The sequence below is a fragment of the Protopterus annectens genome, chromosome 4.part0 (genome assembly GCF_019279795.1).
Source record: "Protopterus annectens isolate FY-2018-M chromosome 4.part0, PAN1.0, whole genome shotgun sequence".
NCBI lineage: Eukaryota > Metazoa > Chordata > Ceratodontiformes > Protopteridae > Protopterus > Protopterus annectens.
The window spans coordinates 1,176,510,049-1,176,582,137 of NC_056733.1; positions in this window are offsets into that span (position 1 = coordinate 1,176,510,049).

Here is a 72,089-nt window from a genome sequence, read left to right on the forward strand (position 1 = left end):
TAAAACTCTTAAACATTAGTAACTTGTCTATGTATGCATAATATTGCTTTTAAATACTGTTTTTGCTGGAGTCTGTGCTATTTTTATGCTATTATACAATTACAAAATATTGTAAGAAACAAATGAGATATTGACTTAACTAACACATGCTTAAAACATATATATTGACATGATTTACATTTTCTGTTGTCTGCCTTTTGCTGCACTTTAGGTGAAAAAAATATATGCAGTCAGTCTTGCGACATCATATCTTTACTGCGTTTAACTACTCTCATTTGATTTCTATACCCTAGAACTGTTTTGTTATTTGAAATGGTTTTAAAATCACTATTTAAGTTGTTGTTGTCTTTCGGCTTTTCCCAGTTAGGGGTCGCCACAGTGGAACTCCGGTCCGCTAATGATTGGCAGTAGATTTTCACGAACGCTGAGGTGCCAGCTAGGCATTCAACCTTCAACGAAGGCACGCCCATTTATGCATGTCTTTCGAATGCCCACCCAACCGCGGGGAGGACTTGCAGACTCCACACAGAAGACACTCCCCGCACTCCAGTCAAGAATCGAACAGGAGAATCTCTTGCTGTGAGGCAACAACGTTACCGCTGCACCACCGCGGCATATAAAAAATTGCTTTAACTGAATGAAAATTTGTGCTGCGTATGCTTAACCATTTTCTAAATGTAGAATAGTACGTCGTAAATTATTTATTATCAGTGTAGTTAACTGCTGTTGCTTTAACTCTTTACTAAACAGATTCTTCTGTTTTGCTGACTTTAAAGCTCTTATGCACTTTTGAAAAAGCATTTGCATATGTTGTCTGAACTTTTTGAACTCACTCTGCATCTTAGAAGTTTATTAAATCTTTTTGTCAGTTCACTATGAACCTCGTCTCTGTTTTTATCTGTTTTATAATGTGCAGTGGTTTTATGCCACTTTTATCTAGCAAGATGTACAGAAGATTTTCTAAATAACTGCCTTGACTGATATTGTAACTCTGAAATTAACATTTTACATGTGGTGATAGGGCATTTATGACATTGGACACAGAAAACAGTTTCATATAACTTCACAATAAATGTTTACTGTCACAATAATGATGTTGCTGTTTAAGATACCACTCAAATGTAGATAAAGCATTGACATGAACTTTATCTAGTAAGGTACTACATGTGCTACAGTCATGTTTATACCAATCTTTAAATCCTGACTATACATGTGTTGGACTGTCATTACTGTCTAGCTGGAAGGTAGTTTTACATTTAATACATTTCTGTCTAATGGCATGTGTGACCTGCTATCATACATACAGGGAAATACAGGGAAATACGAAACACAGGTAAATGAAAGCAATATTTGGTGGGAGAGTACCTTTTTCATATTATGTGAAAAACCAGTTGCTAACTTTATCAATGGTAAAAAGTAATAGGCTGGGCAGACATGATGAAAAGTATTTTAGGGATGCACATAAAAGCAGTGATGAAACATATATGTGACTGGGGCACAACTCAAGAAATCTAGCACTGAAATTGTGGAATACTTACTGTTCATTCTGTCTTTTATATTTTATGTGGATAGGTTTGCTTACATGGCTAGCTAGCATTATCTAAAAACTGCTTTACCTGCCATTGTACTACTGTTTTCTCAGCACACGACACTTCAAAAGTCACTTACTGTCTCTTGTTAGAGTGTGACTAATCTTCTTTCGGCTGCTCCCGTTAGGGGTTGCCACAGTGGATCATCTGTTTCCATTTCTTCCTGTACTCTGCATCTTGCTCTGGCACAACAACCACCTGCATGTCCTCTCTCACTACATCCATAAACCTTATCTTAGACCTTCTTCTTTTCCTGTTACCTGGCAGCTTCATCCTTAGTACCTTTTTCCCAATATACTCTGCATCCCTCCTCAGCACATGTCCAATCCAATGTAATCTTGCCTCTCTGGCTTTGTCTCCAAACCTTCCAACCTAGGCTGACCCTTTAATATACTTATTCCTAATCCTGTCCACCCTCATCACACCCAGTGCAAATCTTAACATCTTTAACTCTGCCATGTCCAGCTCTGACTCCTGCCTTTTTGTCAATGCCACTGTCTCCAACCCATATAACATAGCTGGTCTCACTACTCTCTTATAGACTTTCCCTTTCACTCTTACTGGTACTTGTCTGTCACAAATCACTCCTGACACTCTTCTCCACCCACTTCATCCTGCCTGTACTCTCTTCTTCACCTCTCTTCCACACTCACCATTACTCTGAACTGTTGATCCCAAGTATTTAAACTCATCCACCTTCGCTACCTCTACTCCCTGCATCCTCACCATTCCTCTATCTTCCCTCTCATTCAAACACATATATTCTGTCTTAGTCCTGATGACCTTCATTCCTCTTCTCTCTAGAGCATATCTCCACCTCTCCAGGGTCTCATCCACCTGTTCCCTACTCTCACTACAGATCACAATGTCATCTGCAAACATCATAGTCCACAGGGACTTCTGTCTGATCTCGTCTGTCAACCTGTCCATCACCATTGCAAATAATAAAGGGCTCAGAGCTGATCCTTGATGTAACCCCACCTCCATCTTAAATGCATCCATCACTCCTACTGCAGACCTCACCACTGTCACACTACCCTTGTACATATCCTGTACCACTCTTACATACTTCTCTGACACTCCCAACTTCCTCTCACAATACCACAACTCCTCTCTAGGCACCCTGTCATATGCTTTCTTTAAGTCCACAAAGACACAATGCAACTCCTTCTGACCTTCTCTGCACTTCTCCATCAACACTCTCAGAGCAAACATCCCATCTGTAGTGCTATTTCCTGGCATGAAACCATACTGCTGATCACTAATCATTACCTCCCTTCTTAGCCTAGCTTCCACTACTCTTTCCCATAGCTTCATGCTGTGACTGATCAATTTAATCCCTCTGTAGTTACTACAGCTCTGCACATCACCCTTATTCTTAAAAATCGGTACCAAAACACTTTTTCTCCATTCCTCAGGCATCCACTCACTTTCCAAGATTTCATTAAACAATCTAGTTAAAAACTCCACTGCCATTTCACCTAAATACCTCCATGCTTCCACAGGTATGTCATATGGACCAACAGCCTTTCCAGTCTTCATCCTCTTCATAGCTATCCTTACTTCCTCCTTGCTAATCCACTGCACTTCATGATTCACTATCTGCACATCATCCATCCTTCCCTCCCTCTCATTCTCTTCATTCACCTGCCCCCCAAAGTACTCTTTCCATCTGCTCAACACACTATCCTCGCTTGTGAGTATGTTTCCCTCATTATCCTTTATCACCCTTACCTGCTGCACATCTTTACTAGCTTGGTCCCTCTGTCTAGCCAATCAGTACAGGTCTTTTTCTCCCTCCTTAGTGTCCAACATTTCAAACAACTCTTCATATGCCTTATCCTTAGCCTTCGCCACCTATCTCTTTGCCATGCACCTCATCTCCTTATACTCCTGTCTACTTTCTTTATCTCTCTGACAATCCCACTTCTTCATCGCCAACCTCTTTCTCTGTATAGTCTCCTGTACTTCCTCATTCCACCACCAGGTCTCCTTGTCCTTCTTCCTCTTTCCAGATGCCACACCAAGCACCTTTCTAGACATCTCCCTTACTAGCTCTGCTGTAGTTACTCAGCTATTCGGTAACTCTTTACTGCCACCCGGTGCCTGTCTTAACTCTTCCCTGAATTCCACCTCACAATTACCCTTTTTCATTTTCCACCATTTGAACCTTGGTGCTGCCCTCACACTCCTCTTCCTCTTCTTGATCACCAATGTCATCCTACAAACCACCATCATATGCTGCCTAACTATACTTTCTCCTGTCACCACTTTACAGTCTCCAATCTCCTTCAGACTGGCCCTTCTACATAAGATATAATCCACCTGTGTGCATCTCTCTCCACTCTTGCATGTCACCATATGCTCCTCCCACTTGTTAAAATACGTATTCACCACAGCCATGTCCATCCTTTTCGCAAAATCCACTACCATCTGACCTTCTGCATTCCTTTACTTAACACCATACCTAACCATCACTTCCTCATCCCCTTTGTTCCCTTCACCAACATGCCCATTGAAATCTGCTCCAGTCACCACTCTCTCACCCTTGGGTACAGTCATCACCACTTCATCCAACTCACTCCAAAATTTTTCTTTCTCATCCATCGTACACCCAACTTGTGGAGCATATGCACTAATAACATTCATCATTAAACCATCAATTTCCAGCTTCATAAACATCACTCTATCTGACACTCTTTTCACCTCCAAATGACTCTTAGCATACTGTTCCTTCAGGATAACCCATACGCCATTTCTCCTCCCATCCACACCATGATAAAACAATTTGAACCCACCTCCGATACACCTAGCCTTGTTCCCCTTCCATCTGGTCTCTTGCTCACACAATATGCCAACCTTCCTTCTGTCCATCATATCAACTAGCTCTCTCCCTATACCAGTCATACTGCCAGCATTCAAAGTTCCTCACTACTACAGTCCTAGCCTTTACCTTCCTTTGGGCATGCCTTCTCCCTCTTCTCCTCCTTCGGCCAACAGTAGCTCAATTTCTGCCAGCACCCTACTGGCCAACAGTACTGGCGGTGGTCATTGTTAACCTGGGCCTCGACCGATCCAGTATGTATATCTGTACTATTGTTCGCATGTATGATTGCCTTAAAATGTGGTGTGCTGCTTTGTTAAATTTTCACTCTTTCCTAAATGTTGCTAGAGAACAACATTGGTGTATAGAAGTTCAGGGATGTGAGAATCTTGTCCCTCACGTGGGGGATGCAGAATAGCTTACCCCATCAAAAAAGACATTTTGAGCTGCTCCATTCCTATGTAACAGGCAGCTTTCACCTAATTAAATTTACCTTATTGCAATGCTAAAAACATGAGTGTTGACTTCTCATTGTATAAACAACTGTGGCATGCACTGAACCCTGCTAATCATCACATTATGGATCTGCTGGTTGGTCTGTAGTAGCCAGCCAAGTCAGGATGCTGCTTGTTGGAACATGCAAGATAATTTCAGCATTACATCATGGACAATTGCACTGTGCCTGTTTTACTATTCTAGAGCATCAGCTTTTGTAGCAAGTCATTCCACAGCCTATAGGCATATGCCCATGCTACTGCCATCTGGCTAAGGATCTCAGTCTCCATCCCCCATACAGTAACCACATTCCCCTGTTATGACACTAAGAATATGGTTATATCACCCCAAGCATCATTTGGTACATGCGGAGTTGAAGGGAACTACGTATCTGCACCCAGTTATCATACATAACTGATAGTACAGGCAGTTGTAAAAAAGAGAGGAATGAAGCAGAGAATATGCATTTGAGTATCAGGAGAGCATATGTAAGACAATGCAGCAGACTACTCTGGGCTAAAATACTTGCTATGTTTGCTGTGCAGTCTGTTGTACAGGTTCCACAACATTTACCTGTTCTCCTCTAACTATGCAGGCTCTGTAAAACAGGGTATGAAATATGGACAGTGATGTTGCAATCAAATCTACATAATATCGGACACAGATCTCCAAAGTGGTCATTCTGTGCTGCCATCGTATCATGTACAAATATGTAAACCTTGTCCCAGTGTGTGAACATCAACAGCAAACCTACCACTGATTATAAGACAGTAAACAAATGTCACCTTTCTTGGTAAGGAGCCCAGGACAGACAGGTTATACACAACAGAAATAGCCATATGCCTCCATCCAGAGCACTGATACTCCAACATACTTCCACAGAATGTGTGAGTACAGTGATATTACTAGTGACCATGCCAGATGCATTATAATGTCTGGTACTAGTGCAGACCATATGGAGTAACTGCCAAATATAGCAGCTTGACAGCAGAAGTAATACAAGACTGACATATATGTTATAGTATATGACTTCATATAATAATACAGTGCAGCATATTTAATGCAGGACTTCAATGCAAATCTGTAAATCAGAGTGCAAGCAGATAGACCTTACCACAGAAAAAATTAGATTCACTGAAAGCTGGAACATGTCACAAATGGCAATATCATTTTGGCTTCCAGTAAGGCCTCTATCTAATCATGCTGAGGCATGCAGCACACATAGCATGCTGATTATAATCTGAAAATGGAAAAATAGCAATGCAACTTCTAGAGCTGTTATGCTCAGTTCTCTTACTAGAAAACATGGCAGCACCTACCACAGAACAGTGGTAAGGAATTGTAACAGCTTTACAAGCTTTAAAACATTTTGTGCTGCTACATAAAAAGCAGGCTGAAGTGTTTAAGCTGTTAAGACTATCAAAAGTACACATCTTCCAGCCGCAGTCTTCATGGCAACACTATTTTATGACTTTCAAAGGTAAAATACTTTGCACACCTATACTTATTTCTTTGTAAATAATATTACATCACAGCAACTGAAGTTCAGTAATGTATACACATAGTTGTTGACAATACTGAGAAATATGTTCACCCTTCATTTATACATGAACAGCATAGTAAAGTTGCATCTCAGCTATCTATAATGTATGTACTTGATTACCACCAAATGACAAACACCAAAAGAACTACATCTTCCAACGGTGTTGCAACAGGATTAGCATAATGGCTAATGTGTCTACCTCATTGACACAAGGTATAGGGTTTGATCCCTACTTTTAGGGTGTGGAATTTGGCTAGACTTACATTTATTTCACATTTGTTTACCAGGAAAGTCCAACTACGACAGAGCCCATTTTCAGCGGAAGGTTGGAGAGAAACACTCCAGATGCATGTCTTTGGAATGTGGGAGAAAACCAGAGCACCTAGAGGAAACCCACAGGAATGTGGAAGGACATGTAGACTCCACACAGAAGGCATCCCAGCAGAGAATCAAACCGGATAACCTCTGACTGTGAGGCGACAATGTTAACTGCTGCCAATAGACTAGTATAAACCTATGAATCTAATGCACCATCATGTGTGACTATAAACACATGGCCAAGTGTATGAATTTTGTAATGCAAGCATATAATTTCATAATAAATGTAACTATATGGTCAATAGTACACTTCAGAGCATTTTCATATTAATATAACACACTGCATCTGTAATGAATCATGCTGTTTCCTATTTACTGGAGGTGTGCAGCAGATTTTGTATATATACATCTGGGGACAGCAGGCAACATCATCTGCAGCAGGAGCATCAAAGTTTACCTGCCAATTTATTGTTGTTTTACATACCTAGCTTGCTTTAAATTTGTCATTTTTATGATCATGAGACTGCTCATGTTATCAGCTATTTCATTTTTTTCCATTAGTTACCTGGCAGCCATTAAACTTCCCTTCAGTTATACACAGTTCACTCATTTCCCATACCCAGGAGTTTCATCTAGATCCTAGGATCAGGATGAGTATTGTCTGTATGAAGTCATCATTAAGGTAGCCACAAAGGTACTTTATGCCCCTGTCAGCATCCTGGCAATGAGGGCATTTGTAATGGATTAACCCCACCCTTAGATGGATAGGCATGACATCTATATCACTGCTGAGGCCCACAATGCCTTCCCCATGTGAGTGTATACTTCCTTACACATGCATTGAAAACTACCACTAAGCAGTAGCTTGTGTGCCTAAACCATCCCTGCATTGCACATTTATATTGCCATTTCTCTTCTGAAGGAATGTGGCAATGTGCAGCTGGCTCTTCCTACTGTCCCTACCTCATAGGTTCATAGGTTCATAGGTTCATGGGAACTATACCCATTATTTTGCTGTGCCTCTGTCGGCATATTCATCAAATCTGAGTTTGACATGGCCTTGTATGTTTAGGCAAAGGTCAGAATAGAGCTGGAGTTCTTTCAGTCGGGCAGCATAGGACAGATGTTTGAGAGAGACTATGACCTCCCTTGATCTAGATGAGAATAATGACAGACTACTATCAACCTGGGTCCCCAGGTCCCTGATAACTTCTTCGGTAACCTTGTTTTTCCCAAAGGGTATGACTATGCATTTTTGGCATTTAACTTTAGGCCATGGCTCTGGCACCAGTTATCCATTTCAACTTTGTCAGCCAAGCCATAACCCTCCTGTGTTTGCTTGTACACTTGTGACAGGCTTTGAGTCTGACATGACCCATCTTGTGATGTATGGGTTAACATTTGATCATCATCCCCTGCTAGCTCTTTCAGGAACTTGAGCCACTACTGAAATCTGTGTTGCATGGGTCATATTCAGGGAAATTAACACATTTTATTTGACTTGAGGTGAGTTGAGGTTCCATCAGCTGCCATGAATCCCACCCAGTTCAGATGGTGATGTATAGCTGGAGAAATCTTATCCACTGTTTCAGTGTGCCAGAATGCTGTCTTCTTACCATAAAGTGATGCAGTGCAACAGACATCTGAGCAAGACATCATAAGCATTAAGAAAAGCACAGCCATGGGATATCCAATACGGCTGATATGAGATACCAGTACTGTTCAGCACATGGTGCAGTATAAAGATATGACTGAAAAAAAACTTTTCACAGTACATGTAATAGTGGGCAGTCTCTGAATACAGGCATGACAACCACATATACACACACACACACACACACACACACACACACACACACACACACACACACACACACACACACACACACACACACACACACACACAAACACACACACACACACACACACACACACACACACACACACACACACACACACACACTAACAACATAAAGTTCCACTTGACACTTCCATGTCAGATGTAAATGCTAATGAGGAGTTCACCAATCAGATTACATTTCTAGGTCTGATAAAAATGCATGTAGGAGAGGGGTTCTTCAAAATGAGGCAGCAGTTATAGTATGGCTAAGCACTGCTAGCTATTTCATTTCAAGCATCTGTACAGCTACTGTATCATCCACAAGGTCATGTATATATGCATGGTGCTTTGCATGGTGCCCACAGTGGGTTAAAGGCTTCACTTGTGCAGAAGTCCATCTGTCAACACTACCATACTACATGGCCACAGCAATTATTAAGTGCATGGATGCCCAGCACTGATCTACTGATGCCATTACACTAATAATATGAAGATGACCCAGTCACAATAGCTGTCTGAGAGACATACCAGACAAATACATGATGCAGATGACAAGAGCTCAAGGACAGTGCACGCATCACCTTTTAGTTGTCTTACAGCATCAGGCTGAACATGGTACCCCTTACATCTTCTAAATATGGTCTGGTGTTGAGGACCACAGGGATGCTACTGTTGCTACTTATGATATCTTATCTGTTATGCTCAATGCAATACATGCTGCTTGTGTGTGTGTGTGTGTGTCTGTGTGTGCGTGTGTGTGTGTGTGTGTGTGTGTGTGTGTGTGTGTGTGTGTGTGTGTGTGTGTGTGTGTGTGTGTGTGTGTGTGTGTGTGTGTGTATGCATTCTGCTATCAGGGTTGCACTCTCCACAGAGACAAGCAGATCATTCTCACATACAGGGTCAGCATGATAGTATCAGCATTATAGAATCCAAGCCAATATGGTGTGTACATTTGATAACATTAGTCTCACACATATTGCACATACATCTCCATAGCTTATGTTACATGAATGTGTGCCACTGTCACAGTGTGGGAATGCACAATAGAAGCCATACAAGGTACATCCTTATCTATGCCATCTACAGCATCAGGACTGGGACCATGATCTCAGCTGGAGTGGCAATAGGTGGAGATGTGCCATTAGGTCTACCAGTCATATTGTTATCCACATTACACGGCATGCCTCAAGCAAGTAACATGCTCTCCTAGCCTTGTACAGGCTGTGCCCTAGATCTTCACCAGTAATATCAATGAAAGCTAGATAAATCCCTTCTGGAAGTCAGACACTTCCCATTACTTCTGTGTTGCGCTATGTCCCCTGTACACATGTTCTTTTCAAATGTTTTAGGAATGTAATGTTTTATTATCTGTAATGCAAGGTTAATTCATGAATGGTGAATTTTGATTATGAGGAAAATACATATGACTGAATTTGAAAGGCATTTGAACACAGATCAAATGAAAATCAGGAAAGAGAGAAATGTAAACTTTTTTGTTAAAAATATATACACCATGTTCTAATGGTTTAATAATGGTAATAGAACATTAGTAGCAAAGAAAGTACCCTAGATTGGATACTTATCAATGGCCATCCCCAGATGTACAAGTCAGGGACTTTGCCTGACAACCTAAGTGATCACTGTCTCACCTATATAATTAAGCTCAATTCTGAAAACCCCCCAACTGCCCACCTACAAAACAATAAGAACTTCAACCTTTCCGATTTCTAAAATAAACCCAGAGTATGCAACTGGTCAGTCCTAAAACTACTTCCATTGGATGAAGCAGTGGAATACTTCAATACCAAATTCCTTGCCATCCTTAATTCTCATACGCCTACCCTCTCTATCAGAACCAAAACAAAAACTGCACCATGGCTCTCAAAAGACACCAAATCTAAAATCATACTAAGAAAAAAGCATGGGCCACATGGCAAGCTACAAAAGACCCACAAGACCAACTTAGATATCGAAAGCTAAGGAACAACACTAAAAAAATCTATTATTCTAGACAAAAAAACTACTATTGCCATCTGCAACAGAAACACCATAACAAACCCCAAAAGTTCTGGGCTGGTATAAACAAAGTTCTTCACCCAGGCCATGCCTCTACTCCTGACCCATTAGCTTCTACCCACAAATCACCAGAGGATATTGCAAATACGTTCAATAGTTTCTTCACAGAAACTACCCAGTCCCTGGCTAGCCAACTCACTCCCACCTGCTTTAACTCAGATAATGATATACCCAGTACCCCACTCTCCTTTAGCTTTCAACCTGTTCCTACCCCATTAATCCAAGGCCTAATTAGGAAATTAAAGCCTACCACTATAGCTGCTGACCTCCTCATTTTTGCAAAAAGCCACAGACATCATAGCCTACCCTGTCTCAATCTTGATCAATAGAACCCTATCTGAGCCTTCCATCTCGTCAGTCTGGAAAATATCCCATGTTATACCTGTACCTAAAGGAGGTAGCTCCATCGAACTGTCAAATTTCAGACCCATAGCTATTCTATCACCTATAGCTAAAATTATGGAGAAATGTGTCCATAAACAACTTATGCATTACCTTATCCAGAATAAGCTGTTGGCTGACTCTCAACACAGCTTTACCACAGTACCACCTCAGCTCTTCTCTTTTTCTCTAATGTCATCAACCACAGCTGTAATAACAACCTACTTTCCTCAGCACTCTTTCTCGATCTCTCCAAGGCTTTTGATATGGTTAACCACCAGCTACTCATCCATATCCTGAAAGCCATCTCCCTAGACTACCATTCTCTCCAATGGTTTCAATCTTACCTGTCTGGAAGACAACAGGCTGTCCTATGGCAGGATAAGCTTTCATCCTGTCTACCCATCACTTTAGGAGTCCCACAGGGCTATATACCAGGATCCCTTCTTTTCTCCATCTTTATTAATGACCTCCACACCGTTATCACAAAAGCAACATGCATTCAATATGCAGATGACTCCACATTAATCTGCTCAGCCACCTCTCCGAAAAATCTACTGACAATAACACAGAGTACTTTCAACATAGTTGAAAATTGTCTCATCAATCACTGTCTGATCTTAAACCCTAAAAAAACTAAGCTGCTTCTTTTCTCCCCCACCCGTAGGTCCAGCCCTCCAACCTTTACCATCAAATATAATAACAGCACCATTATCTTCCCTGAAGCCCAAACCAAACTCCTGGGAGTTGTAGTAGACAATAACCTCAAATTCAATGCTTATATCAATCAAATTATCAAAACCATAAACAAAAAACTTGGGTCTCTTTACAAGCTCAAATATTTCCTTATTCACACACACAATTGCCAGGACCAAGATTCAAAACCCTACCTAGCTACTTATTTGCTTTAGTAAGTTATGCATTTATCCCATGCGCTATTGAGCTTACTCCTCTTGCTAGAACTGCCATTGCCCATTCTCATCTACTTTCCACTCTTCTCTATGCCTCCCCACTACTCACAAACTTGCATAAAGTAGATCTTAACAAACTATCTTGCTGCTACAACCACATTGCTATATTTGCCACTGGCTCAGCATATAGGATGCACCACTGTCACAACCTAAATCATCTGGGGTAGCTTGAACTACCTTCCCTACTACAGTTTAACCAGCTCATAGTACCACATAAAGTACTCAACCAACCTGATAATACACCTACACTCAAAAATATCATCAGCCAATATAGTAAACTTAGGCCACTTCGTTCATCCAATACACTAATGGTCCAAACATTCAAATCCAGCAACTCAGCTGGGGATGCCTTGTTTGCCAACTCGATTGACAAAACCTGGAACTTACTCCCTGCTGACCTTACTCTAATATCCTCACTTACACTATTCAAAGAAAGTCTCAAAAAATACTTTAAATCACACTAGTTATGTCCTTGCACTAATCCTGACTAGGATTATCTCTACAACTCAGGAACTTTACCACAATTGTATTATGTATTCTAAGTTGTGCTAATTTCTGATTTTATAATTTAACCTACTATCTTATTGTCCCATGCTATTATAGTGCTCATTTCTGATTTAATGATTGTATAAACAGTGTGTTTAATGTCTTATCTATATCACTTTTATGTGTTTGTTGTTTGTGGAGCTTTTCTCCCCGGGCCTCTGCTGAAAATGGACATGTAACCAGTCGGACTATCCCGGTCAATAAATGTAAAATAAAATAAAATAAATAAATAAAATAGTACATTCTGGAAACTGACGAAGCATGGATGGTTAAGTTACTTTCTCATATATAAAGTCTGAAGCATTCAGCATATGATATATAGTAGTACACTACTGTAAAGAAACTATAAAGTGTAAAATGGATGTCTATTTCTGAGAATAGTTCAGTGTTCAAGTATATAAGGATGATAGTTTCTGTAGTGATTGGAGAAAGGTTCAATGCAGAGGTAAATTTTTCTATAAAACAAAGATGGCTATCTATGGGCAGCATTTCTGATAACTGTATACTATGTACATGGTACACGAGTCAGACCAAGACAATTGAAAACTTAGAAAATTTGATATCTAAGACACAACAATTTTTTAAAACTAGAACAACTGCAAAAACAGGGAAAAAACATTTTAGAGGTATGAGCTCAGATGATAATTAATTCTCTTGCAAGACATAAATATTGAACACGTGGGAGGCTTGCATTTATTGTAGCATTGTTTGCTTGTTTATAATGTACGAAATTAAAAAAAAAGTTGGTAATTCTCAAACTGAAAAGAATGATTATTTTAAAGTGTTCAAGACTCTGAGAAGCATGCAAAGTCATTTGTTTGTTTGTGTCTTTTGGCTTTTCCTGGTTAGGGGTTGCCACAGTGGAACTCCGGTCCGCTAATGATTAGCAGTGGATTTTTACGTACCGGGTTACCAGCCCTGACACACAACCTTCAACGAAGGCATGCTCCATTCACATATGCCTCCACACAGAAGACGCTCTAGCTGAGAATCGAATGGGACAACATCTTGCTATGAGGCGGCAACGCTACCGCAGCACCACAAAGTCATTAGCTGTGAAAAATGAGTTTTTCATCAAAAAGGGAAGAAAAAAAGCTTTTTATTTCAATTCTGCTTGAATATTGTATTTACACTTATAGTTACCTATGTGATGATAAATTTATCTGTTTGCATTTTAACTTGTTCTGGGACCTTAGTGTTACACGCTTATTTGCAATTGTGGAAGAAATATGAATTACCGCAATATTTGAGCATTGTTTATGCATTATACTGCACTTCTACCTCCATAAGTACAATTATGCGCAAAAGTTAACTGTTTCTATTTGAACTCACTCTGATAATTTAGTCTTCTAGTTTCATACACAATTGTGGAAGAATTGTGAAGTACTGCACAATCTGAGCCTCATTTTTGTACAATCTGGGCCTCATTTTTGTCATTTATTACTACATTTTTCCGTAAGTAGCGTTGCTGGTAAATCTCTGCCTGGCCTGGAGACCTAGACTGTAATTTGGACTACAGTATGACAGCACTGTAATTTTTGCTGCAGGATTTGTGCTTCTATGCTTCTACAGCTATTGACATTGCAGTGTTACTGATATTCTTATATTCTGATTATCATTTGCCAGATTAAAGTTTATATTCCAGTGCCACTCTGTTTTACTGGCTACTGTTGTTACATTTGCTGTTTTCCCCTGTTCTTGTTTCTTTCACATTGTTACAGCCCTCCAAACCCCAAATGATACATTAAATACTGCTCTCCCTGCTATTCCTGTCTCTTTGTACAATAATTACATTTTCCTGCCCTTAATGTAAAAGCTAAAGTTTCTGAAATTCTTACCCACATGGGATCATTGACCTGCAGCTCAGAGTCACAGGACTAAGAGAGTCATGGTTTGCTACAGGTTTTGAAGTCACAGGGCTCCACTACTGGCTTCATTATTGGATCCCCTCTCTCACTTATCTGCTATAATCTGCACAGAGCTGTACCCACCCAGGGTCTTTTATTTAAGATTCTGAGAAACATGGAAAGCCTTGAACTGTGAGAAATGAGCCTTTCATCAAAAACGGAAGAAAAAAGCTTTCACTTCAATTCTACTTGAATACTGTAGTTGCACTTATAGTTACCAGTGTGGTGATACAGTTTGTTTGGCACTTTTCTGCATTTTTTCATGATTTAGTAAAACGGTTATATGTTTGCATTTTTAACTTGTTCTGTGACCTTAGTCATGTAGTTTTCATTTGCAGCTGTGGTAGAATTCTGAATTACTGCAAGATCTGGACATTGTTTATACATTACACTGCACTTCTATCTCCATAAATAGAATTACTTGTAAAAGGCAACTGTTTGTATTGGAACTCAGTCTGGGACCTTAGTCTTGAAGCCCCATTCAAATTTGTGGAGGAGTGGGAGTCTCATGTAATCATTTATTATGGAATTTTTCCATAAACAGTATTACTGGTAAATCTCTGCCTTGCCTAGTGCCTTAGACTGCAGTTTGGATTGCAGCAGTGGCAATATTATAGTTTTTGTTGCAGGATTTGTGCTTCTTGTACTTCTAAGGCTGTTTACATTCCAGCTTTGCTGCTAGAGTCTTATATTCTGCTTATCATTTGCTTTCTTTAAGTTGCACCCTAGTGCCTTTCTGTTTGTTACATTGGCTACTGCTGATACATTTGCTACTGTTCTTCCCCTGTTCTTGTGTCTGCCAAATTGTTACAGCCTTTCCAGGCTCCAATAATACAATAATTACTGCTTTTCCTGCTGCTTTCTACTGTTTGCACACTAATTACAACTATTTCCTGCTCTCACTGCAAATGTTAACATTTCTTAAATTCTAATCTACCTGGGGTCATTAACCTGTAGTTCTTATTACTAAGAGAACTGCAATTTGCTACAGGTTCTGAATTCATAGCGTCCCACTATTAGCTTTACTTGAGTGGATTCCTCTGTAGTTTCATCTGATATAACCTACACAGAGCTGCTCCCACCCAGGGTCTTTTTTTCATTACAATTATCTATGAGAAACTAGCTTTTCAATCAAAAGGGGAATAACTCAGTGCAACACCACCATTGGATTCACTCTATACCCCCCCAATTAAGAGACATGCAAAATCTATACAACCTTCGAAATCCAGTTCTGGGGATGACAAGATCAAATAAACTATGCCAAATAACCATAAATAACCCATTCCAAGATCAGATAAACACACACTGACCTACAGTACATCCCTGACCAATAACTAGGTGTTTCCTCATAACTTAGTAGTAAGTCCACCCAAACAGTATCTTAAACAAACCAAATCACAAGCAGTTATAATTACTTCTGACCCCTTAGTCATTTCTGCTGACACTACGGACCAAAACTTCCCCACAATGTCTATAGTCAGCCTGATCGAGATGGGTAAATTGAGACAGTGTAAGAACTATCTTATGCTGTATGATGATCATCTATTACTCAACCACCATAAGTGTGTAAGAGATGCACATATATAATGTCCTTGGAGGCAAAAAAGTCAAACAAAGTAAACTCAGATTACCAATGCCATCATGAGGGATCATAATCCATCATAAACTGAGGTTCTAGTGATTTACTTGGTTAAATCTCAAAGACCTCCAAAATTCAACACAGGCGCAAAGTACACTCAACAAGTTAAGCCTACCACCTCACATGGCATAAGCAGTCTCAAAGTCATGAATGTTGAGCCCATAAGGCAGGACTCAACATTTTAGTTATAGATGACTCCATTGTAAGCTTAGAGATGCACCCCTTATCAGGCACTGGAAAGGGGAAATGTTCATTGCTTGCCTGGAGCAAAAATCAGTCTGATCTCACATGCATGCAAGTTCTTGAACAAGTACCTGTATGACTCAGTCATAGTACAAGAAGGCACAAATGACTGAGACATACCTCCCTGGACTATATGAAGGAAACTCATGCTACAGGTCTCAGATGATGTCTCCTACCTTGTCCAAGGATGATGCTGCAATGTGACCAAAAAATAATTCACTTCAATAATTGGTTTATTTTTTGTTGTTATTCAAAGCGGGTTTAATGTTTGTCATCCTGGGATGATATGATTGACAAACCACTCTGCTTCACCAGAGATGCCCTGCATATGTCCTCACTAGGCTTTTGATTATTGGCAAAGACATTGTCCACCCCATAGTGCCTTTTAGGCAATACCAACCTGATAAACCTACCAACATAATGAAGCAATAAAAAGGAAACTAAGAAGGTGTTACTGATCAATGCTAGCAGCCCAAACAAGCAAGTCCACTCTCTACAAGCCCTTCTCACTCTGGAGAATGTGAAACATGGTTTAAAATGGTGGACAGCTCTCTGGCTGTGTATGACTATAATGCCTTACACACATTTAAACCAGCTACAGCACAGAAGAGGAAAAAAGGTGGTGGTGTCTCAATCTTCATCCAGAAAAGACTCACATCAAGGCTGGTAAAGCAGCATGATTCACTAGAGCATCTTAATGTATGAATCACCATCAGAAAGGTCCAGTGCCATATATTAGCTATCTATAAAACTCCCACTATGACCCAAGAAAGCCACAATGCATACCTACAGGAATTGGGATCAGTCAGCATTAAACCCAATACTATTTCCCTAGGTGATCTAAACTATTCCACTATAGACTGAGAAATTTACACCACCACTAATATACATGCACAGAGAGTCCTGGAATTTTTCAATACAAAAACACCCGAAACAATTGGCCAGTAGCAATTAAGGGGAGCAACATTATGGATCTTGTCCTTACTGATATGGAGGCATCTTGCACCATTCATTGTGCATTTTTATCACTTATTAGACCTAACCCTAAAGCCATTTCTTTCGAATTAAAATTGAAATCAGAGACCTCTTTCACAAAAGGTGCCTTTAGAAATTTCTCTAAGGCAAACTACCTACTCCTAAGTAATACATTGGCAAGCTTCAAATAACACAAAACCCAGTTAACTCCGTTGAACACATGGAAACATATACCACTGCATCATTACACCATTTAAACAGCTGCATAGATCCAGTTCTATTCTGTATGAACAAGCACAGGGTAAACCCTAGAAACAAACCCCCATGGTGGAACCATGATATCAACAACCGTTGCAATAAAAAGAATTGAATTTTGGGTAACCATTTGAAATATCTGGACCCTCTAGAGGGAGTCCCAAAATGCAGACACTGAATGACTGAAAGAACGGACTTGCATATATTATGTCTGATATGCCATTTCTCAGAATATTCCATTTTCTCTGAGGTCTGGCAATCTCAGAATTGGTATATATAAATTTGTGGGGGCTCCTTCCCGCACATAAAAGTTTTAAAGGGAAGAGCAATTTTTGTGATTTGCTCTTCTAAGGGTTTTTGGTCTTTTTTCAGCTTTTTGGCCCTCAACATTTCAAGAGCCAAACTCTGAACAAAAATTAGAAGGATAATTTCAAAAATTAAGCAGTTCTAATCAATGAAATAAACAAACAACTCTAGAGCTTAATAAAATCCACCAAAGCCAAGATTAAGGCTAAAATAACCACCAAGTTAAAGACAATAAAAAGGCCTTTTTTAGTTATGTCCGTAATCTCAGAAGCACAGTGCAGCAATACACTGAGCTGATTGTCAATAATGTTGCTTACAATGAGGCTGAAAATTTAGCAAACCTATTGACCAATAAATTCAGCTTAAACGTTACCCCTTTCTCCCCTCCAGCTATCCTACAAGATACACCTGAAACTGACTTGCCTCCAGCTGTCACGCAAGGCCAAGTTCTAAAAGCACTATCAAAAGCTAAAAATAGTTTATTGATGTGTGCAGAGAATATCCCTGGATGCATTTTAAATAGCCTGAACCATGATTTAGCAACCCCCCCCCCTCAACAATATGTTCAGCCTCAGCCTCCATACAGGCTTTGTACCAAGCTAATGGAGAACAGCTAGAGTAATTTCCCTGCATCAGGGAGGAAACTCTACTAACCCAGGGAATGACAGACTCATAAGTCTGATCAGTCTCATATGCCAAGCCATGAAAAAATGTATAATGGAACTAATCAATAAGGGCATAGGGAACCATCCAAATTCTGGATCCATCTCAATTTGGATTTGATAAGGGCAGGTCATGCTTACTCATCATGTATGAAATTTTTGAAAAGGTCACCAAAGCAATGGATGAATCTAAAATTATACAAACCTGGCCAAAGCTTTTAACACAATCCCTCAACTCAGGCAGAGGAGAAAAGCTAAATAAACTAGGAGTAAATCCCTGCAACACATGCTGGATTGCCAACTGACTCAGAGATAGGATGCAGAAAATCAAAACAGGGGAGGCTACCTCTACAAGAAGACCAGTCATCAGTGGAGTCCCCCAGGGTTTGTTGCTGGGACCACTTCTATTTGGCCTCCACTTACCTGAAGTAAAAGCCAATAACAAAATGCTCTGGCTGACTAAGTTTGCAGATGACTGCAAGCTACAAGCAATTATTGAATCCCCAAATGATTTGGTCATCCTACAAGAAGGTTTGTCCCAAGCAAATAATTGGTACCAGAATGATGGACTGAAACTAAATGTCAGAAAGTGTGTTGTCCTATCCTTTGGAAAACCCTCTACTCCATGGACTACCACATATACAACATGCCTCTGAGAGAGGAAGTCATTTACTCCAGGGACTACCACATATAGCATATGTCTCTGAGAGATGACCTACTTGGTCAGGATTTGGAAATTTATGTGGACAGTGACCTAAATTTGGGCCAACATGTGCCCATTATCACAAGAAAACCCTTCCATATTGGGCAACTTATAAATAAAAGGAATGTGTCTAAATTTAGAGATGTCACTTTTTCCTTTACTCCAATCTCATTAGAACAACCATGGAATATAATTTATTTATTATTTCTTTATTTTACATTTGTTTTATGGGAAAGTCCAACTGAGCATGGATCCCATTTTCAGCAGAGGCCTGGGGGGAAAAACTCCACAAAGAGTAGTACAGCAAATACAGTAAATACAATACACATGTTAATAAAGTACAGTTGAGAGTCAGAAAGGTAATGAAGTACAGTTTTAAGGCCAAGAAAGGAGGAAAAAGTAAATATATTATAAGGAGCACAGTGTGTTACAGTAAACAATACAGTTTATAGGACATTTTGTTCAGTTATTTGGTTACATTCATCAGTGGCTAGTACAGTAAACCCACACTGATTGATTAAGAGTATAGAAAGCAGTTGTTGCAAGCTTTCATAGAACAAACAAACTACCATAGAATCACCAACAGAAGAATAACAGACTCCTTGAGCAGGATGAAGTACGGTGCAGCTCGAACAAGAGAAACTTTAATACATAAAAAACGTAGATTTTACATGAAAGTTGTGCATAAAAAATCCGTAGGGTTAAGCGCTTTCATCTGTTAACATACAGACTTCCTCAGAACCTACTATTACATCTTAACAATAGTTTATATATCAGATTTGGCGACAAAACTAATTGAAAGCTTTAAAGATACATTCTTTACATTTCTATATTTTACGCTATTAACTTCTGATTCATAGATATGATGACTTCCTGAAAAATATATATATCCACTTATAAAAAACAATGCTTGTTAATTAATTAAATATGCTTATTGATTAATTAACTAGGTTTAAATATATTTAAATATGCACTTTCGATGCAGTTGGTAAATGCATCTTAAAACTACATTTTATAAATCAATTAATACATTTTTTAAAAATTGATATTTTAAAATAGATTTTTTAAAAATACATAATAAAATGCATAGTTGATGATTTAAGATAAATAGATAAATAGATGAATAAGATAAAATACATTGTTAAACTAAAGTGCATTGTGTGCATGATAAATGAAATATGAAAATGTAATGTACAGAATTGATATAGCATAATTGATAGTGACTGAACATAGTATAATAGCAAACATAATAACATAATAACATGATAACATCCCTATATCAAAGTATACATGATTTATTCTAAAATAAGAAAAGGTTTTAAACTGATGCTGTCATTAATACCTGGAAATCTTGTGGCATCAGTGAACATCTGCCACTTACTTTCCAACAAGGCTAAAAAAACTTTCCAATTACCCCCTCCTGCACTACTGTCAATTTGTTCAATAATAGAGAATTTAAATGTGTGTTGATTTCCTCTACTGAATATATGTTTATGTAAAGCGTTCTTCATATCTTGTTTCTGAATCTTGTAATAGTGTTCATATATTCGTTTTTTAATTTTCCTCTCTGTCTTTCCTATATAAAATGCTGGGCAGGCATCGCATTTAGCAAGATATACTACTTGTTTAGTATTACAATTTCCTGCCTTGCATTTTATATACATCTTGTTAATATTCTCTAACTTGATGCATACTGATTCATTAATATAGCTGCATTGACTACACGAACCACATTTCGAAGTTCCTTTAGTTGTTTTCTTATATTTCTCAGTGTGTATTGTCCTCTCCAATAACTTTTTGATATTCGGAGCCATTTTGAATACACATTTGGGTTGTTTACCTAGAATCATGGCTACATTTCTGTTATTGTTATCAAGTCCCAATGTCTATTTAATATTTCCTTTATATGATTAGCAAAAGGAGTAAACATAATCACATACACTCTATTAAATATTTCTGTGGTGTCACTCATACCTTTATTCTTATCACTTACACTTGATATACCTAGAAGAGGTAGAAACTTAGTACCTCATTGCCGTTTGACATATCCAACGACGTCTTTTAACATGGGGATAGGGTAATCCCTACTACTAAACATATTAAATATTGTTTCTAATTCATCTTCCATTATAACTTTACTTGATGACATGCGTGCTGCTCTTACACACTGTCCTTTTACCACATTTTTGAATATATATGGTGGGTGACTGCTGCTATACTCAATATAATCGTTTGGAAATGTGGTTTTCTATGTATTTTAGATTCAAAACGATTTCTAGCATGGCTTATATAAGTATCCAAATATGCTATACCTTCTTTGTTAATGTTATATGTGAATTTCAAAAAATCAGTCGTCCCATTGATATAATTGATGAATGAAATAATTTCATCATGCGTGCCATTCCATAAGATAAATAAATCATCTAGATATCTTGCATATAGAACTATGTGATGGTAAAATTCACTTTGGAACACATATTTTGACTCCCAATCTAACATTACAAGATTAGCAAAAATAGGGGCACAAGAGGTGCCCATAGCAACCCCTCTACTCTGCCTAAAAAATTCCCTTGAAATTGAATATAGTTGTGGTCTAAAACTAAGCTCATCATATCCACAATTAAGCTGATTTTATCCCATGACAGTTTTGAGAAATTCCTCAAACTGTTACTAAAAAATTCCAAGCCACATTCTTTAGGAATACATAAGAATAAGTCAATGACATCGATTCTCACAAAAAACAGTCCACCATTCCATATATCCTGCGTAAGTTTACTTAAAAAATGCCAAGAGTCCTTTATTAGATGAGGAATATTGTCATATACATGTTTTGTCCAACTATCAATTGTTACACCCAAGTTATATGTCTTAGACTTGGACCCCGATATAATAGGTCTAAAAGGAGGGTTATCCATACATTTATGTACCTTGGGGATACCTATTATATTAGCCACTATAGGAAATTCAACCTTAATAAAATTATAGATCTCATTCGTAATTCTGTTATCTATCAGATACTCTTCAATGACTAAATCAATTCTTTTGTGACCTATATTAACTTGATTTAAAGAAATGGCCTCATAATTCCCTGATAGATGTAGAATATTATGTATCTCCGCATTGTAATCAAAACTGTTATAAATAACAATGCCCCCTCCCTTATCTGGCTTCATAATTCTGGGCTCTTTATTTTCCATAAATGATTCTAAGCATCTCCGTTCATTTTTAGTTAAATTATCCTCTATTATATTATTATAGGTATCTCCTATCTTTAAATTGTTGTATAACCAATAGATGTCCTTAAATACCATTTTTCATAGTTGGCACTTTTGCATTTGCAACTGGGATGTATGTACTTTTCCTCTTTAACTTATTATATGTCATATGTTCTGTATTTTCAACATTTTGTCCAAATTGCAATGCTAAATTTAGCCTTCTGCAATACATGTTTATTTCTTTAATCATATCAACTAAGTTAGGCCCAGTTATGGGTATATATTTTATCCCTTTACTGAATAAGGTGAAAAATTCTTGACCAATTACATATTCAGTGTAATTATATACATTGAAACCATTATATGTATATAAAGTAAAATTGCCTTTGCATTCTACTATTTTAAATTTGTTCTCCACTGATTGTATATTCTCTAAAAACTCCAGTTCTTTTGAGCTAATGTCTATACTAGAATGTATATTGTTTCCTTCATTCAAATGCTCAGTATTAATTTGATGTACATCAGATGTATGACTTAACGTTCCATTCTGTATTGCTGTTTTGGGGCTGGGTAAAATCTGCCCCCTTGAAAATTTTCCTCCCCTTCATTATTCCTATATCTACTTCTACGTTTGTAAGGCCTTTCCTTCTCATTGGCTATTCTATCATTTGGCCATATATACGCTCTGTTGTTCTTATATTGTTCTACATCTCGTTGTATCTTCCTTTGCTTCCTGTTGTAAATGTTCATGGCTTTATTATCCGCTGCTTGAAATTGTTTCAAATAAAAGTCTCTCCACTGTTCAAAAGCTATGTCTTGTACAATGTCATCATTCAAATCATCTATTTCTTTTAAAAAAATAGATAATTTTTCATCATTGTATTTAATTAATAGTTTCATATATGTATATCCAAATTCATCAAACATTTTGTTAAATGCATATATACTGTCACCATTATACTCAATTCCCAAAGGTAATTTAAAAAACCTAAGTCCCTTGGGTACAATATGCATAGCTAGACATTTAGTTAAATAGGCATTATCAATTTTTATGCATTTGATGTTAAACAGCTTTTTACCTAACATTTGTATTTTTTCTTTAACAGGCTCTACAGAAGTAATCGAGCGTTTCCTTTTGTTATCCACACTGCAATATCCATTCATATTAACAAAATCATACTCATGACTTAAAAAATTGTCAATAACTTCATAATTCTGCTTAGTACTGACATATTTATATCCCATATTGATTTGTCCTCTAGCAACAGTTGTTTTGTAATTGTTAAAGGGACTGGAAATAGTTTTATTACTAACAGTACCTTTATGAAGTTCAGTTTGATTTTTCGTAATAGCCGAGTACGTTTTCACCGGCTGTCTATGTTTAGGTCTCACTCCCAAACGCTGGGCTTCATCTTTCGAGTGGAATAAACTAAAATCAAAGGTGAATTCAGCTTCAGGTGATGTAATATTCTCCATTTGTTTGTTGATAAGTTCCAACGAGTCATTTATGGACTGATTCCCTTCATTTATTTCACAATTTTGCCCATTCGGTATTTCCACCTGTGTACTGGTGTCGATACCAGTACAAACATTGTTGCATTTGGCTATAGATGTACTTTCCGTAACTGCCACAGGAACCGGATTAGTAGTTAAACAGCTCACTAATTCAACCAGCCTGGTAACCTCCGCTTGAAGTGAAGTTAAATCCGAATGTAGAGAAGTGTATTCTTCCTTGTTCAATGAAGCTTGCATCTCACCTGAAGTACCTGCCATCAAGAAACCACTGCCACGAACAAACAAACTACCATAGAATCACCAACAGAAGAATAACAGACTCCTTGAGTAGGATGAAGTACGGTGCAGCTCGAACAAGAGAAACTTTAATAAATAAAAAACGTAGATTTTACATGAAAGTTGTGCATAAAAAATCCGTAGGGTTAAGCGCTTTCATCTGTTAACATACAGACTTCCTCAGAACCCACTATTGAATGTTGAAAATACAGAACATATGACATATAATAAGTTAAAGAGGAAAAGTACATACATCCCAGTTGCAAATGCACAAGTTGCCAACTATGAAAAAATGGTATGTAAGGACATCTATTGGTTATACAACAATTTAAAGATGGGAGATACCTATAATAATATAATAGAGGATAATTTAACTAAAAATGAATGGAGATGCTTAGAATCATTTATGGAAAATAAAGAGCTCAAAATTATGAAGCCAGATAAGGGAGGGGGCATTGTTATTTATAACAGTTTTGATTACAATGCGGAGATACATAATATTCTACATCTATCAGGGAATTATGAGGCCATTTCTTTAAATCAAGTTAATATAGGTCACAAAATAATTGATTTAGTCATTGAAGAGTATCTGATAGATAACAGAATTACGAATGAGATCTATAATTTTATTAAGGTTGAATTTCCTATAGTGGCTAATATAATAGGTATCCCCTACATAAATGTATGGATAACCCTCCTTTTAGACCTATTATATCGGGGTCCAAGTCTAAGACATATAACTTGGGTGTAACAATTGATAGTTGGACAAAACATGTATATGACAATATTCCTCATCTAATAAAGGACTCTTGGCATTTTATAAGTAAACTTACGCAGGATATATGGAATGGTGGACTGTTTTTTGTGACAATCGATGTCATTGACTTATTCTCATGTATTCCTAAAGAATGTGGCTTGGAATTTTTTAGTAACAGTTTGAGGAATTTCTCAAAACTGTCATGGGATAAAATCAGCTTAATTGTGGATATGATGAGCTTAGTTTTAGACCACAACTATATGCAATTTCAAGGGGAGTTTTTTAGGCAGAGTAGAGGGGTTACTATGGGCGCCTTTTGTGCCCCTATTTTTGCTAATCTTGTAATGTTAGATTGGGAGTCAAAATATGTGTTCCAAAGTGAATTTTACCATCACATAGTTCTATATGCAAGATATCTAGATGATTTATTTATCTTATGGAATGGCACGCATGATGAAATTATTTCATTCATCAATTATATCAATGGGACGACTGATTTTTTGAAATTCACATATAACATTAACAAAGAAGGTATAGCATATTTGGATATTTATATAAGCCATACTAGAAATGGTTTTGAATCTAAAATACATAGAAAAACCACATTTTCAAATGATTATATTGAGTATAGCAGCAGTCACCCACCATATATATTCAAAAATGTGGTAAAAGGACAGTGTGTAAGAGCAGCACGCATGTCATCAAGTAAAGTTATAATGGAAGATGAATTAGAAACAATATTTAATATGTTTAGTAGTAGGGGTTACCCTATCCCCATGTTAAAAGACGTCGTTGGATATGTCAAACGGCAATGGGGTACTAAGTTTCTACCTCTTCTAGGTATATCAAGTGTAAGTGATAAGAATAAAGGTACGAGTGACACCACAGAAATATTTAATAGAGTGTGTGTGATTATGTTTACTCCTTTTGCTAATCATATAAAGGAAATATTAAATAGACATTGGGACTTGATAACAATAACAGAAAGTGTAGCCATGATTCTAGGTAAACAACCCAAATGTGTATTCAAAATGGCTCCGAATATCAAAAAGTTATTGGAGAGGACAATACACACTGAGAAATATAAGAAAACAACTAAAGGAACTTCGAAATGTGGTTCGTGTAGTCAATGCAGATATATTAATGAATCAGTATGCATCAAGTTAGAGAATATTAACAAGACGTATATAAAATGCAAGGCAGGAAATTGTAATACTAAACAAGTAGTATATCTTGCTAAATGCGATGCCTGCCCAGCATTTTATATAGGAAAGACAGAGAGGAAAATTAAAAAACAAATATATGAACACTATTACAAGATTCAGAAACAAGATATGAAGAACGCTTTATATAAACATATATTCAGTAGAGGAAATCAACACACATTTAAATTCTCTATTATTGAACAAATTGACAGTAGTGCAGGAGGGGGTAATTGGAAAGTTTTTTTAGCCTTGTTGGAAAGTAAGTGGCAGATGTTCACTGATGCCACAAGATTTCCAGGTATTAATGACAGCATCAGTTTAAAACCTTTTCTTATTTTAGAATAAATCATGTATACTTTGATATAGGGATGTTATCATGTTATTATGTTATTATGTTTGCTATTATACTATGTTCAGTCACTATCAATTATGCTATATCAATTCTGTACATTACATTTTCATATTTCATCATGCACACAATGCACTTTAGTTTAACAATGTATTTTATCTTATTCATCTATTTATCTATTTATCTTAAATCATCAACTATGCATTTTATTATGCATTTTATTATGTATTTTTAAAAAATCTATTTTAAAATATCAATTTTTAAAAAATGTATTCATTGATTTATAAAATGTATTTTTAAGATGCATTTACCAACTGCATCGAAAGTGCATATTTAAATATATTTAAACCTAGTTAATTAATTAATAAGCATATTTAATTAATTTACAAGCATTATTTTTTATAAGTAGATATATATATTTTTCAGGAAGTCATCATATCTATGAATCAGAAGTTAATAGCGTAAAATATAGAAATGTAAAGAATGTATCTTTAAGGCTTTCAATTAGTTTTGGCGCCAAATCTGATATATAAACTATTGTTAAGATGTAATAGTAGGTTCTGAGGAAGTCTGTATTTTAACAGATGAAAGCGCTTAACCCTATGGATTTTTTATGCACAGCTTTCATAGAAGGTTAAGTTATGGTATGATCTAATTATGTGAAGCTACCCAGGGTCAGAACTATTATGTAACCATGACCGGAGGAGAGTTTTGAAATTATTTTTGTTTTCAGTAGTCCTAATATTTATGGGTGTGGTATTCCATGCTTTTGCAACAGAAATGGAAAACGAGGAGTCCCCAGAGCTATTGTTGATTTTGCCTATGTCAGCCAGTGCTTTATTGATGCATCTTAATAGGCATTTGTTAGAGTAGATATTAAGTAGCTCTTGAAGAGTAGGAACTATATTGGGATAATATAGAATTTGGTGGGCTATTGTAAGCTGGTTATATGTCATCAGGTTGGGTAATTATAGCCAGGATAGTTGCTTGATTGCTATGCAGTGATGTGTCCTGAAGGGTGAGTCAATAGCAAACCTAGCTATTTTATAGTAGCAGGCATTTAATTTGTTAAAGTCTGCTTTGTTTAGGTTGATACATATGGGGGAGGCATAGAGGCATGTGGATAGTAGGTGGATTCTTGCGATAGTGGCTTTACTGTCATTGGTGAGGTACTTTTTGCATCTATATAGGGTTCCAAGTTTTTTATGGACTTTCTTTGTTGTCTGTGCAATGTACACATCAAATTTCATGTCGTGATCTATGATAACCCCCTAGAAGTTTTGTGTGTTGGACGGGTATGATAGGGGTGTTATTGGCTGAGAATATTATGAATGGTGGTATGGGGTCTAAGGCTCTAGTGGCATAGAATATCATTAGCTGTGTTTTATTGGGGTTAAGTATTAGTTGACAGTTGCCTATCCAGGTTTCAACAGTGGTATAGGACCCTTGTGTCAATTTCTGGAGTTGAGGGAGTGATGGGGAGGAGCAGATTTTGTGTTCAATTTTATATTTTTGTTGCTGTGGATTTACTATTAAGGATAGCAGGCATACTACAGGTTTCAGAAAAGCTTAGTGTGACAGGCAACCACTGGCTTATCAGTTTCCCCATGGCAGTATGAGTAACTTCAAGACATGAGGGTGCTGATGTGTTAGTGGGTATATTTGTGTGTGTGTGTGTGTGTGTGTGTGTGTGTGTGTGTGTGTGTGTGTGTGTGTGTGTGTGTGTGTGTGTGTGTGTGTGTGTGTGTATGTGTGTTTCAGAGTGTATGTGGTTAAAGATAGAACTGTTTCTTTGAGTATGATCAAATGGGGGCTTGTTTTTAGATGGGCTGATGTGGATGTGTGTGGGGGCATGTCTGCAAGTGAGAGTCTATGCATGTGCATGGTGTGTGTGTGTGTGTGTGTGTGTGTGTGTGTGTGTGTGTGTGTGTGTGTGTGTGTGTGTGTGTGTGTAGTAGGGGGTGCCATTGCCAACATGATGCATGGGCTGCTAGGGATAAATTAGTGTGGTCAGGTCTGACACTGTTAATGCATGACACAGGGACATGCTAATGAAAAAATAATGAGGTCTTTCTCATTGTGGCCATAGCTGGCTCTGAATCACATTTCCTCACCACTGTATAAATTGACCAACCTGGGTTGGGCTACTAACATGAGCTGTGAGACCTTTTTCCTGAATTATCAGGTTGATCTCATTAAAAAGATGTTGATATTTTCACAGTAAGAAATATTACAATACAAAATTAAAAGAATTAAAGAAACAAAAACATTTAAAACAAAATGTGAGTGAATGGAAAGGTTGAAATAAAGTCAGAATGTATTTCAATGGTAATGGCAATGTAAGAGAGGTATGAGATACACTAAAAGTATAGCACAGTTGTATGGGCATAAGCATGAGAGGAAGTACTGTCCTGCACTTAACCAGGTTTGGAAAAGTGATGTCAAAAAGAAGCATTTTACAAAGTATAAGTGGAAAGACAAATGTGTTCAAAAAAGTGCATGCTGTTAAATATAAAAATGAAAAAGAATAGTTTTGGTAATACATATAATATGAAAGAGTTAATACAGTAAAGTCTGAAGTAAATGAGAAGTGAGGTTCATATTGCTGAGAAGTAATAAAATGTTAAACTTAAGCTCATTGCAATATTATGTGTGAAGACATTTTTGATACACTGCGGCTACAAGGCACCAAAAAATAGTTGTATGGACATAGGTAAGAGCTATACATCTACTCTAAGACTGCTAAGGTGGTCTTATGCCTGAATTGTTAAAAAGTTATAACTGTTATCCTCTCCTTGTTACTACAATGTGTAACTTGTGTTAGCTGAATGGCAATCCAAGGGTCTATGGAATGAATTATTTTGATGCTATTGCTGAATGGTGCTTCATACATGTTGAAATAAATCAAGTATGTACCAGTACAGGCTCATAGATAATATATATATATATATATATATATATATATATATATATATATATATATATATATATATGATACCTGCTTGCAGTTCAAACACCAGTAAAGAAATAAAGGTGAATGTACTAGTGACTATTTGATTCTGCTGTGATATACTAAGGTCTAATGAGAGCATGCCACATCTGGATCACTAATTAACAAATGGTCCTGCTCTAGAGATTAGTGTGTAAATCACAAGCCCCATATGACATGACTAGAGGCTATTTGATTCTGCTGTGATATACTAAGATCTAATGAGAGCATGCCACATCTGGATTACTAATTAACAAATGGTCCTGCTCTAGAGAGTAGTGTGTGAATCGCAAGCCCCATATGACATGTTGAGGTACAATTTGGACAGTGCACAGTTAAATGGATGGCATAACCATTGTTTATTAGCAGGATGTTTATGATAAAAAGTGGTGAAAGTACACAATGATGCTATAGAGCTACATATCATATTTGTATTTTAATAGTAGCACAGACAATATGAGGGTGAAAGACATACTCACAGCTGGCCTTAATAGGTTTTCTCATTGTTTAACATAAAGGCTTTGTGGCTATTCTATTTTCACTGCCACAGATTTAATTTTAACTACTTAGGTGGTATCTTGTTTCTATGCATTTAATTTATTGCTTTTTTGTGAATGCATTGTCTTGCTCTTTACATATCAAGTTAGGTAGTTTTTAAGCAATAGACAGCAGTGCTCTCTCATGCACAGAAGACTGCTGCTTTATTAACCTAGGATTATCCCTGGAATTCATTAGCAAGCATACTAAGTCTATGTAATGTAAGTGTCTTATAGGTTCATAGGTTCATAGGTAGGTACTAGGCTATTGGCCCTAGGGCCCATATAGACCTAACCAAATGGAACCCTGGCTTTTGCCACCAAAGAAAATAATTTTCCTGTGCCCCTGTCACGCAGAGCGACAGAAGTGATCCCCGGGGTGAATTTCCTATCTCCCATCCAATCATCAAGATTTTTCTTGAAGAGTGCTAATGAGGAGCTTTGTTTGATGTAGATAGGTAGTTTGTTCCAGAGTATGGGAAGTCTATCCCTCCAGCATGTTCTGTTTATTGTGGTGACAAGGTTTAGGTCCCTAGAGTGTGTAGCACGGAGGGATTGGGATTCCTTTACGTGGAGCATGTCCAACAGCTCTGGGTTTGACATAGCTTTGTATGTTAGGCAGAGATCACCTCTGAGTAGGCGATATGCGACAGAGTAAAGCTGGAGTTTTTTGAGACGATCTGCATGGGGCATCTGTTTGAGGCTGGTAAGCCTCTTTGTGAGGTATTTCTGTGGCCTTTCCAGTTGTTGTAGATGTCTTGTGAGGTACATACCAAAAGAGGCATTGTACTCTGTAATGGGTCTAATGAGTGAGGAGTAGAGGGGAACAATGACCTTTTTTTTTCCTGGATGAGAAACCTTTTGTGATGAGGTGTGTCACGTAGAAGGATTTCCTGACTACTGTGGCAATGTGATTATCAAAGGAGAGACTACTGTCCACCTGTGTCCCAAGGTCTCTTATCACACTTTCGGTGTTAAGTAGACTACCGCCTATGTGGTAGTTCATGGGTACAGAGTTTTTACAAAAAGGGATAACAATGCACTTTTTGGCATTGAGCTTGAGGCCATGGCTTTGACACCAGGCATCTGTCTCAGTGAGGCCCTTTTGTAGGATGTCCACATCATTAGGAGATTTGATTATGGCTCCTAGTTTGCAGTCATCTGCGAACTTTGTTAGCCAAAGACCTTCTGTGTTAGCCTGTACTTCAGAGAAGTAGATACCAAACTGGAGAGGACCTAGGACTAAACCCTGTGGTACTCCACTTGTCACTGGTCTGAAGTTGGATTTAGAGTCAGCTACTTTCACAGTGTGGGTTCAGTCAGTGAGCCATTTGGCAACCCATCTTGTGACATAGGGATTTATACCTAGTTTAGTGAGTTTGTCTATAATTCCAGAGTGGGGGATGGTGTCAAAAGCCCTGGCGAGATCTAGATAGGCTGTGTGAACCACCTTATCCTCATCTATGGCTTTGGTGACTGCTTCAAAGATGTCTATCAGGTTTAGCAGACATGATCTGCCTTTTAAAAACCCGAACTGGGTAGGGTCCAGTGTTTGGAGATTACCAATGTCTTAGCATGATAAGTAGCAGCACTAACCAAATATGCATGCTGATCGTCCTACCTACACATCTGTAAGTACCTTTCTGTGGCCAGCAATAGTGTTTGCAGCCATGGAGTGCTGCTTGCATGCACGAGCAGAGAATGTAAACAAACTGGCTTGCTTATAGGCAAAGCTAAGATACAAGCACACTCTGTACTCCTGAAATATTAAGGGCAAGTACAATGAAAGAATTCTGATGGAGGGGAAGTGAACTGGGGGAATCGTACACAAAGAATAATGGTTTGCACTGCATAATAAGTAATAGGGAAGGGGAAATGAGTAAGTGTACTCATATAGCACAGGCAACTGTATTGAAATGTGAAAGAAATGTTCATAACATAAATCCTGTCTTACTGATATAATGATAATCAAAATGTCAATACCAATACCGATGTTATGCACATAAATAAAAATGGACATGCTTACAAAGGCTATGATGGGTTTATAAAGCCGCAGTATAACAAAATGGAGTCAAATATGCTAAACATGTTAATTAATTGAGTCACAGTAACAGCAAGGACAGACGATACATTATGGGAAGAATACACAGACTGAAATTATTGCATATGAAGATGTATGTACAGGGAATTTATGTATGCAAGATGACACCACAGCTTTATTCTCCACCTTAGCATGTATACACAAGAACAAATGGACCTTACGGCTGCAATATCACGTACATCAGAAATGGACTGTTTTTACAAATTAATCTAAGTGGCACTCATAGGAAAGGGTTTAGCACCTATAAACATAATAGACAAACAAGTGCTGTCTACTCATAAGTGCTAAATCATAATATAATAGCACACAACATACATATCTGACAAATGACCACACAGATTGGGTGACATTTCATTTTTTCATGTTTCCCATTGTTAATTTGCAAACATCTCAGACTCTGTTAAACTGGGTGTGCTCACAAGGAATTACAGGGAACAGTAATGTAACACAATTCAACAGCAACAACACACAATAAAGTGTTGTAACACAAGACTAATCACAGTTTCTGATGGGCTAGCTGCATGCCATAAGTTAGAAATGTTTATGGAAGCCCTCATCTGCCATTAAGCTGTATAGTGTGATGATAATAATAGCAATAATAAAGAAATGTCTAGATTAGCACATGCAATAGAGAGCATAATTCTTTTGGGAACTGATAATGCCTCTGAGCAATGCATGACATAATAAACATCGACATCATATCATTTCCAAAATATGCCAGGACTGATATCAGGGACATAACAATCATTGATGCCACAGAACTACTCATATCATTTGTATCATGAAGAATACCCTTGAAGGGCTTACAGCACTTTACTATTATAAAGAGTATGGATGCCATACCTTGTAGGACAAGGCCTGAAAAGTGTGGCCCTATGGCAGTGCCATAACTATTGTCTGTGTGTAAGCCACTGCTTTCTGATAGACAGATGTTACCATATTCAAACTCCTGCCTATTATTTTAGGCTCTTTCGAGATCTTTGCATTGACTGCATGTGCCCCATCAGATAGAAATGGAAGCTGTCATAAATAATTTAATTGAAAGTGTGCATTAAGAAAGGAGTTACGAATATAACATGAACAATCAGATTTAGTTAAAATGCTGAAATGGAGCTACACATGTTACTGTTTGCACAATGCTGAGCAGTACAATATCAATGTTTCTTTGACACAGAAGCTGCTCCCATTGTGTAGTACATACATTGTTCCTGAACTGAATCATAGTCTATCTATATAGGTATGCTATATGTTCCAGTACTCAATGCACTTGCCACAGGAACATTCCCAGCACGACATGTCCTGATTTATCATTTCACTGCCATCTAATCACAACCTGTGATGATATATCATTGTCCAGCATAAAAATGGATAAGAATATCTAGATACAATGGTGTTTATCTAATGTCAGTGCATTCAAATAATGCTGCCCTTTTAGGAAGTGAACAGCAAGCTTAGTGATTCTACTGACTAGTAACATGGTGAATTACAAGCTCCACAGTGCAAGTCTTGACACAAGTGTGACATTCTTTCTATGCTAATGTATTACATCATATGTATGTCTAGTAAACAATGTCTTTGAGATGAAAGGGATGGTGGAGGCCTCTCTCTCTGTAAATGTACACATTGTAGGTGTGGTGGATGCCATTCATGCATTACAGTATAAGGCCCAACAATGCTGACAAGCACTGAACACACAAGCATCTGGCAGCAGAAAATATATGATATTGTACAGGATGGATGCACCATGCTAGAAGTGTCACTGCAATTGTGAGATGTGTTGGTATGTCAAGGCATTACATCATGTTTTTTCTGCAAGGGATAGTGAGCATGTAATTGCTGTACTAAGGCAACAACATACAAAATGTCATCTCATGCCCTCATGCCACAGGATAACACTTCCTACATATGTTATGTAAGGAAAATGTAATTACTTGTCATCATTAATCTGAATAAAAGTATTGCTATGTGAGAAATGATCAGGTCTTTTTGTAAAAGGACTCAACATCTATATGTGTACACAGCAGATGTATTTGACAACAGTGTTAGCAACATGGACAGTCACAATAAGACGTCACAATGCAGTCTGAGCAGTAATGGCTGGATTTAAACTAACTACCTAAGATCACAAGCTAGAGATTAGTGCATGAATAGCAACAGCCACACGACATGATGAGGTACAGCTGGGGCACTGCACATTTAAATGTATTGTTTATTAGCAGGATGTTTATGATAAAAGCAGTCAAAGTGCACAATAACACTGTACAGCTACACATCATATTTGTTCATAGGTCCATAGGAGATTACTAGGCTAATGGCTCAAGAGCCCTTACATGCCTACCCAGTTTTCCCAGATCATACTCAATTTTCTATCTCCACACACATATACCCACTATTTCTACAGAAAAGATAACAAGGGTCAGCAAATGAGGTTTTGACAATTTTTACAGACTACCTCTGTCCATAAGGGACATGGGTACCACCCCAGAATGAATTTGCGATTTTCCATCTAGTGGTCCAGATTTCACTTGAAGATGGTTGGGGAAAGGCACTGCTTCATGCAAATAAGAAGCCTATTCCAGAGGAGGTGCAATTTCTGGGACACAAATCTGTCTCTCTAGCATGATCTATTCATGTCAGAAATCAGACTTAGATCCTTGGAGATAATAACCCTCATGCAGTTGTTTCTGTAAATTTGCAGCATTTTCATCAGGGCTGGGTCAGAGTCTGCCTTATAGGTGAGGCATAGATCACACCTCAGTAATTGATAGGAAACTGAATACAGTAATAGGGCTTTTAATGGGTCCGCATATGATATGTTGGCTATACCCTTTATTTTTTTGGCAAGAAACCTCTGAGGATGCTCCAACTATTGTAGGTGATGGGTCTGATGAGGGCCGAGTTCAGTTTCACTATGACCTCCTTAGATTTGGATGCCATGCCCTTACTTATAAACTGAGTCACATAGAAGTATCTCCTCACCACAGTGGACACATGGTGGTCAAAGTTCAGATTACTATTTATCTGAGTACTTAGATCTGTCACCACTGGGTCCACTCTTAAGGGGTGCTATCAATGTTGTAGTTTGCAGGGGTACTTGATTTCCCAAAGTGTATTATTATGAACTTCTTTGCATTTATTTTGAGGCCATGGCTCTGACAGTAGTAATTAGTCTGTGTCAGTCCTTTCTATAGGAGACCAATATTGTTTGGGGAGTCAGTGATTGCCCCCCAACTTGTGGTCATCAGCAAACCTGGTTGCACAAAGGCTATCTATATTTGCCTTGACATCTGAGAAGTATTTCACAAACAGGAGGGGAACAAGCACAAAGCCCTGTGGTACTCCACAGGTGACTGCCCTCTTGCTGGATTGTGGATTCCCTCACTGTAATAACATGTGCCTTATCCATGAGACATTTGTCTAGCCATCTGGTAATGTAAAGGTTTATGCCCAATTTTGTGAGTTTATCTATAATACCTGAGTGGGGTATTATGTAAGTGGCTGTACAGGACATTCATGTATACTTCTATATAGGCCTCTGTATTTCTGATGTTAGGGGGAGCTTTAAAGCTACTTATGCTATCACTTAATTGAAGGTAATTTGCCTTGGAACAATTCTTTAAGGTTTTAGGGTTTGATGGAAGTTATATCATCACATTCATTTCAAAGGAGACTGATTTATAATCCAATCTTACTAATGAGGACATTATGCTTGGGGGGATGCAATTCTCCCCCATGTTTGTGAGTACTATGTCAAGGATATTTGAGCCCCTAGAAGGAGTGCAGATCAGCTGTACTAGAAAATATGCATTGACAAAGTCCAGAATCTCTGTGCCTGCATGTTAAAATCACCCATGAGTAGTGTGGTGGGTTGAATAGTAAGTGATCCTTGTAACGTCAAGTATGTGGACTGTTTTTTATGGTTCATGGTTGAGGACCTCTAGCTAGAGATGATATGGTCTGGGATTCTGCCTATGGTCATCTGGACACAGAACAGCTCAAGCGAGACATCCTGCGTAACCAATCCTTAGGTGCAATTATATTTTTATGTAAATTGAAACACCTCCTCCTTTTATTTATTTATTTTTTCCTTTTCATAGGGTGGTCTTAATGTGTGATAGGCATTGTAGCCTTGCACTGTTGGGTTTATTTCAGCAGTCTTGAACCATGTCTCTGTAACTGTACAGACATCAGCATTCCCCAGAGCAAGTAGAGCTTCCAGGGAGTGCAATTTCTTGCTAAGACACCAAGCACTGAACAGTAGTTCCTTCAGCTTGGCATTAGAATAATTTGTTATGTTGGTAGGTATGTTGGTTTGGCACTGCCTAAAAAAGGCACTATGGGAGTGGTTAATGCCTTGGCCAGTATTTGAAAACCTAACAGTGACAAGTGTAGACCATCTCTGGCAAAGCAGTGTGATCTGTTGACCATGTTGTCACAGGCAAACATATACTGGATCCCCTTGGAATGACACCAGTAGCTAACCCAATTATTAAAGTCAATAATTTTCTGTTTGTATTGTGGTATCATTCTTGGTGAGGGTAGAGTGCTGTTCAATGCAAGGCTCATACCTGCCTGTGATACATATTCAGAGAGGTCCATCATATATCTCTTCACATAGTCCAGGGAGGAACATCTCAGGTCATTCACACCCACATGGACTTTGACTAAGTATTACTGGTACTTGTGGTGGAGTGTCCAGAGTGCCTGTGTGATCTGGTGAATCCTGGCCCCTAAGAAACAACTGACTGTAACCCTCTCTTTATCCAGACTAGTGAGGGTGGCGTCCATCTGTCTCATGATGGAGCCTCCCATGACCAAGATGTTTGAATGCACGCTGTTTTGCCTCAGTGGCTTGCTTGCAGAGACACTGTGATGTGTATTTTTATATGTAGTGGTTGGTGTTGACTTAGTTTTGTTTGTATGTGGTTTCTGAGAGCAGCATATGGGAAGCATCTGAGGTTTTGGTAAGGCTTATATAGATTCAGAAAACAAGTTGTACAACAGCAAGACCTACAGACCAATCATGAAAACACACAATAAGCTATTAGCCAGCAGCTCCAAACTCATGTAGGTTTGCTACAGCACACTTCTGCCACAAGGGTGCAGTCAGAAAATCCTCTTAATGTAAAAATGCTGCTTTTTAGAGCTCAATTGCAGGGAAACTACAGTCTAGATACTACTGTCCTATAAAACTAGCAGACACAATGTAATTAAGTACTACAGGAACAGTGGAAACAGTTCAGCTTTAAAAGTGTGAGATGTAATAAATTATATCGGATTATTATGAAAAACAGTAAACATAATCAGCAGAAGTGCAAAGAATGATACTTATTTTCATTTTTTTAGCAGCTGATGGCTTTAGATGCAGCAGATTCTCTGTAACTCCCAGGTGAAGTAGCCAAACCAAGAGTAGCTCTGAGGAATTGAGCACAAATCCATGAGAAACACTCAGCTTAAATGGAGCCATAGTTTAGTATTTGAAGAGTAACATACACAATATGAGGGTGAAATACATACTCTTAGCTGGCCTCAAACATCATACATATATAGTTACACAGTGTACAAAGCACAGTATCAAGTTAACATAACACAGGATAATTTGCAATCCAGCTCTGAGGTACTGCAGTTATCGTAGCATTATGTAATCGCTGCATGGCCCAAAAATTACTTTTCCTGGGGATGCTAAGATTTGCTAGTGCAACAGTGTACCACTGTAAATCCATTTCATAAGTGGAAGTGTACATAGTGGTGTTTGTGAGGTGGCCAACAGTATGACAGTAATTCCATCACACTATTAAAGCAGAGATGGACTTGAACCACCTACCTATCTAGCTACCTAGTCTATACAGCACATTACCAGCAGCCCACACCACAGGAGAATACTGAATATGAGTGAGCTTATGAATGGATGACATCAGCATTGTACTGACAAGGAGATGTGTCTGGAAAAAGCATCTGGGGTTGTTATAGTTGCCATTGCAAATGAGTGTAAACCAATCCTGAATTCATTTACAGTCACACACACACACACACACACACACACACACACACACACACACTTGTAGAATTAAGCACTGCTAAAATTTAACCTCCTACCTTTCTATTTACAAATTCTAGAGAATAGTGTAAGAAATGTAAATGCCACAGGGGAAGTCTATATCTTAAGGGGATATAGTGCACTTTTGCTAGGAAGACCTCATCACTGTGTTAGAGGATGTTTCTGAAAAAGTGGGTTAGGGGAGCTGTGTGCATATTTAAATGCATTCTCCTCACAGAAAGTGGCTACAGCAGAAAGTGAACTAAATAAGAATTCTTACTCTTAAGGACAGACAGTGCACTTTTGTCATGATGACCTCATCATTCTGTTGCAGAAAATGAGATGAGGGAGCTGTTTGAAAAGTTAAATGCATTCTTCACAGGGGAAGTGGATACAGCGCCAAGTGTTACCAGCACTCACACATACATACGGTTCCCATACTGAGCACTGAATCTCCTACCTATATAGTTTTCACAGTCTAGAAAGCACCATATTAATTGCATGAGCCACAGGAAAAGTTTGATTCTTTGTCAGGATGAGCTCATCATTGTGTTTTGGAGAGGATGTTTCAGTAAAAATGTGGGAGAAGGGAGCTGTGTAAAGAGTTAAATATATTCTTCTCATGGGAAATGGAGATAACACCAACCATTATACACACTCACACAAACAAGTTTCCCATACTGAGCTTTGAACTTCATACCTATCTGATTGCACAATCCAGAAATCACTGTGTCAGTCACAAGCATCACAGGAGGCATCTGACTCTTTTAGAGGAGAGAGTGTACTTTTATCAGGATGACCTCATCAGTGTGTTTCAGAAAAAGAGGGATAAAGGAGCTGTGTGAGGATTTAAATATATTCTTCTCAGTGGAAGTAAATACAGCACCAAACATCATACACACACGCGCACACACACACACACACACACACACACACACACACACACACACACACACACACACAAGTTTCCCATGCTGAACATTGAACCTCCTACTGCTCTAGTTACACAATGTAGACAGCACTTTATTAGTTGTAAGTTCCACAGGAGAAGATGGCTTTTAACACTGTGAAATACCACCTTTGTACTTCTTGAAAAATCCACTATTTGGAACAGATGGTACTATGCATCAAAGGTTGTGCAACAGATGCATATGTCTGCACAGGACAATGTAATATCACTATGACTGTCACATGTAATTACACATTTCTCTACTAAAATGTAGATACTGTCCTTCATGTACATTGTGTTACTGTAAGGGTAATTGACAAGTTTTGCATTATGGGATGCCATAGATATTCACTGTTATTGTAAACCAATGATTATCAATCAAATTTTCCTACAGCATCATGTTGGGATGATTGCACACTTGTATTGTCTCATACTTGTACTATATGCACTGAGAAGACAAATGCGTGGCATACCTCGCAGCTGTCCAGATTTTTGCAGAATATCCAGATTTGTGGATCTTATTTTTGGTCTGTTCCTCAAAATATTTTCAGTTTTCTTGCCAATTACTGGGATAATCTGAGGATTGAAGTCACTAAATGCTGACATACATTTGAGTTTCAGACTTCATATCCTTTAGATAATGGATGTTAAACCAAATCCTGTTCCTCTAACTACTGCAGTGGTGCAGCGGTAGCGTTGTTGCCTCACAGCAAGAGGTTCACCCGTTCGATTCTCGACTGGAGCACCTTCTGTGTGGAGTCTGCATGTCCTCTCCGTGGTCAAGTGGCATTCAAAAGACATGCGTAGAATGGGCATGCCTTTGTTGAAGGTTGGATGTTGAACTGGCACCTCGGCACCCATAAAAAATCTACCGCCAATCATTAGCAGACTGGAGTTCTGCTGTGGTGACCCCTAACCGGGAAAAGCCGAAAGAAGAACAACATATGAGAAGCATTTAAAATATGCCCCTATTTGTGGGCCTTTGTCCCCCCATTTTGTCAGGCTTTTTCCAGATTTCTTGCATTAAGAGGTTGAGAGGTATGGTGCACAAGTCATACATAGGACAGACCACTGCAGAATAACAGTGATGGATTATCTAAGAATAGGTTAAACAAACTTGTAACACAATTGCAGGTCTAAACACTGTAAAGCAGACATACATCAAATGACTTAATTGAGTCAAAATAATTCTGAAATCAAGATACCTATTGACAAAATTAATGCAGACATACAAATGTTGTATAACCTAAAATAATAATTATGTGATTTTTGTATTTTTTATTTTACTCTTTGAGTGTAGCACTGCCAAGCTGAATTGCACTTCTGATGCAAATTGTTGATGCATTTGCAATCATATTTTAAAGTGAAGAACTTAGGGAATTAGCAGTACCTTAAGTTGCTCTGTGTCAACTTTCATGCAAAGACTAGTACAAGACAGGCTTCACAATAGGGATAAGCATGTTGATATAGCAGCAGGATAATGAAGTGTTAAGGAAAGGTGTAGCTAACATTTACAGCCACAGGAGTCAGGCAAAGCATTCCGAAACATTTTTTTCATCCATCTGGATTTGAACTTTAGAGCATTGCAAGCGAAACATTTATACCTCAGTATTATCTAAGCACATCATATGGGAAATCATGCTTCTAATAGTTCACATTTGACAGCAGACTTCAGCAAATGTGAATGTATGCATTCATCTTCATTACCCTGTTGACTACTGTAATCTGTACAGCCAACTCTTCAGCTTGTTGAAAAGTACATTAAATTGAATAAACAGAGCTAATCACAGTGGAGTGAAGTGCAACAGAGTAATTTGGCTGAAGGCAATAAAATCACATGCTACTGCCATAGCGGGTTCCTATTACGGTATCGAATTGCTGAAACTTCAAACCTGAAAACATCGAACACGTGTTTGAAGTTTCAGAAATTTTAATTAAAAAAACAACAAAAAAAAAAAAACAAAATCAGCTCAATAACTGTTGTAAGCAGGGAGGCAAGCCCCCTGCTCCCCCCACGTGAGGGGCTGTGCCCCCCCACACCCCCCACTCTTTAAATATACCAACTCTGAGGTCACACTACAGTGCAGTAAAAGGAAATATTTCCTTTCTGCACTGTAGTGCGATTTCGGAGTTGGTATATTTAAAGAGTAGGGGTGTGAGGGTGCAGGGGTGCTTGCCCCCCTGCTTACAACAGTTGCTTTCTATCTGTTGTTTTTTTTTTTTTTTTTTGTGTGTTCAAAATGCTAAAACTTCGAACATGCAAGTTCGATCTTGTTGTGTTTGAAGTTTTATACTTTCGATTACGTAATAGGAACCTTGCCATAGCTATGTACTTCCATTTAGCCTTCATTGCATTTGTTGCCTGGTGCCAGAAGGTAGAAGAATAATGATACAGACGGAAGATGATACATTGACAGGGTGAGATGGAGGCAGGGACAATGTAGCTTATGACAGAAGAAAGATAAGTACGGATCATAAGAATATTTAGCTAACATGCATCAATCAATATAGTGTAAAAAAACAGTCAGTAACACTTAGATTACAACTGGATTAGAACCCTCGAAGGAAGTCTAAAAATCTGTCTGTACATGTGAACATTATCTCATTACACCACAAAGGGATTACTACTACACAACATTCAAATAACAACACAATTAAAGCAGAGTGACAACGTATTGAAGGAAAAGGGGTGAACAGTGAGAGAGACAGATGCAGAGAGGAATAGCAGCAATATGTTTTGGGGAATATTTAGGAACATCTGCATGGTGTATTACTCTTCCTTATTCAATCATTAACCTGTTATTCTCTGTACTATATAGTGTTTGCGGAGTCTACTTCAAATGAAAGAAATCCATATAACTGAGACCAAGTTACCAAAAACTCTAAAATAATGAAACGTTACAGTAACGAAACTCAAAATCTTGAAAACAATTTACCAGTAATGCTCACCTTCCATAAAAAAAAACAAAATAACAAAAAGACCAAACACTGCCACCATCCTACTACTAGCCCTTCCCATACATCCACATTACTTTAAAGAAACAGTAGAAAAAAAGTATGTATGTCATTTTTACAGGGGGCAAGTCTCTCTCCACCCCCATCTGGGGGTCTCCGCCCCATACCCCCCGTAACATAAATATACCAACTCTGAGATCACACTACCTTGTGAAAAAAGGCATATGTACATCTAATTAGCTACTGCTCCAACTGACTGCAGGTCAGTAACTGTTTTAGTGCTTCTGAGTTTCATTATTGTAATGTTTCGTTATTTTGGAGTTTTGATAACTTGGACTCAAGTTATATGGGTTTCGTTCAAATGAGAGTTCGCTCATTTGAAGTAGACCCATGTTTGCTATAAGGAGCTATAAGGGGCATGGGAGTGCTGCAAGCATGAAGACATAAGCAAGATAAGGTTGGCTTAATACATTTCTCTGTTGTTGCTGCAATGTTTTTGCAAAAGATGTCTTGCTGCACTATTCCAATGGTATATTAACTAACTGTTGTAGAGGGAGAGAAATACAGATATTTGCAGTTAAATATACAAAAGTAACATGAAATATGAATTAATACATTGACCTACAGCTGGAATCAAACCCATCACACTATGCAAAGACATCAGTTTACAAACAGGATAATTTCAGCAAGCCACATAGGAACTCCTAATTCATTACATCCAACAGCCTAATTAGCTGTTTCACAATGCTGCCTCCAGTCTGCCTTTACTCTATCCCAGTGTATTTAAGCACATTTGCATGAAAGTAACTGGCCCACTGTGGATTAAATTGAAATATTCAGCTTTTGCAAAAAGATGTTAAACAGTGCTCACTGTCACTCAGCAATGCTGCTCTACACCAACTTCTGCATAAATGCCAAGGACATAAAATTAAGGCTTTTCCAGTGTGCCATTTCTGGCCATGTGTAGTGTGTGCGAATCTATTTTTTGACCAGATTAACTGTGTGGGAAAGGGCTGGATAAGACAGTAATGAAAATGGAGTTGGATAGCAGAGGATAGGGCACAGGAGAAAGAATACAGGAATTTTCAGGAGGGTTGTGGGACAGCACCATAGCCATCCACTTATTCACAACATGAATGTAAAATTGTACAACTTCTTGGCTTTGGAGAGTCTCCACACCAGTGATGACTGACAACAGAATAATGTTGTGTGGTGTACTGGACAATTCAAGTGTGTCAAGATGACATACAGGTGAAGTGGAGAGCTATGTTTGGGGGGGTGTGACTTTTCAGGGAACAGGTGCCCAATTTTTATTATATTTTTGGGAGAGAGAACAATATTGGGAAAAGTGCTTATGAATGAGAGGGTCACATAGGTAGGATAGGGTAGGAAGCATGTGCAGATATACAGGATGTACAAGACAGACAGGGATGGTAATGGAAACAAAAGGTTGAGGGATACTATGATTGGGGATAGAGAGGGGATATGGGAGGTGCACCCACATCCAGCTTGAAAAAAGTGAGAATCTAGTCCTCATCTTATAACTGTCATCACTGTGTCATGCAGCAGCCCACTGGGTCAGTACCAGAAATTGCATTATCTTTGCAATCTGATGCAGGACCTTTTCAAACTTGATAATTTATGCACCGAGTCCCCTCTCCATGATATCCTTCACCACCCCTGTCAGTTTCTGCCAGGTGATAAAATCACCACCTTCTCTGGTACTGTTCCCAGAGGATACCACAGCACCAGCAGCTGGGACAGAGCTGCCTGACACAGTTGGAGCAGGTAGGGCAGGAGTTGTGGAGGCAGCACTTGACAGGCTATGAACCAGAAGTTCTGGGTGTCTGTGCTGCCATCTGTGGAGGTATGACGGGCTGAGCTGCAGTAGTTGATCAAACTCTCTGTGGTGTTGGTCATTTATTCTTCAGCATTAAGGTATGTAAATAGCACAGTATTAATAAATTATAACCCCCTGAAAAAAAAAAAAAGGAAGAGGGTGCAGACAGACAAAAAAGAAAAAAAATAGATACATGGCATGTCACATTACTACATCTTTCAATAAACTTTTTTTAGCAATACATAAACAATTATATCTAATAAAGTTTTTAAGGATTAAGGAGCCTTTCACTCATTTGGTTACTTTTACTATGAAGTGTTAAGTCCTGATGTACTCTAACCAGAGTGTCTAGGGTTGGTCTTAATATATAAACAATTATGATAATTTACTATTGTAACTTTTGTGACATTCATATATGATAGAAATGTATTGATGTGTAATAAAGTAAACAAATCTCAATTGCTATGATATAACGAAAATCAGCCTTTATTTCCCTGTGACAGGATATATGCATTCAAATGTATTACTATTTTATAAATACTTATCCAGTAATAAAAAGTCATTGCTGCTTCTGGGTATTGAACCCGTACGCATTTAATCTGATGTTGTCTTTACTTTGTGCAAGCAGCAAGAGTTATTGTGGAAGGCATGCATGCTTGAGATCTAGATTGAGATATGCCTGATCAAGATGCTAGTCACTGAGGGAATTAAATTAATTTTATGGATTGAATTTGGACCTAAGTCATACTTACCTTATGCCTCTTTGAGGTGAGTTAATCTCTCTTGGTGCACCTCAGAGTTTTCATCTATTTCCTCTGAAACTGCATAGTACAAAAAGAAAATAAATATATATGAAAGCATAATGAGTGACTATATTGCCTGCCCAGATCATTAATGCCATATCATAGACAGGTTTGGGTCATTATACTTACAGAACTGAAGGGTGTTTGCAGTCCTACATTCAGCCTTCCGTTAGTTAGGAGGTCCTGCTTACACTTCTTAAGGTCACTATAATGGTGACGACATTGTTCCCAGTGTATGGAGTGCCAGTTGCAGTGCAGGTAGCCATGGCTGAGCTAGTCCAAACCTCAGCCTTATACTGAGACCCAGTATAATCCCTCTGCAGCAATCCACAGCTATAGCACTTCACAAGGAATGCCACAAATATCCTGAACTCCTCAACAACCCACCTTTGTTTTCTAAACTTAGCACAATTCTATCCCTCACCAGCCATGTCTGCAAAAGTCAAGCTAACAAAATTTGTCTGAACTGGCACCCAGTTTAGATGTTGCAGGTAACTGGTTGTGTACAAATGAGCACAGCATAACCAACTGCATTTGCGCACAGCCTCACCAACTGCATTTGCACAATTGAAAGCAGATGGACTTCTTGACAGACACATTGGCACTACTTATATCACATAGTAGTAAAGGTGTGAAACATGGCATTGAGATTAGCCATGTGCAATGGTCAATCTTTTGACACAGCTTCCATTGTTCAGCAATGGAATGCTTAATGACATGGAATTGCAGTTTGGAAGTAGAAAGAAGATGAATTGTAAAATATTGTTATGCTGGGGGTTACACAATTTTAAAATATTGTTGTACCAGCTGGGAATTGAACCCAAGTGATAAAGCATGCAAAAATTTAAACTTAGCTTATTAATTGACATTACTGCAGGAGAACTACCTTTCAAGTATGGAATTAGAATTATACTAATTCGGAAATGAATGGAAACACACTTCAAAGAGGCCTGTGTGCATGTGTGTGTGTGTGTGTGTGTGTGTGTGTGTGTGTGTGTGTGTGTGTGTGTGTGTGTGTGTGTGTGTGTGTGTATGTGATTTCAATTAGTCATCAGAATGCATTCCTATGAAAAAGTAATTATTTCTGTTTGTAAATATAGCTGGGTGCTTTTGTATGAGCTGATTTTTACAAATACAAGTTGGGGTATGTTATAGAGATGTCACAAGACATAACTGTCCTAAACACATAGTTTGGATATGTGAAGAGTCATGATGATTATAACAAAAGTACTGTGCCTCGTATATATGCAAAAGAATTTTATATTAGATATCATCATTGTCAAGTTTAGGAAATTTGTAACACATTAGCTTGAGGTTATATGTGAAGCAGTAATTATATATTGTAAATAGAACATTTTATTTATTCAAGCATTGCCTATACATTGCTTGCAGGAAACGTTTAACATTATCATTTTTCTTTAGTGTTGTAGCCCTAATCCATCTGACTTTGAACCCTTAATAAGCTGTGTTGTTTATGTAAATTACTACAATAGAACCTTATGCCACAACAATAGGTATGTGATAGGTGACATTTCTACACTCAGTACTGTCCAGAGTGCTGAGGAAAGCACACTAATTCCAGGTGTGTTTGCACTACATAAGGTACCTAAATTCAATTTTTAACTTTTTTCCTTAGATAAAAAATAAAAAATAAAAATGTGCCAAGTGTCCAAAAAAACAAGTAAAATAACAAAAACACTTTGCCAAAGTCTGAAACACAACAAATTCTTTAGCATAAACTTCCTTTAATCAACACTTTCGTCAGGCAAGACTTCATCAGAAAGAATAAAGACCACAAAAAACAACACACTCAAATACTCTTACTTAATGAAACACTAATAAAAATCATTCAATTAATCAATTAAGTAAAACTGATGTATTTTAAATCAGCCAGAAACATCTTAAAAACTGTTACAAAATACTTGATAAAATGTTTCTGTTACTATAACCCTATTTATTCAAATATACCCTACGCTTTTTTAAAAAACATTTAATATTTATTACATCATTTAGGCCTGGTTTTTTATCTGTGTTTAACTTAATTTTTTTAATTAAGTTTTGCAAACACTGTGATGGGATGGTGGGAGCACCTTGTATTGGAACCTCTTGGAGAAGAATTCCATGTGTTGCACTATTGAAGGTTTATTGATGACCTGGTTTTCATTACAGATGGGGGGTTGGATATGGTTGAATCTTTTGTGAACAGGTTGAATGAAGCATGTGTTTTTTTAAGATTTACTTTAGGTGATACAGGGACCTGTATTAATCATTTGGATGTCAACCTAAAATGGGACAACATCAGCAAAAATGTTGTGAGTAGGATTTATAGGAAGAAGACTTTTATGAACAGCTATTTACATCAATCTAGTCAACACCCTATGTACATTAAGGACAACATTCCCAAAGAGCAGTTTATAAGAGCCAGCCACGTGACCAGTGATGATCATTTGCTGGCCAGTGAATTCGAGTACATTACTAAATTATTTATTAATAGAGGTTATGATGAGAATTTGTTGAGAGCACAAGTTAAGAGTGTTTGGGACAAGAGACACTTGGTATGCTCCCATTTTAAAGAAAGCTTTGAAAGATAGTTATAGTGGAAAGGATATGAATGATCAAGAGCAGAGTCATCTGTATTTTAGTAGGCAAATGACTTTGGATGGGGGCATCATTCGTAATGTCGTCAAGAAGAATTGGAAAATTATTGAGGGGAATCGAGAATTACTGAAAGTTGTGGGGACAAGACCTAAGTTTGTGTACAGAAATGATAATAATCTTAAAATGTTATTAGAAAAAGGAGAAGACACAGTGAGTTCCAAAGTGTCTTCCAACAATAGGCCACACGGTATGTACAAGTGTTATCAGTGTACTATGTGTAGGTACAGCTTAGAGGGTCCATACATCGAGCTTCCCCACATAGCCTATAGCATCAAAGTGTCAGGAACTTTTAGTTGTAAAAGTCATGGGGTGGTTTATGTAGCAGTTTATGGCCAATGTCAGGAATGTTATGTTGGAATGACAACTAGGAGCTTGCATACTAGGATTAGAGAACACATGTATAGTATAAAAAAGAAAGATAAAAAGAATGCTTTGTATAAGCATAGTTCAGAGTGCATTGGGTTCAAAACATTTTTATTTTGGTTTTAGAACAAGGTAAAATGAGTTTGAGAGGGGGTGATTTTAAGAATTATTTGGAGCAGAGGGAGGCCGGATGTCAAATTAAGATAAACTCAGATAAAAAAATAGGCCTAAGTGATGTAATAAATATTAAATGTTCTTTTTAAAAAACATAGGGTATATGTGAATAAATAGGGTTATAGTATTAGAAACATTTTATTGAGTAGTTTGTTTCTGGTTGATTTAAAACACATCAGTTTTGCTTAATTGATTAATTGAATGATTTTTATTAGTGTTTCATTAAGTAAGAGTATTTAAGTGTGTTGTTTTTTGTAGTTTTTATTGTTTCTGATGAAGTCTTCCTGACGAAAGTGTTGATTAAAGGAGGTTTATGCTAAACAATTTGTGGTGTTTCAGACTTTGGTGAAGTGTTTTTCTTATTTTACTTTTTTCCTTAGATAATAAACTGTTTGCATGCTCCCAAGTGGAGAGCAAATGCAAATTAAAGTGAAAAAAATACATACTGTGAATAATCGCAATGTGATCTTGAAACAGGATTTGAACAATGCATTATGCTTTATTTCTGTGAATTCACTTTAATTACACCTTGTGTCACAGAACTGGACATATGTCAGGTGCATTCTCTGCCGTACGTACTATCCATGGTGTAGAAGGCCACTCAATGATGCAGGCATATTTGCTCTACATAACACAGCCTAAACTAAATTTTTCACTTTTTTCCTTTAGCACTAAACTTTTTGCATGCTGCTGAAAGGAAAACAAATGGTAAATGCATTAGAAGAAAATATACAATAGAAAACAGCTGACAGTAATTAAATGCAATCCATGGATATATGTAGCAATGACCAAAGAATAAAGTGCATTCAAGTGGCACATTCATCCTTCTCACATTTCATTGCAACATCAGAAATTTACTTTGTAGAACACTTTATCAGACTTTTAGTTAATAACAAGTAATGTAAAAGTAGACACACACATCAGCTCACATTTTGTAGCAATACTGACAATATTTGATTTTTAAACAAGAGAACAATAGTATCAAAAAATATGGTTAAATATATATTCAGGCCATCCTCTGTAAAATTATAATTTTAAGTGGATTTAAGCCCTGCATTAGCTGAACTTTTTCTGTAAGCTCACTGCACTAACAAGTAAAACCTTGATCACTGGATGGTAAATCATAAATTCACACAAACACACACACACACACACACACACACACACACACACACACACACACACACACACACACACACACACACATACACACACACACACACACAACCCTTAGCTACCTCATTACTAATACACTCCATCAGGCATCCAATTCACTCAAGGACAAAACTGTATTGGGTTATACGGTTAGGCTTATAAAGACCCTGGTGGCTGATAGCCTTGTACAAACCTATAAACGTAGAACCCCCTTGTGCCACAGAGAAAGTTACCTGACATGTTTATTTTTTTTCACTGAGTACTATCCAGTTTGCTGATGGCCATGCAATGCAGCAGGCTGATTTGCACTACTAAAGGCAGCCTAAACTAAAATTTTCTCTTTTTTCCTTAAACTGTGAAAGTTCATTTTGTGCTGCCAAGTGGCACACAATTGCCAAAGGCAATGTTTATCAGAAGCATTCAAACATTTTTTTTTAGAATAACAGCCTGAAGACACATGAAATGAAACATAAGTAGTGAAGGTAGAGGTCCAGGAACCACACAAATCAAAGTCCAAACCACAAATCCAATTTATTGACAGTAAAAACAGCCCAAATGCAGTCAAGAGCTTTCATCTTTAACAAAGACTTCTTCAGGACTGATAAACATGGTTATCTCCAACCTTAAATACTCCTAATACATCATGTGATCAACATGTGATCAAACATTCACATGACTCAAGTTAGTTTAGTAAACACATTGTTTATAAAACTTCAACAAGAATTGTTGTGAATATCAATTAAATTGCATGAAAAATAAACATAAGTATGACAATAAAAATTGAAAATGTGCTACTACTGCATTACACTGATACATTCAGCCTTCTCACATCTTCTCGCCACATAAGTACTATCATGCATATCTCACAATATCAGAACTTAACCGAATGGTATGGGAATGGAGAAGGGCACAGAAGAAATAATTTCATTGCTCACATAGCACACACAATTAATACTGACATAATTTCATATGACTTATCTGTCACTTTTAGTCAACAGGTTCATAAGTTCATGGGAAGGTACTAGGCTATTGGCCCTAGGGCCTATAATAAGCCTAGCCAAAAATGTACCCTGGCTTTTGCCACCCAAGAAAATTATTTTCCTGTGCCCCTGTCGAGCAGAGCCACATAAGTGGTCCCTGGGGTGAATTTCCTATTTCCCATCCAATCATCAAGATTTTTCTTGAAGAGTGCTAATGAGGAGCTCTGTTTGACATAGATAGGTAGTCTGTTCCAGAGTATGGGAAATCTCTGAGACAGGAATCTATCCCTCCAGCATGTTCTGTTTATTGTGGTGACAAGGTTTAGGTCCCTAGAGCATGTAGCTCAGAGGGATTGGGATTTCTTTAAGTGGAGCATCCTGACCTTACTTGATTTTTCCATATCAGCAGATTCATACACCATAATGCATGTCAATATTTAATATGACCTCCCTCAATAAAATGATCTTGGAATGTTCTGAACTTTGCATCACCTGTGCTGTTTATCTACACTTAGTACATTGACACATTATGCCACAGAGATAGGACTATGACAACTTGAATGTCTGCAATCAGTATTATCTAGACTGATGAGGAAAGTGTAACAATGCCAGTCTTAATTGTGCTATTGATGGCAGCCCAAATAACATTTGTCAGTTTATTCCTTAGGCAATGAACTGCTGTTCATTGCTGCTAACCACTGCCAATCAACGGAGAGCAATGCCACATGGCATGTAAATTATAAAGAAAAAAAAAGAAAAAAATTGGAAACAAGTACTTTAAATATATACTTCCAGTCTTTAATCAACATTGTTAACTTACAACAGGAACCTGTACAGATGTGAACCTTCAAACACAGTAGTAAGAACAATCATTGAAGAGTATTTCCAATATTTGCCACAGACAAAGATATATATTTGCAAGGAGGAAACACGTTTAGGTGTACTGATAATGTGACGTTTTATCAAGTCACAAGTTATGAAAGTTGTCCTTTCTCATTTGACAGTAAATGTCTAATGACTGTGATGTTGCCAATGGTTAGGATACCCATGTACTTACACAATATTTAACAAAGACTTTAAACACTGTAAATGTATTTCTCTCTTTTTTCACAGTGCCTCATTCCATTATCTATGTTTTCTTCATAACAATTCTATTTCTGTTTTATTGCATATGTTATCTACATCAATGTTTAAAGAACTACCTTGAATATGAACAACATTTCTTACTAAGGGGCAATAACTGTGGTCATTAAAGCTGACATTTGAATGTTAGGAATGTTGCCCTAATAAATCAGTCAATATACATTCATATTTTTTGTAAGTCACTTCTCCTTGACACAACCTCAGTAAGTGTTCATCAAAGAGGGAAGACTGTAAAACCCTGATTGCTCATAGACAGCAGCAAGCTATTAGCAAGTAACATTTCTCAATACTTTTCCTTGCAGTACTAAGGTGTGTTCATGTAATTGTGTAGCTCCTCACCCCATGTTTACATTCCTGGCACTTAATGCAGATTGTGTTATTCAGGAATGCTAATTATTGAACACCTCATTTGCATACTCATAGTACTCACAGGGCTGACACTGCACTATGTAAAGGTAATCATGTAGCTAATATCCTTGTATCTTACCGGGGAGACTATATCTATAGAATCTGATAATGCTAAATAAACACAACTTTTAGAGAATTATCTACTTGCAACACTGCTTTATTGTCCAAGTATATTATTATTTCTTACATAATGCTTTTAGTGTAACATTAAAAGGTGAATTGCACTGACCATCCAAAAACATTTTTTTATCTAAAAGTTTTTTTCTTCATCCCTTTCTTTTGACATAACCATGCCTGCATTACAAAAAATATACTACAGAATGCCACATTTTTAGGTTGTATTTAATTGTTATTCACACAGTGGGAATGACTGACAGCCGTACCTGTTTTCAACAAAAACAGATAGTTCAAAGCAGGCAAAGGTCAAGCTCAAGTATAAGAAAGCAATGTAACAAACAAAAAGGTTTATTCAATAAATACAAACTTGCGCATAACAGTGTTTTCTCAAATATAAACTTGTTTGTGGTGTCCTTGAGCCATGAGTTGTTTGTTTCATTCTTAAAAGTGTTAGTACAAAGAAAAATGTGTTCTGTTTATGAATATCTACCTGACTGCCTTCCACAGCAGAGGAGATGGCCTTACATTTCTAATTCTACATTGTGAATTTTTATTTTGAATTCTGTGATGTGTTACAACTGTTATAAATTTGTTGTTGATATTTGATTCAGATTTAGTTTTTTTTTTGCAGGCAACCTGTCCTAACTTGTGTATAGTCATAGGAGGTATTACCTTTTAAATTGTTGTGTGCACATGATGCATGCATTCATACAATAATTGAGTTCACAGTCATCCTGTCTGTGTATTATATACTGTATTAAGTCTTTTTCCTGCTAATCTCATACAGAGATATAGCACCCAAGAAGAAATCTGTACCCCCAAGTCACTGTACACTGATTCAAAAAATGAAGTCATGATCCAGGTCTTACATTGCCATGGAGCTTTTCCATTAGGCAGAGGTAGAGGTGACTGATCTGCCTGAGACAGGTTATAGCATCAGATGGTCAATGATATCAACACTGTCAGAGGGCATGGGAGCATTTACTCCCCGCTATGACACCAGGTAAGTGATATGATAATCACTGTCTGCCATAGGATAGCCTCAATTGCCAGGAAACAGGTAGCTACTGGAGGTTGTCCTGCTACTGAACCACCACTCACTGAAACAAAGGAATTCCAGTCCACTGTCAGAAATCCAGATAGCTCAGCAGAGGGTTCCCACAGAATCCTTGACATTGGTGCTGATGTGGGCAACAGACTCACAGTGTCACAAGCAGATCTTCCAGGTATGCAAAATGCAAGCATCATTGTTATATCTTTATAGACGTATATCTTAGATGTCAGGTCTATGTAGAACTATTGATAAGTATGACTCAGATGACACAGTCATAGAGAAATAGATGAGGGTATTGGAGAGGGGGTTCAACTATTCACTACATTTTTGAACAAGAACATTTTTAATCTGCAAAAATGCAGGTGATTGGTCTATTTTTCTTGTTTCATTTGCATTGTGATATGTATCAGCCTCCTTTCCTTTCCTTTCCTTACATACAGGGGCATCTGAATTACCTGCACATGGAAAATGCACATTTGGTTATATTATGGTTGTATATAAGGTTGATTCCGGTCTGTATAAGATTAGCATTTGTGTTGCTTTAGCATCTGTTAGAGTTTAACATACCTTACATATAAGGAAAATATGTGATCAATTGTATTCTCTATTTCTCTGTTTGTTGTATTTATTGCTTGTTATCACAGGTGATCCTGAAAGTGGCACTGTGGAACTTCTACCATTTGATGTTAGAGTTTCAGAAGCTTCTGATGATGGCGGTGGTGGTGATGAACAGGCACAGTCTGAGGATGCAGGGGACTCATTTGGACACAAACATTGTAGCTCTCACATCCCCTTCCCGTATTTTGGACAAAGTCAGTATGTCTATGTATACCCATGACACAGAGACCTCTGATATAAGACAGGTTGATCAGGGTAGTGTGGTTACTCCAGTTGCAGAGGTGGTAGCTTCTTCTTGTAGCCATTGAGAGGGCATCGTGCCACACAGGAGGGTTGATAGGGGTGCTTGGATGAGGCCTGCTGTCCACCCTCCTCCTGATGTGGTTGTGTCATTAAGTGCCACAAGACTTAGGCGTAGGGCCATAGTGGAAACACAGGCATGTTCCACCAGAGCCTCATAAGAGATAGTGTGAATATGAAACATCATGCATTTTGAAGCGCATGACTCCCTGAACCATATGGGTGACTGCTTCAAAAGGATGAACAATACGCTAGATCAGGCTGTGTCTGTGATGGAACTTCTGTTCTATGTGGCTGGAGAGCCCATACATCTGATGTTAGCAAATGTGGCTGTTTAAAATCCTGCTTCCATAGTGATTGCAGTGCCCACACCCAGATGTGGAAGGACATGGGGGTCATAGTCCTGGATGTAGCCATGAGGAGAGCCCATCCAGCACACATCACTCACATTCAGGTAGAACCCTGACTTCTAGCCAGGGTCATGGAAGTAGCAGTGTAACTCCTCGCAGAGGTAGTTCTTCTGGTCAAGGATGACGACGCTGAACTGACAACTCTACCATGAATGGTTCACACCTGTTTAAGATGCCAGAACATAGTGCTAGCAGAGTGCTTGATTGTGTTCATGCAGACACACAATGAAAAAAAAAATTACTTGCCCATATCACCTCACACACCTACAAGCTATCTAAATAATAAGAACAGGAAAGTCGCACCACCAAAGGCAGACCAATCATTGTGAAAGCAGGCAAAGAAACAAGTCTGCCACCAAAGCTGATACAAAAATAAAATGAAACTTTATTGAAATAAATAAAACACTGGCTGAGAATGAAACTGGATAAGCGCTTTTGGTGTAAACCTTTTTGAAATCCTTAATAGCCAGACATAAAGCACATATTTAAAAATGTTTAAGAGCCAATTGCAGCAGAAAAAGTAACTTCCAATCCAATGCTTCAAAACACACCCACCCACCAAGGGTAGTCGTTCATCTCATCTCTTTCCTTTTAAGCCTTTTCCTTTTAGTATAGGCTTTAAAGGGACTATTCCATTTAGTCCTGGAGATAAATTAGCTCGTAGGTTCATGATCCATTTGGCTTCTTCAATTTCAGTTTGATCAAATAAATCACCACCTCATAGTGTTTCATGAACTCGAGACAAAGCCATGAATCTAAAAGAATGTTCTTTATTTACACGTAAGTGGTCATATAGGGCATTTGTTTCCACTTTGGTTTTAATGTCAGATTGGTGTCGAAGAATGCATTCTTTAAACATCCTGTTAGTTTTGCTTACATAGTAGGCTGGACATGATATACATGTTGCTATGTATATAATATTTTCACTTGTGCAATTTGCATAGCCATAAAAAGAGAAGTGTTTCCCCATAGTAGGATACACAAAAGTGTTGGTAGTATTGATTAATGGACATGCCTTCCAAAATCCATATTTATAAGTACCTGTTCTTCTATGCTGCTGAATATTCATGCTCATTCCATTGTTTATATTAACTTCATTTTTATAGCATAACAGTCTTTTAAGGTTCTTTCTGTTTTTAAATGAAAAACAAGGACTATCTCCAACTATTTCTCTGATTTTACTATCTGAAGTTAAAATCAACCAGTATTTCTTAATAGTTTGGCAGATAACAGAGCTATCAGTGCTATATGTAAGTAAACACCTCAGACTGTTCTTCCCACTAACTAAGGAACTCTGTACATCAGTCTCAACTTGTGCTGAATAATAAGGCTGTCCTCCCTGAGAGCATTTAGTCATTGCTTCTCCAGGATTTATTTCTATGTTTTTCCTATTATAACCTCTCTTCACAAAATTGTCAATAAGCTTTTTTTGTTCATTCAAGAAATTCTCATCTTTGGTGCACAGCTTAGATATTCAAGTAACTTGATTATTGACTATATTTAGAAAAATATGTCTGGGATGCATACTAGATGTATGCAGCATGTGATTTCGCCATATAAGTTTCCTAAACAATGTTGCATCAATACCTCTTTCTTCATCCAAAAATAATTTTACATCTAGAAATTCAATTTCCGTGTCCGATGTTTTTACATCAAATTTCAAAAACATTGTGGTATTTGTTAGATAAACTTCAAATTCTTTTAGTGTGGACTCATCACCTTCCCATATCAAAAACACATCATCCACAAATCTATTGTAGAAAATTATGTGTCCATTCCATCTATTGTTCACATCAATCCTCCATTGTTTTTCCCACTGTGCGAGTAAGAGATTTGCATAACTATTGGCACAGGGGGTGCCCATGATCACCCTCAATTTTTGCCAATAGTAGATGTCACCATACAAATAAAAACGTTATTTCCAAGCACCAGCTCTAGGAGGCTACATACTAAATCAGCATCAGATAAATTCATGAATAGCTTCTATTCCATAATCATTTGGAATAGATGTAAACAAACTATTTACATCTAAGGTTACCATCCTTAAGCCTTTATAAGATCTTCTCTGTGTCATTTTTTCAAACAGCTGTTTCAAAAAAATCTGCTGAATCTTTAATGATTGTGTGTTCATAAGGCAAAAGTTTCTTTAGTTCTCCTTCTACATATATAGACAGTGGCTCAGTGACCCATCCTCTCCCAGATACTATGGGGCGCATTGGTGAATCTAAGGAACTCTTATGTATTTTAGGCAATCCATTAATAGTTGGTACAGTGGGATATACAACTTTAAAAAAATCATACAAATCCTTGCTGATAGAGCTATTAATCAAGTTTTCATAAAGAGTATCACGAATAATCATAATCAATTTATTGAGCTCTCTTTTATTTATTCTATAACATGTGTCTTTATCACTGAGCATCTCTTCCATTTTTTCATCGTAGCTAAGGGAGTCCGTAACAACAATTGCCCCTTCTTTATCTGCTGGCTTGATTGCTATAGCTGTCCTTCTCTGTAATTCATTTAATGCTGTTTGTTCATTTTGGCTCAAATTATGGAAATGTTGGCCACCTTTTCTTTGTCTATATTCAGCCACATTATTTTCACATAAACGTACAAACATTTTGACTGTGGGATAACAAAGTGGAACAAATGTACTAGGTTTTCTGTAGCCACTTTTACTATCTGATAAATCATTGTTATTTATGCCAAACATATGTCTCAAGGTAATGTTCCTTCCAAAGTATCTCAAGTCTGTAATAAATTCACTCAATGGTGATCGTAGAGAAGGGATAAAGCTTAGGCCTCTTTCCAACACTTGAAGCTGTTCTGTAGTCAGAGTATGGATGGAGATATTAATAACAATGGAACTATTACTGTTCATTGCAAAACTTTCCTCTTTTTCCTCTCTCTGCTTACTAATTGTGATTCGCAAAAATTCCTTGTCTGTATTAAAAAACAAAGCCGTTGGTATATCGGTAAATGTGTAGAACCTTTTTTAGGTTTTGCTCCTGTTTGTAACCCAAGGCTAGCCCCTTTGTTGGATGTAATATCCAAAGTTCCATCTGTTTGTGTATTTTCTAAATTGCATTGCTGAGGTGACATTGCTAACTCTGTGACTTCATCTGAAGTATACTTTATACTACCATTTGTTTCTCTTAATTTTGAGTTATTATGCATATAAGAGTGCCTCACATTGGAATGTACCTCTGCTTGTACTATGATGTCATGTGATGAATTCTTTTCCACTCTGTCAGAAACATTTGTTCGTGTTTGCTTCGAGGCAACGTTATGCAGTAAGATTTTTGTAAATGTTCTTCGTTCTTTCAGCCACTCAAACAAATGGCAAGCTTTAAAGTCATTAAAATCCCTGAATAATTTGTTACTTTTAATCCCTTTCAGTTTGTCATCATACACATGCAGCTTGTCTTGTAAAGCTTCAAGGTTCGTTTAGTTGTTATCTGACAGCCTCATACTCTCAAGCTACTTTTGCTTGTTTTCAATTAGCTTCACTACTTCTTCTTCATGTGGCTTAAAGAATTCAGTTGAAAGCTTCATATAATTGAAGCTAGTCTCACTGCTAATAATTTACCATCTAGCAAGCAGTTCAGGAAATGTATTGCCATAACTAGGCATACATCAAACGAGTAGACCTCTTGGTATAACTTGATAGTGAAGGCCCCATATGGATGCGCTGCCACTGCAAATGTTTTAACCTAAACACAACATTTTCCACTTCCTTATATATACTTTCAAATGCATTTGTATCATCTAAATCAACAGATGGATTACTTGTTACATTTTCCAAATTTAAATCTAGAAGGGGGTTAGTTTTACCCACTAGTAAACTAGTGACTGTTCTTCATGTAGCAGCTTCTACTGGAAGTTACTTGTTCAGCTGCAATTGGCTCTTTAACATTTTTAAATGGGTGCTTTATGGCTGGCTATTAAGGATTTGAAAAAGGTTTACATCAAAAGTGCTTTTCCAGTTTCATTCTCAGCCACTGTTTTATTTATTTTAATAAAGTTTCCTCTTATTTTTGAATCAGCTTTGGTGGCAGACTTGTTTCTTTGCCTATAAGCTATCTAAACAGTACTGCTGAGTGCTATACATCTGTTGTTACTGGCCCTGAACACTGTATACTCTGACAGATACATGTATGTCTTACTTGCATATATTCACTTCTTTGATGTCAATCTTGCTCTCTTACCCCCACCCCGCATCCTGGCAAATGCTGGTGACTGTGCCCTGCCCTTTGCACATATCTTTGTGACTTAGGGTTGCATTTATGTCTGATGCACGCACTGGATAAATAATGCTTGCATATGCACAAGCTTGCATTTATCAGTATGTATTGCAGAAAAAAGGTTTCTGATTTCTTGTTCCTACTTATTTGTGAATGACTGCTTCTATATTTGCTGAACCTCATTATATTTCAATTATTATTGTCATTAAAGCCATGGAATCATTAGGTACTTCAATCTACATCTTGGTGTATTTGTGTAAATTAGGGTATAATTGACCCGTTCTATGTTTTATAGACAGTGGTCAATTAAAATCCTTGATGCACAGTGTTGGTTCTAATATGTAAGTCTATATTACAAAAATCTGACATGGGGATATTACTGACATAACTGTATACCTCAGTCAAATGCTCTGTTTAAGGACATATACATATTTTCATACGAGAGTAATCAGTTATATAACTTTTTTTACAGGTTCCACACTTACCTTGTCATTTTTGCAGCACACATTCTGCCCTTGGAGGCTGTCCCTATCTGATGTTATCAGAACACAGCCATTACATGGTTATGGAGTTTGACAGGCTTCAAATTTCCTATTTGTACGTGCATATGATTTTAAGCTTTGACCTTTTTAGTGATTGTGTGTGCTATCCTTTGTCTCTTAGCCAGAGTCAGGGCCTGTGCACACCTCCATCTGGTAGCACCATCTGCAGCTGATGATCCTCCCTCAGACCCCTCATCTGTTCCTGCTGTTGCTGCTGCTGGGTCTGCCTGTGGTCCTTTAAACTGTGGTCCTACCTGTTGTTCTCCTTGTTGAAGTTGTAATATGCCACACACTGTAAGTATTTTGGCAGAGGTGCCGGGGTCATACTGCAGTGCACCTCCTGATGTGTCTTGATACATTCTATAATATTCCTACTTTGAGCATGGGCCTCATTGTATCCTTGCTCAGTGGGATTGTGTGGAGCCAGGGCTCCAGTGCATAATCTACATTCCCCACTTGATTATTTGAGGAATGTCGCCCCTAGCAAACCTGGTGTACAGCTCACAGGTGTGCCTAATGTGTGAGTTGTGGAAATTGCTTGGGTTACCTGCACAGACACTGTAGATGATCCCTTAGACATTTCAGTCAACCTAACAGTTTATATAGTGGAATCCTTTCCTGTTGATTTACCTTCTTCCGTGTTCCCCAGGTGGGGCCTTTATTTCTATGTGTATGCAGTCTATGGCCCCCAACAATTCAGAGACGTGTACTACTGCATATAATTCATGTGTGGTTCTTGCTCTATCAGTGTGCATAGGAAACAGATGTAATCCCTTGTATGCAGTACCATTGCATTTAAAAACTGATGTAAATTCTTGAGGCTGAAGCCTGTGACATCCCTAATATATCCCCTGCGGCTCTCTGGAAAGTGCCAGTGGCTAGTATACATAATGCTACACATAGTTTCATAGGTTCAGAGGTAGGTACTATGCTATTGGCCCTAGGGCCTATATAAGCCTAGCCAAACGGTACCCTGGCTTTTGCCACCCAAGAAAATTATTTTCCTGTGCCCCTGTCAAGCAGAACCACAGAAGTGATCCCCGAGGTGAATTTCGTATCTCCCATCCAATCATCAAGATTTTTCTTGAAGAGTGCTAATGAGGAGCTTTGTTTGATATAGATAGGTAGTTTGTTCCAGAGTGTGGGAAGTCTCTGGGGCAGGAATCTATCCCTCCAGCATGTTCTGTTTATTGTGGTGACAAGGTTTAGGTCCCTAGAGCGTGTAGCTTGGAGAGATTGGGATTTATTTAAGTGGAGCATGTCCAACAGCTCTGGGTTTGATATAGCTATGTATGTTATGCAGAGATCACCTCTGAGCAGGCAATATGCGACAGAGTAAAGCCTACCCCTTGTTCTACTTGTTGAAGTTGTAATATGCCACACACTGTAAGTATTTTGGCAGAGGTGCCTGGGTCATACTGCAGTGCACCTCCTGATGTGTCTTGATACATTCTATAATATTCCTAATTTGAGCATGGGCCTCATTCTATCCTTGCTCAGTGGGATTGTGTGGATTTCTCGTGGTTGTCATGAGCCAGGGCTCCGGTGCAATTTTTTGAGACGGTCTGCTTAGGGCATCTGTTTGAGGCCAGTAATCCTCTTTGTGAGGTATCTCTGTGGCCTTTCCAGTTGTTGTAGATGTCTTGTGAGGTACATACCAAAAGGGGCATTGTATACCTTTGTTTCCACTGAGATGGGTTCTCCATGATTTCCCTAAGGTCTGAGGAGGGGTTTGGCATAGGTTGTAAATTTCCTCCAGTGTTTCTGTGTCCACCCTGTATCTCTCAGCAATTTCTGTGTTATGCAGTCCATGATAAGTCAAATGAGGACTGAAAATTCTTCTTCTTGCCTTAGCCTGGCAGCAGAAGAACCCTGATTTAAAGCCTATTGCACGTACAGCCTAACAATAGCAGCAGCAACTCCTAACATGCTTTCTTCTTAGTGTAATCATGCTGTATTCCAAAGAGTTTTGGTATGCAGGGGAAACACCTACACTGAGTATGCACCATTGCTTTATAGCTTCCTGAATAGGTCTGCCATATTGGATTGATTGATTATCATGGAATTTGGTTATTTATGCTGTCATTAGCATATTCTGCCATTTCCCTTTGGTTTACAGCTCTACATGATGTCTAGAGTAATTTAATGAATACTAAATAGCGTGCTAACATGTTGGCAATACACTACATCACCAACACAATAGCTACACCGTATAACTGTTAATGAATCTGGCCATATAACTGTACTTCAAACCAAGTTCTGTGAGGATGATTTAATTCATTGGCTTCTTTTTATTATATACATGACCATTTACATGCACATATTTATTTATTTTAACAGGTACAAAACACCCCTCAGTAATACTTATCAATACAGCCTTTCTACAGAATTAAAGGAATTCCATTTATTGCAAAATGGTGGCTGCCTAATTCTGCACTGACCTTCACTGCCCAGTATGCTAAGAAGGTGATTTATGATCTTGCTAGCTTGTACTACATCTAGAAGATAAAAAGTAAATAAAATCAGTAATTTAATACAAAAACATTTGTACAGTCTAAATATACATTTGTATGTAAAGGTAGGGAAAATAAGACAGCAGACTGATTGTCTGTATTTTGTTGCATCTAAGTGGCTAGGGGTGGAAAGTTCCATTCATTCACACTCCCATTAGCTTATTACTTTATAGCAGCTCCTAGGTACAAGAAGGTAGTTTGTCTCTCATATTTACAGGAACAACTCTTTATTTGTAATAATCTCCCATTACCTTTTGGATAGTAACTCAGCCTAACAGCCTGACATTGCTTGTGTTGTCCCACTGATTGTTTCAATTCGAGTTGAGGAATTGAAGGTATAAAAGAACCCACTCCACACAGCTTTGCCTCACAGGACTGTGCTAAACCAGAATGTGCTATACTCCTCTACTCTACAATACACCCATTCCTACTCAGCCATATATCATTTCCTTTCTACTGGCTTCATAACTATGGTAAGCTCATCTTCCTGATTTAACTGATCACAGAATGTACTCACTGTTCAGGCTGCAGTTGAAATAATATTTAATAAAGCAGTTTGAATGCAACTCTCCATCAAAATGATGTCACCTAAAGCAATATCTCCAGATGGAAGTACCTTTACCTCCCATACATCTGATCCACCTGATTAACTCACTTGTCCTAAACTGTAATACAGCTTATCACACCATTATTGCTTTAAACCCACTACAGATATAATCTAATCCCTCTTTCATCTTCCTGGTCTCTATTAACTTTGCTAACCTAGTAGCTACTGTCCATATCTCCTCCACTTGTACTACTCCTCCTTGAACTCTATTCTTGCCTTTCTGTTCCAGTTATGTAACTGCAAATATATCTGGTTTGTTAGACTTTCCATGAATGTATCCAATTGTTTGTGCTTACTCATAAATATAAACTGTTGTTACGTGTATACTGTACATTGCTTTATTGAATTATGATATAACCCAGGCTGAGCCTGTAATTGATCATTGTTTGATCAATGCTACCACGTAAAAACAAACCTCAGTAAATAAATAAATAGTACCTCAAAATCCTGAAGCCGACCCAATAACCTACCATTATACACAAGTTTTAACCTGTACAAACTACAGTACTTCTTGTTACACTTGTCTGCACTTTTCTGTTCAACCGCATCCCCCTAACCTGTAAGCAGATCCACATCTGGCTCACCTAGCACCCAGTCCCAGTCCCTTGAAATTGCACCCCACCCACCCCCCTCAGCTCTTAAACTGAAGAGCAAAAAAGGACTTTTTGTTACAAAAGAAAGCCTATTGGCTTCCTACAGGACAGCAATTAATCCCCACCCTTATTCTTGAAGAGAAGAGCAAAATAGAAGGTCTTTGGTTAACTATACAAAGCCAGTTGGCTTCCTATAATACAACCAGCCAATCCACACTTTCTGAATCCATGCATTCTCAGATTATTAAAGAGAGCAAAAAAAGTCTTCTGTTTACTTTGCAATTGGATACCAAGAGTACAGCAGCCAATTCATGCCCCCTCACCCTAGAAGAGCTCTCGATCATGCCCCCTAACACTTTACATCCAAGCCAATTACCCCCTTCACCGCAACTACTGCCCCTAAGTACCATGATGTAGATGCATTAGCCTGCATCACTATACTACTTTCTTTTGCACTGGTCTGCTTGGTTCTATCCTCACTCAGATGTAGTCTACATGGGGAAGGGTGATTTTCCTAAATGAAAATTCAATGCTCTGCTGTATCTACAACTATGTTACTGCCAGTAGCCAATGTAAATCTCTGTGGAAATAGTTCAACATTCTGTTGTAAGTTTAGTTGTATTGTCTGGCCTCTCTGGCTGTGGTAATGACTGAACAATCTTTGAACTAGTTCAGCAACCTGGTTAACAAATGTTAAATAAAATAGATAAACATTATACTACAAATTGACTCTTAAAATCTGTTAACAAATTATTCTGTAAACTATCTATGTTTACAATTCTCTTTTCTTTTTCTTCTTCATAGTTTATTAACAGTATTTCCGTGTTCTCCATAACAGCATATTATTATATTTTTTAGCTTCTTCAACTTATTGCTGACAAATGATTATTACTGCATCCTAATTCTACAACTGGATATTTCTTCATCCTTCACAAATCCTTTTCTTTTCTTCCACAACATGTTGCACTCAGTCACAGCTAAGACTTTTTTGACATTGAACAGATACTCAACAGTCCACACAGACTTCCATAACTCATGTCCATGATTCTAATTTCTTACTATGCTGTACTTTGATACTGCACTACTGAGTAATTATGGACCAGTCCAGGCTTCTTGCATTGATGGACCTGTCATCAACTTTTCATATTATATCTTACCACATATATAATGTCTAATACAAACACCATTCTCTAACCTAACCACTTACAGTGTATTAATATCTACAAAACTGACATGTCATTATGGTGGACATCACTGCATATTTACACCCAATCTCTTACAAAATCTTCATATTATCAAGATATAAACTGACACTCTACACTGTCACCCACCCACATTCTTTACGGCTCGACAAAAACAATGACGTCATTTCTGTCCTTTTCCCTGTACAAGCAGGTGATATCAAGTTGAATCATGGTCCCACCTTTTTATCTGGGTCCTATACTATTCCTGTGGGAATGCTTGCAGCCTCAACAATACATGGGTACTGCTAAAAGCATGGACAAAAATCACACAGGACAAATATAATAGGAATCACTGAACCATGGTTGAAGGATGACTCCTGGTTCCTTAATTCTATGTATGAAAGACATACAACATTTATGGCCAATAGATCAGGTAGTATACAAGGCAATAATTCTAGACTGTCACCTAAAATGATAGCACTAAAACTTTAATTCCTCTGATAGATAGCTCAAATGAACACCAGTTCAAATCTCACTGTCAGCCATGCCAACATATGTATTGTCATAATATACATTCCTCCCCTGTCCTCACTTGTCCTGATTGAATCTGTTCTCTGCAAAACTAATTTCTCTAGACACAATAAAGTACTTGTAATGAGCAACCTTAATATGGATGAAAACGGGAAAGTAAAAGCTCAGTTATGTAGAGTAACCTCATCGCTAATCTTATCATAGTTGTTATTGAAAGCACCAGATTTAACCTAATGACAGGGCGTAGCTCTTCTTTAAACATTGTACTAACCACTATACCAGACAATCCCCTTATACTGAACATACTGCTGAACTGTATTGGCCAGAGTCTTATTATCGCTACATAGATACTCACAGCACCCATGTTCCCATCCTATATTACTAGTACTAGAAATATGTCACCAGTATTGCACCGTATATTAATTACATAATTACAGCAAATACATTCTCTATCAAAGTAAAGATCCTACCTCTGCATTATCTATATTCGATACTCTGTTTTCACTGTACAAAACAGATTGTTCCTCTTAATAAAATAAAGAAGGCAAGGCAACACAATCCATTGCTCAATAGAGAATTCACTGAACTCATGAATACTAGAAATTGAGATTGTAAAGAATGAAAATCAGACCCTAATAACTGTACCAGGCATATAAAATGGCAACAACTAAGGGAAAAAAGTAAAAATAAGCACTGATGCACCTAAAACTGAATATCTAGGCATCTTGCGCAATCCAAACAATTATGGCAGTGTGTCAAAACTATCTTCACTAACAAGCTAGTTGTCAAAAATCTACTAAGCATTTGCTGCCTAAAGTCTTTACTATACTTGAAAAGAATATATATATATATATATATATATATATATATATATATATATATATATATATAAGCAGGCATTCAGATATGCCTTAAAATATTATGCACTTATAGACAGGCAACATGGATTTTGATTCAATTACAGCACCTTAAAAAGGTCTGTACACACTCACAGAAGAAATTTATTTATAAAATCACCCTTTTCTGAGTTGTTGTCCTTAAAAAATCTCTTTTAAGGTTCAAATTTCCAGTGAAAACCTTTAAATCAAAAATGGCACTTATTAAGACAGCTCTCAGTAAAAGTACAAAACTAAAACCTTTGTGTAATGCATTAATGTTACAACTGCTTAGTTGCTTATCGGATAAGTTATAGATCTTATAATTTAATGGTATTACTTCCTGTCCTTGTTTTTGCACTTTTGATTGTTGTGCTGATGGTAATTAATTTTCTTTTGTCTCTGTGCTGACGCTTGTTCTCCCTAAACCCAAGTTCTTGGTGCAGATGGTGATGCAGCTTGATAATTCTCTGTTTTTTAGATCATTCTTCCCCTCCTTGCACTGCTCTCCCTAATGTTTTCTGTAATATTAATTTTCTTTTTCTCTTGCTATTTTCAACAGTCTTATTGGTGCTGAAACTGCCATATTTTCTTGTAATAAAAAACACTGCTGAGAAGAATGCATAACATTTACTCTCTCTTCTTTCTCTCTTTCTTCTGCGCTCCCATGTGCTAATGATGCCAACCTACTTGTGTCTCTTAAGGTGAGATTGCCTTTTTCTAAATAATATTTTCTATTTCACTCTCTAACATCTTTTCTTTCTTTACTTTCTGTTCTTTATCTATTTTACTTAGCCGGTGATAAGTGAGTTGAGGACCCAGCCTACTCTGGCATATGTCAGGGACCCATGCTAACTGTGGGATGGGTGCATGTGCTCCTATTTGTCAGTGTGTGCCTGCGATAAAGCCCAGCAGCCCTGGGCTACATAAGCTACTGGTCAGCCACTGTCCAGTTACCCAGCTTGGGTTGCCTGCGGTATGTCTGTTGACTGAAAGCTGAACTTAAACTAATCAACCTGCCAAACATGAACAAAGAATCACTACACTCAATGTAGGTTCAATGACAGGATGGAGCTTGGAGGTAGATGACATCATGGCAAGGAGGAGGCTGGACATCCTATGTATCCAAAAGACAAGATGGAAGGGCAGCCCAGAAAAGAAACTTTACTTGACATCCAGAGTCAGAAGGAGGACAGACTAGAAATGGTATAGGAAATGTGGTGAGAGAGAGGTTTCAGAAGACAGTTAAGGAATGTCATCAGAATTAGTGACACACATGTCAATCGGATGTCAGTGTAATGATAAGGCAGTATTTATAATCTCAGCTTATGCCTCATAGCAGGGTTGTGATAATAAAAGAGGACATTCAAACAGCATTTGCATAGCCCATTAGATAAAGCAGGACAACGTGAATTGGTGTTGATAACATGTGACCTGAATACACATATCTGGATAGACGAAGCAGGATATAAGGACTGCCTGCATCCACATGGTTGGGGCAACAGGAATAAAGAAGGGGTGGCCATTCTAGGCTTCTGTCTGGCAAATTGCCTGATGGTGACCAACACATGGTTTAGCAAGACATACAGTCACAAGATTATATACAAGACTGGCCAGCATGCAACTGTGGTAGACTTCCTCTTAGTAAGGAAAGGGAACTGCAGTAGAATCAGTGATTGCAAAGTCATCCCCAGTGAAACAGTCAGCCCACAGCATAAGCCACTGGATTGCCACAATCAGCTGCAAGCAGTTGTCAGAGAAGACTCCAAGGTCAACAGAGACCAGGCTGATGATCTGATAGTTGACTGAACAGAAAGCAGAAAAGTTTGAGGAATTACTCTGGGCATTAGCACCTCAAGAAGAAGAGGAAATAGGCAGAATTGAAGAAGAATGGTAGTGCCTGCAAACAGCATGTCTGAGGACTAAAAAATAGATATGCAGATAAGCCAGGTATAAAAATAAGGTACAAAAGGAAAGCTGGTGGTGGAATGCTGAAGTTCGGGAAGTCATAAAAAGAAAGAAAGATTACAGGAAAACGTGTGAGATAGAAAAGATGGACCAGGGTAGGAAGAAACACTGGCTGGCCAGCAAGGAGGCTAAGAGATACATTGCAATAGTGAGTAAAAAGCATTAGAGGCACTCTACCAGCTTCTAAAAGGTAACTCAGTAGATGGCACCAAGAAACTATATCAGGTTTCAAGGCAAAGACAAAAAGATAAAGAAGATAATCAAACACCCTTCATAAGGGATGCCAGCAACAACCTGCTCACCAGTGCACAGGACATCAAAGGTAGATGGAAGTAATGTTTCCAGCAGCTTCTGAATGACAAAAACCTCACAGAAGCTGTACTGCCCCAGACACAGCCTATGATGAAGGAGGCGGAGCCAACCCATAGAAGTAAGAACAGCACTAAGGGAAATCAAGTCAGGGAAAGCAGCAGGCTCAGATGAGGTCACAGCAGATATGATAAAGATACTGTGTGAGGTAGGAGAGAAATGGCTCCTGAGGGTACTCATAGCAGCACAGAGAGAAAGGCCTATCCCAGATGACTGGAGGGTAAACATACCAGTGCTAGTGCTCAAGAACTAAGGAGACATTCACAACAGTGGGCAGTATAGAAATATCAAACTCCTATCACATTCATGAAAGTTCTGGAGAGGGTGACTGATAAAACAATATGTAGAGTAGTAGAAAGTAAGGTGGAAGATGAGCAGTTTGGATTCAGATCAGAATGCAGCACAACTGACTAGACTTTTGCAATTAGACAATTACTTGAGAAGAAGTTAGAGATGAGAAAAGAGTTCAACTGGGCATTCCAAGACTTGGAGAAAGCATATGACAAGGTCCCAAAAAGCTGATTTGGGAAGCTTTGTGGTGGTCCCAGAAACATTGGTAGAATTAGTGCAGACTATATACAAGGACCTAATGACTCAAATACAAACAGTGTTTGGTCTCACAGATTTATTCCAGTGGGAGAGTGTGTGTGTGGGTCAGGGCTTAACTCTGAGTCCACTGCTGTTCTTACTGATTATGGGCTACATTAGAAAACAGATTGGATGGGACAGATCAACAAAGTTGCTGTATGCAGATGATGTGACATTAGAGTCAGACTCTGAGCAAGAACTTCAGCAAAGGACATGGGAATGGAATGCAAAAGTGAAGGCACATAGGATGAAACTAAGTGCAGATAAAACAGTGGTAATGGCAGTAAATGGGGGAAATCAGAAGTAGCTGAGAACTGAAATAGAACGTAAATAGTAGAACAGGTTAACAGCTTCAGGAACCTGAGTGGGATGGTTGAGGAGAAGGGAAGTCTGAATGAGGAGGTCAAAGCTAAAATCAGTGGGGCTGTAGTCAACTGGCCCAGAGTGTCAGGGGTAGTGTATGACAGAAATATGCCAGAGAAGCTGATAAGTAAGGTGTACAAACCAGTGGTGAGACCAGTACTTCTGTAGTAGTACAGAAACCTGGGCAGTAAAGGCAGAGCAATTACGGAAGCTAAAGGTGATGGTGATGAAGATGAAGTGTCTGAGATGGGTGGTAGGATGCACACTGTGAAACAGATGAAGAAATAAGCACATAAGAGCAGAAGCCAAAGTAGCACCAATTGCAGAAATGATCAAATACATGAGATTACGGTGGTTCAGGCACGTGTGCAGAAAAGTAAAAGACAATTTGGTGAAGACGATTTGGGGCAGAAAGGAAGAAAGCAACAGAGAACAAGGGCATCCAGCAAAGAGGTAGATGAATTGTGTGAGAGATGACCTGCAACAATCAAACATGAGTGTCAAAGAAGGTAGAAGAGTGGCATTGAACAGAGCTCTTTTATTACTGCTTGTAGTAGCCAGATTGCATTGTAACTGTTGTTCTAAGCCTCTTAGTTTTGATTTAAGCACCTGGGCTTCAAACTAGTTATCTTACATAAGGAAGGTTAGTGGTCTACATAACAGGTAGCTTACACCCTTCTGAGTTGGGAATTCCTGGTTGAAGGCTTCTTGGGTCTTTTATTCTAAAAGTGTCTTAGTTCTGTTTAAGCTCTTGGATTACAGACCAGTTATTTTACATTAAGAAGGTTTATGGTCTAGACTCTTGTGGGAGAACAGAGTAGCCTCCCCCCTTCTGAGATGGGAATTGCTGGTGAAGGCTTATTTTGCCTCCTATTCTAAGTGTCTTTTTTCTAGTTTAAGTACTTGGACTCCAAAATAATTATTTTACATTAGGAAGGTTTATGGCCTACACTGTTGTGGCATTACTACTAAAGAATCTAGTTTGCACATAGCTGAGTGTTGCTCATCAATTTCCTTGTCTTATTAACCTACTCAATATTTAAATTTCCCTCACTCCTTCCTCCTGTCCTTCCTGACTATCTCTGTGGCCAGTCTGGTTGAGATGGTTATTTTGAGGCACTGTAGCAATTGCCTCATGTACACTAACAGCCCACTTATTCTTAATAAGACAGATAAAGTATATGAAACATGTAAATGCACTTTAACGCTGGAGGCAAAATGTTCTCATACAACCAAAACTAATCCTATAGAGGTTGTCAGTGACACTTGCACCATGCCTACTGCACAAGCTAAAGACCTACACATAAAACTACTTATGCTGAGTCACTTACAGGTACATTTAAAACTCTAAGACTTCTGCACAGTACAGTCAAAAAAAGGGTCATCTTATAAAAACTCCTTTAAAACACCACCCATAGCTACACATAGTAACACCATATCCAGTGCCTATACTGCTAAGCTCTTAAGGCAAACCAGCACACGGCCAAATTTCTTGGTCATTGGTGATTCTATAGTGAGGTACACTGATGTCCACCTCAACAGACTGAGTAAGGAAAGAGCAGAGTTAGCTGCCTTTCCAGGGATAGGATCCACTAAGCGACACAGGCACTCAGGTCATTGAACCACAAGTACCAGTATGACTCTGTCATAGTCCATGTGAGTGCTAATAACCTGAGATGAACCTTCCTTGAGTATATGAAGCAAGACATTATCAAGCTCACTGATTATGTGACTCAGGCAAGTAAGAACCTGGCACTGAACAGCATACTACCTTCTCTAAGGATGATGCCACATTACCAACAAAAAATTATTAATTTTAACAATTGGCTTAGCATCTGGTATCAATCCATGTGGTACAATATTTGATGGCTTGGGAGGACATGGTTGATAGACCATGCTGCTTTGTGATTCCTAAACTTTGCTAACACCAACATCCTGGAACTGTCAGTCCATTCTCTTACCAGGGGTACAAATATCCTTATACTCACGATCATAGGGAACAGATGTTCCTCACCCGATGTAATGTTTTTGCTCATCAGATCTGACCATAAGGCAGTATTACTTAAAATAAAAATTAAACCCAGGGATCCAGTGAAACCAAAGTCCCTTAGAAACCTCTCACTACTAAGCAATACCTTGGCTAAATTCCAAGTACCCCCAAACCCAGTAAACACCATAGCATATGTTGAACTATTCACAAAATCTCTGTACAGCCATATTGATAGCTGTATAGAGTGAGCTGTGCCCACTCATATTAAGAATAAAACAAACTCAAAAGGCAAGTCACCCTGATGGAATCTCAATATCAATCAGTTATACAACAAAAGAATAGGAGGAGCAAAGCCATACATACTGAAAGCCTCCTGTCCAATATAAACAGGCATCTAAGAGGATTAATTAATACTTCAAAGGTTAAATTTGAAGAGAAAACAGCTTCTTGGGCAAAGGACAACCACAAAGATTCCTATAGCTATGTCCATATCTTAAGGGGAAATACACAATACTACAGAACTTATTGTAAATGACATCATTCACACTAAACCGGAGGCCATTGCCAACATCTCGCAAATGTCTCCTCCAAGTCCCCAACTGATAGCCCAAAGGAAACAAGAACATTACCGCAATTCCCCCCAACCATTACTAGGGAAAGGACATCAATGCACTTTCCAAGGCCAAAAACACTGCATCAATGGGCCCCAATAACATCCCAGGAAGCTTAATAAATAGCATGACAGCTCTGGTCAACTTGAATCACTTTTCAACTGGAGCCTTCAGTCAGGTATTGTGTCCAAGGAATGGAAGATGGCTACAGTCATTTCTCTACACAAAGGAGGTCCAACACTGATATGGGTAACTACAGGGCTATAAGTCTTACCAGCCTTATATGTAAGGCCATAGAAAGAAGCATCATGGATATGAGAAATGAGGACATAAGACAACCTGCAAATTTCTGGACCCATCACAGCTCAGCTTTGTTAAAGGAAGGTCATGTCTATTAAATCTGGTGGACATTCTTTCAGAGGGTCATCAAAGCACTGGATGAACGTAAGACTGTGCACGCAGCTTACCTTGACCTGTCCAAAGCTTTTGATACAAAACCCCACTCAGGCACTATAGACAAGCTCATTCATTTTGGTATGAACCCTTTAATCACCCAATGAACAGCCAACTGGCTCACTGGTAGGACTCAGGAGGTCAAAACAGGAGAGGGCACCTCCACCGAGTCCAATCACTAGCAGTGTCCCCCAGGACTCAATACTGAGCTCATTCCATTTTGGCACCCATTTATCTGAAATGGAAGCAAATGCTGAAGGTTTTTGGCTGACTAAGTTTGCGGATGATTGCAAGCTGGGGGTTATCATTGACTGTCCTGCAGACACTAGCTTTCTTCAAGAAAGTCTACCTCTGACTAACAAATGGTGCAAAAGCTATGGTCTTAAACTCAGTGCTAAGAAATGCATAGGTGTACCCTCGAGAATTCAACCATCCAGGCTAATTACCATGTTGATAACATAACTCTAAGAGTCAACC